Source organism: Anomaloglossus baeobatrachus, chromosome 3, assembly GCF_048569485.1.
Source record: "Anomaloglossus baeobatrachus isolate aAnoBae1 chromosome 3, aAnoBae1.hap1, whole genome shotgun sequence".
Taxonomy (NCBI): domain Eukaryota; kingdom Metazoa; phylum Chordata; class Amphibia; order Anura; family Aromobatidae; genus Anomaloglossus; species Anomaloglossus baeobatrachus.
The window spans coordinates 194,142,381-194,214,469 of record NC_134355.1 but is presented as its reverse complement, the minus strand read 5'-3'; the positions used below and the strand labels follow the sequence as shown (position 1 = coordinate 194,214,469).

General features: G+C 46.4%; 1 protein-coding gene across 1 annotated transcript; it reads left to right on the top strand.

Moving 5' to 3' along the window:
• The first annotated feature begins 45,591 nt into the window (after positions 1-45,591).
• On the top strand, positions 45,592-54,163 carry LOC142297196 (uncharacterized). The gene is made up of 2 exons (XM_075341462.1): positions 45,592-48,100; positions 52,713-54,163. The coding sequence occupies exons 1-2, from the start codon at positions 45,592-45,594 to the stop codon at positions 54,161-54,163; spliced, it is 3,960 nt and encodes a 1,319-aa protein (XP_075197577.1).
• The last annotated feature ends 17,926 nt before the right edge of the window (positions 54,164-72,089 follow it).

The following is a 72,089-nucleotide window of genomic DNA, read 5'->3' as shown; positions in this document are numbered from 1 at the left end:
TGTCTCTAAAAGAACCAAGATGAACAAGTCATGGCTCTCAGAGGACTTTTCTTCCCCTGGGTCAGCCAGGGGACGGGAAAGGCACGCGTATTTTTGAGAGTGCTTCATGCAAAGCATCTTTTTCTTTTTCAAAAGGGGGCTCAACCAATGCCAGTCAAGTGGGGTGTGTGTGGCCCAGTTAGTGGAAACGAGGGAGACTGTGGTTGGAGTCCCCTCGCTGTGTCTCTAAAAGAACCAAGATGAACAAGTCATGGCTCTCAGAGGACTTTTCTTCCCCTGGGTCAGCCAGGGGACGGGAAAGGCACGCGTATTTTTGAGAGTGCTTCATGCAAAGCATCTTTTTCTTTTTCAAAAGGGGGCTCAACCGATGCCAGTCAAGTGGGGTGTGTGTGGCCCAGTTAGTGGAAACGAGGGAGACTGTGGTTGGAGTCCCCTCGCTGTGTCTCTAAAAGAACCAAGATGAACAAGTCATGGCTCTCAGAGGACTTTTCTTCCCCTGGGTCAGCCAGGGGACGGGAAAGGCACGCGTATTTTTGAGAGTGCTTCATGCAAAGCATCTTTTTCTTTTTCAAAAGGGGGCTCAACCGATGCCAGTCAAGTGGGGTGTGTGTGGCCCAGTTAGTGGAAACGAGGGAGACTGTGGTTGGAGTCCCCTCGCTGTGTCTCTAAAAGAACCAAGATGAACAAGTCATGGCTCTCAGAGGACTTTTCTTCCCCTGGGTCAGCCAGGGGACGGGAAAGGCACGCGTATTTTTGAGAGTGCTTCATGCAAAGCATCTTTTTCTTTTTCAAAAGGGGGCTCAACCAATGCCAGTCAAGTGGGGTGTGTGTGGCCCAGTTAGTGGAAACGAGGGAGACTGTGGTTGGAGTCCCCTCGCTGTGTCTCTAAAAGAACCAAGATGAACAAGTCATGGCTCTCAGAGGACTTTTCTTCCCCTGGGTCAGCCAGGGGACGGGAAAGGCACGCGTATTTTTGAGAGTGCTTCATGCAAAGCATCTTTTTCATTTTGAAAAGGGGCATCAACTGATGTCAGTCAAGAGGGGTGTGTGTGGCACAGTTAGTGTAAACGAGGGAGACTGTGGTTGCAGTCCCCTCGCTGTGTTTCTAAAAGAAACAAGATGAACAAGTCATGGCTCTCAGCGGACTTTTCTTCCCCTGGGTCAGCCAGGGGACGGGAAAGGCACGCGTATTTTTGAGAGTGCTTCATGCAAAGCATCTTTTTCTTTTTCAAAAGGGGGCTCAACCAATGCCAGTCAAGTGGGGTGTGTGTGGCCCAGTTAGTGGAAACGAGGGAGACTGTGGTTGGAGTCCCCTCGCTGTGTTTTACATGCTTTTAGAAGGGCATGACATGGCTTGGAGGTTGACTTTCATCATCTGCAAACTGTTGGCTACCAAAATGCTGCCTTTCCAACAACTGTGGTTATAGACAATGAGGAACATACTGATGAAGATGAGACGCATATACCCGATTGGGATGACAACTTAAATATTCGGTTAGGGCAAGAAGAGGCTCGGTCTGAGGGGGAGGGGAGTGCAAACACAACAATTGATGATGAAGTTCTAGATCCCACCTACTGTCAACCCACAGTCAGACACTCGAGGAGGTCAACAGAGGCGGTGGAGGAGGATGCAACCGACGACGAAGTAACCTTGCGCCTTCCTGGACACAGTCGGAGCACTGGTAGCACGTCTACAACTGCATCCTCAGCCACCACTCTGCCTCTGAGCATTATTCGGGGTGGATCAACAGGTCGCATGGCCTCTAAGCCTTGCCTAGCCTGGTCCTTTTTTGACATAAAAAAAGATCGCCCAAATTATGTGATCTGTAACATTTGGCATGGTTATCTTAGTAGAGGTCAAAACCTCAGCAGTTTGACAACTTCTTCCATGAATCGTCACATGAATAAATATCATATGGCCTGGTGGGAAGCTCACCGTGCTGCAATGCGGCCTAGCGGAGCCAACCATCCACCGCCTGCCCCTTCCAGTGCATCCGCGCGCTCGTCATCTTCTAGGACTGTGGGGACAGCTGTCACACCTGTTTTTCCACCCACAACTTCCACCACTGTAACCGCAACAGGCAGTTTGCTTGGTAGGTCGTCAGTTGGTTTGGAAGGGGAAACAAGTGATTGTGTACAGCTCTCTCAAACATCGATAGCACCAACGTTGGATGAAGGCAACATCATGTCTCCGCCTGCACTTTCCTCACAAACCTGCATTTTTCCAGGGACACCCTACTCAACACCGTCTACACACAGCAGCCAGATCTCTGTCCCTCAGATGTGGTCAAATAAAAGGCCACTTCCTGCGACCCATGACAAAGCTAAGAGGTTGACTCTATCCCTCTGTAAGCTGTTGGCTACCGAAATGCTGCCTTTCCGCCTAGTGGACACACAGGATTTTAGAGACCTTATGTCTGTCGCTGTGCCCCAGTACCAGATGCCTAGTCGCCACTACTTCTCTAAGAAAGGTGTGCCCGCGCTACACCAGCATGTCGCACACAACATCACCGCTTCCTTGAGAAACTCTGTGTGTGAACGGGTGCATTTCACCACCGATACTTGGACCAGTAAGCATGGACAGGGACGTTACATGTCGCTGACTGGCCACTGGGTAACTATGGTGATAGATGGTGAAGGGTCTGCTGCACAAGTCTTGCCGTCCCCACGACTTGTGTGTCAATCCTCGGTCTGTCCAAGTTCCGCCACTGCTTCTGCATCCTCCACCTCATCTGGGTCCTCCACCTCCGCCCCAAGCCTGCCTGGTCAGGCCACCAGCGTTCTCACTGCGCAGAAGGAATCACGCAACCCTCATTACTATGCTGGCAGCAGAGCGCAACGGCATCAGTCGGTCTTTAGCTTGACATGTCTTGGGAATAAGAGTCACACAGCTGAGGAGTTGTGGTCAGCTCTGCGGTCCGAGTTTAATAAATGGTTGTCTCCACTCAACCTGCAGCCTGGTAAGGCCGTGTGCGACAATGCTGCAAACCTGGGTGTGGCCCTTCGCCTGGGCAAGCTGGCACATGTGCCTTGTATGGCTCACGTGTTTAACCTTGTTGTCCAGCAATTTTAACCCACTATCACGGCCTAGATGGGCTTCTGCACAGGGCATGGTCACTCTCTGCTCACTTCTGCCGTTTAAACGCCGCAGCTGACTTGACTTGCATTGCTCCAGAAGTCTTTCAGCCTGCCGGTTCATCACCTGAAATGCGATGTATCGACACGCTGGAATTCGACTCTCCACATGATACAGAGACAGCACCACCGAGCCCTGGTGCATTAGGTCATGACGTATAGCCTAGGCCAATGAGATGCAGAGGTGGGGCAGATTACACTGCTAGAGTGGTCTCAGATCAAGGACCTATGCACCCTTCTGCACAGTTTCGACATGGCGACGAATATGTTTAGCGCTGACAATGCCATTATCAGCATGACGATTCCAGTCATTTACATGCTGGAGCACACGCTAAACACTATTCGGAGTCAGGGGGTGGGACAACAGGAAGGGGAGGAACTATAGGAGGATTCATATGCGCAAGACACAACAACATCACCAAGGTCCAGACGTTCATCATCACCAAGGCGCCAGGCATGGGACCATGGGGGACAGGGATCAACAAGGGCGCATGGTAGCAGGCGAGATGTTGAGGAAGGTGCAGGAGGACATGAAGATATGGAGGACGAACTGTCCATGGACATGGAAGACTCAGCAGATGAGGGGGACCTTGGTCAAATTTCAGTTGAAAGAGGTTGGGGGGAGATGTCAGAGGAAGAAAGAACGGTTAGCACCTCTATGTCACAAACACAGCGTGGACTTGGTCCGCATGGCTGCGCAAGACACATGAGTGCCTTCTTGTTGCACTACCTCCAACATGACCCTCGTATTGTCAAAATTAGAAGTGATGATGACTACTGGCTTGCCACACTATTAGATCCCCGGTACAAGTCCAAATTTTGTGACATAATTCCAGCCATAGAAAGGGACGCACTTATGCAGGAGTATCAGCAGAAGCTGTTACTCGATCTTAGATCCGCTTTTCCACCAAACAACCGTGCAGGTGCAGGGAGTGAATCTCCCAGTTGTAACTTGACAAACATGGGACGGTCTCGTCATCTTCAACAGTCTACACGTACCAGTAGGACCGTATCTGGTGCTGGTAACAGGAATTTAATGGAATCTTTTCATAATTTTTTTAGACCCTCCTTTGCAAGGCCACCAGAGACAACAAGTCTGACACATAGTCAACGGCTGGAGAGGATGATACAGGAGTATCTACAAATGAACATCGATGCCATGACTTTGCAAATAGAGCCTTGCTCATTTTGGGCTTCAAATCTAGAAAAATGGCCAGAGCTATCCAGTTACGCCTTGGAGATTTTGTCGTGTACAGCTGCCAGCGTTGTCTCTGAACGTGTCTTCAGTGCTGCTGGGTGTGTGCTGACAGATAAGCGCACGCGTCTGTCCAGTGACAATGTGGACAGACTGACGTTCATCAAAATTAACAAGTCATGGATCCAGAAGGAATTTACAACCCCTGTGTCATCCTGGGGAGAGTAAATGCTTGTGGATTTGGAATGTGCTTGATGCAAATCTAGCTGTGAAGTGTACAACTATGGCACAAGTGCTGCCACTGAATGGGTGGGTGTGTGTGGGGCACAATTTTTGGAAAAAAGGGAGGCCCCGCTTGGAGTAACCCTTGCTTACATTGTTTTTAAAAGGAGCCAAGATGACCAAGTCATGGTTCAGCAAAGACTTTATCTACCTACCCCGGTGTCATGCTGGGGATGGTTAATTATGGCGTATTTTTGAATGTGCTTGATGCAAATCAAAACATCCTGTTTGCAACTAGGGCACAAGTGCTGCCACTGATGGGGTGTCTGTGTGCCCAATTTTTGGAAAAAAGGGAGACTCCGCTTGGAGTAACCCTTGCTTGCTGTGTTTTTTAAAAATGATACAAGATGAACAGATCTGAAGGCAAGATGAAGGCAACATCATGTCTCCGCCTGCACTTTCCTCACAAACCTGCATTTTTCCAGGGACACCCTACTCAACACCGTCTACAGACAGCAGCCAGATCTCTGTCCCTCAGATGTGGTCAAATAAAAGGCCACTTCCTGCGACCCATGACAAAGCTAAGTGGTTGACTCTATCCCTCTGTAAGCTGTTGGCTACCGAAATGCTGCCTTTCCGCCTAGTGGACACACAGGATTTTAGAGACCTTATGTCTGTCGCTGTGCCCCAGTACCAGATGCCCAATCACCACTGCTTCTCCAAGAAAAGCATACCCGCGCTACACCAGCATGTCGCACACAACATCACCACTTCCTTGAGAAAATCTGTGTGCGACAGGGTGCATTTCAACACAGATACTTGGACCAGTAAGCATAGACAGGGTCATTACATGTCACTGACTGGGCACTGGCAAACTATGGCGAGAGATGGAGAAGGGTCTGCTGTACAAGTCTTGCCGTCCCCACGAGTTGTTTCAATCCTTCTTCTGTATGTAGAAGTTAATACACTGCTTCTGCCTCTTCAACCTCGTGTGGGTCCTCCACCTTGGCGCAAACCCTGTGTGGTCAGGCCACCCTTCCTTGCAACTGCGCACAAGGACTACCACACACCTCCTTACTATGCTGGCAGCAGAGCTCAATGCCATCAGGCGGTCAAAGTTTTACTTTGAAATGTATGGGAAATGTGAGTCACACCGCTATTCCAGAGAATAGTAGTCAGGCAGGGTCAAAACATTAATTGAGGAACAGGAACAGAATGGGACGGACAGGACTTAATCAGAAAACAAGCAGAGGTGAAATGCGGATCGGACAACAAGGTACATAAACAGCAAGCAGGAAAAGTAGTCAGGTAACAAGCACACAAAATCATAAAACTGAACTGGGGGTAAAATTAACCAGAGGTTCATAGCTATGTCTGGCAGTGGTCTGCAGACAGGATGTGCATAAAAAAGGGTGTGGTGTCTTCCCATTGGTTGTAGCTGAATGATGGTATTTCATCTGTGAGATACCCACCAGCTACATTCAGCCAGAGATTCTGCATCTGTCAAGGTAATGCAGCCCAGTGGGTGAGCATAACCTGCGTCCACCTGCGCCGCTGGCATCGACTCCTCTCCCATCATCAGCACTATTCATGAAAGGAACACGTTGTCACCTGGCGACCGGAGTACAAATTGACGGAGCGGACTCCGTTGGTGACTTAATAGCCGTGTGCGGCAATGATGCAAACCTGGCTGCGGGCCATCGTCAGGGCAATGTGACACACGTGCCTTGTATGGCTCACGTGTTGAACCTAATTCTCCAGCAATTTTTAAAACACCATCACGGCCTACATGGCCTTGTGCAGCGTGCACGCTCGCTATGTGCTCACTTCCATCGTGCGCACACAGCAGCTCAACAACTTTTGTCGCTACAGAAGTCTTTAGGTCTGGTGGTTAAACGCCTGAAATGCGATGTGCCCACACGCAGGAATTTGAATCTGCACATGGTGCAGCGTTTGTGGCAGCACCGCCGAACCCTGCTGCAATACGTTATGACATATAGCCTGGGATAACTTGATCCAGAGGTGGTGCAGATCACGCTGCTGGAGTGGTGTCAGATCAAGGACCTATGCACCCTGCTACACAGTTTACAAATGTCGACGAAGATGTTTAGCACTGGCGATGCCATTCTCAGCATGACAATTCTGGTCATCTACATGATGGAGCACACTGTAATTATTATTCGGAGTCAGGTGTTGGGACAAGAGGAAGGGGAGGAAGTACAGGAGGAGTCATATGCGGAAGGGATAACAAGATCTACGAGGTCCAGATGGTCAGCGGCACCTATGCGGCAGTCATGGTGAGGGAGAGGGATTAACAAGGGCGCATAGTATCAGCAAAAAGTGTTGAGGAAGGTGCATGAGCCCATGAAGAAATGGAGGACGAACTGGCGATGGGCATGGAAGACTCAGCAGATGAGTGAGAGCTTGCTCACATTTCGGTTGTGCGAGGTTGTGGGGAGAGGGCAGAGGAAGGAGGCACGATTCTCACCTCTCTGCCACCAACACACCAAGGACTTGGTCCTCCTGGATGCACAAGACACATGAGCGGCTTCTTGCTGCACTACCTACAACATGACCCTCGGATTGTACGAATTCAAAGTAATCCAGAATACTGGGTTGCCACACTGTTACATCCCCGGTACAAGACAAAATTTGGCAAAATAATTCCTGCCATAGAAATGGACGCACGTATACAGGAGTATCTGCAGAATGTGGTACGCAATCTTAGATCTACTTTTCCACTAAACACCAGTGCTGCACAGAGTGAATCTCAACGCTTTGTCATGGATAGGAGGAAATGGTCTTTTACTTGTCCACATCTGAGGGACCGAGGGCTGGCTGCTGTGCTGAGATGGCGTTGAGTACGGTGTCCCTGCACAGTTGCACTTTTGGTCATATACCAAAATGAGTTGAAAAAGGACAGATGCTGGTGGAAAGGGGAACAGGTGTGTTGGAAAGGGGAAAAAAGTTTTGGTCCGTGGATTTGGTGGTTAAGCAACTGTAACATTTGCTGAAGAAACACCATCTGTTACAGTGGGACTGGCAGATTTGGATAAAGTGGTATATAATCTGTGACCGCTATATAACGAAAATTAATAAGAAAAGAAAGAGAAAGGTATATATCCCCATCAGCAGTCAGTGTCCACCGTGCTCCCAGTTGGAAAAGGAGAGGTTGGCAACTGGAAGGTTTGGTGGAGGATACAGAGCTGTGTGGCTATGAAACTAATAGTAGCCTGAACCGAGTTAGACGCCATTCGGATCTGGAGACTGTGAGCCCTGTTAGCGTCACAGGGTCCACATGCCCACCCAGCCCAGGAACTCCCTGTTAACAACACAGGGGCCATTGAGTACGCTGACCGTGTGCGTAGGGGCACACCTGTGGACAGCAGGCGCATCAGCCGCAGCAGGCCTGTTAATGCCACTGGGCTGCACAAGCAGGACTGGTAGGACAGGAGCTGGTCTTAACCGTTCTGCGTTACCAACTGTGGTGGTGGCCTGCATCGACACCCTATCCCTGCCTACCTCTGGCCTAAAGCCGCAATGGGTTCAACACATGGAGGTGTGCTCTTTCGGAGCATAATAGAAGACTGCGCACCTCCTTGTTGGCTCCATCCCCTTTTAAAACCTGGGTCCGCCCCAAACCAGGGTGAACCACAATGCACCTCCTGGAGACAAAAGTAGAGTGACACGTCATGAGTGGCATAACTAGCGTCCTATTTGGAACCGCAACTTCAATGATGACCTCATGGCTGCCATGACCCAAACACCTCACCAGTCATCGTCTGACCATCAATAATGCGGTGACAAGTCATAGGTGTGGGCCTCTGCAAGCCGTTTGGGAGGACACCTGATGCCCTGTGGTCTATATGGGACCCCCACATCAGGGCCAGGGCCAAAGAGTTCATTACCGGACCTAGTCTCTGATGCAGGAAGTGCCTGAGCATGCTCAGTAGCATGAAATACAGTCTCTGAAAAAAGACTATCAGCTTTAGCATGGTGTCTAGGCACAAAACAGGACTTAGACCCGGCACGGAATGCAAGCACCTGTGCAAAGAGGCTTTTCACACTTAGTGTGGGAGCATGCGCTGTATCCCGAAAAGAAGACTTAGCGTCAGGAATAACACAGTCAGGCTGAGCATACTCACTAGGCGAAACACTGTAATTATGCTGCAGCTGGGGTACATCGGCACACGCATGCGCACTAGCTGCCTCTCCACACTTAGACGTGGAGGGGAAATTGCTCTTGGAGATGCTGTCTATGAACAGAAGGAAAAGCTAAAGGAAGCCTGACTTTCTATCCCTCCGAATTATGAAATGCAGCAATGAATTCCATGAGTTTGCTATAACATTAGCGTAGCAAAATGTGCATGAGGGTGTCATGTAGAGGTGCTAGAAATAGCTTGTCACCAGTGGGGCACTAATGGAATACAACAGCCAGTTCTATGATGCCACTAAATGGCAGTATTTTGTGCTATCATTATAGCTTATTAAAAACAGAGCAGGAGGGTGTCATGCAGAGGTGCTGCACATAGATTTGCAGTAGTGTGAATAGACAAAAGTACAATAGCCACGTTTAGGATGCCACTAGGTACACTGAGTGTTTGCTAGTATAATGGCTTAGTTTAAAAAAGTTTGAGTGTGCAATGCAGGCAGACGTGCTGCAAATATCTTTACAATAGTGTGAATAGACAAAAGTACAATAGCCACGTTTAGGATGCCACTAGGTACACTGAGTGTTTGCTAGTATAATGGCTTAGTTTAAAAAAGTTGGAGTGTGCAATGCAGGCAGACGTGCTGCAAATATGTTTACAATAGTGTGAATAGACAAAAGTACAATAGCCACGTTTAGGATGCCACTAGGTACACTGAGTGTTTGCTAGTATAATGGCTTAGTTTAAAAAAGTTTCAGTGTGCAATGCAGGCAGACGTGCTGCAAATATCTTTACAATAGTGTGAATAGACAAAAGTACAATAGCCACGTTTAGGATGCCACTAGGTACACTGAGTGTTTGCTAGTATAATGGCTTAGTTTAAAAAAGTTTGAGTGTGCAATGCAGGCAGACGTGCTGCAAATATCTTTACAATAGTGTGAATAGACAAAAGTCCAATAGCCACGTTTAGAATGCCACTAGGTACACTGAGTGTTTGCTAGTATAATGGCTTAGTTTAAAAAAGTTTGAGTGTGCAATGCAGGCAGACGTGCTGCAAATATCTTTACAATAGTGTAAATAGACAAAAGTACAATAGCCACGTTTAGGATGCCACTAGGTACACTGAGTGTTTGCTAGTATAATGGCTTAGTTAAAAAAAGGTGGAGTGTGCAATGCAGGCAGACGTGCTGCAAATATGTTTACAATAGTGTGAATAGACAAAAGTACAATAGCCACGTTTAGGATGCCACTAGGTACACTGAGTGTTTGCTAGTATAATGGCTTAGTTTAAAAAAGTTGGAGTGTGCAATGCAGGCAGACGTGCTCTGCAAATGTCTTTGCACTAGTGGGACTATAGCAAAGTCCAATAGCCAAGTTTAGGATGCCACTAGGTTCACTGAGTGTTTGCTAGTAAAATGGCTTAGTTTAAAAAAGTTGGAGTGTGCAATGCAGGCAGACGTGCTGCAAATATCTTTACAATAGTGTGAATAGACAAAAGTCCAATAGCCATGTTTAGGATGCCACTAGGTACACTGACTGTTTGCTAGTATAATGGCTGAGTTATAAAAAGGTGGAGTGTGCAATGCAGGCAGACGTGCTGCAAATATCTTTACAATAGTGTGAATAGACAAAAGTCCAATAGCCACGTTTAGGATGCCACTAGGTACACTGACTGTTTGCTAGTATAATGGCTGAGTTAAAAAAAGGTGGAGTGTGCAATGCAGGCAGACGTGCTGCAAATATCTTTACAATAGTGTGAATAGACAAAAGTCCAATAGCCACGTTTAGGATGCCACTAGGTACACTGACTGTTTGCTAGTATAATGGCTTAGTTTAAAAAAGTTGGAGTGTGCAATGCAGGCAGACGTGCTCTGCAAATGTCTTTGCACTAGTGGGACTATAGCAAAGTCCAATAGCCACGTTTAGGATGCCACTAGGTACACTGACTGTTTGCTAGTATAATGGCTTAGTTAAAAAGAGTTGGAGTCTGCAATGCAGGCAGACGTGCTCTGCAAATGTCTTTGCACTAGTGGGACTATAGCAAAGTCCAATAGCCACGTTTAGGATGCCACTAGGTACACTGACTGTTTGCTAGTATAATGGCTTAGTTTAAAAAAGTTGGAGTGTGCAATGCAGGCAGACGTGCTCTGCAAATGTCTTTGCACTAGTGGGACTATAGCAAAGTCCAATAGCCACGTTTAGGATGCCACTAGGTACACTGAGTGTTTGCTAGTATAATGGCTTAGTTATAATGAGTTGGAGTGTGCAGATGACAAGAGGGTACAGTGGCAGGATTGTGGGGCTCTGGGTAGAGGAATGGAAGCCTGCCTTTCTATTCCCTCCTAATGGTGAAATGCAGGGAGGAAATCCCTGACCTTGGCTACACAGACGCTGTTGCTGTTTTCAGGACCTGTCACCTATGGCTCTGACCCTGCCGGTTTGAGCCCTTAAAAGGACTGCTAGAAAGTGCTCTCCCTAAGCTGTCTAACGCTGTGTATGCAGCGCATACAGCTGTATCGGCGATAGGACTCAGGAGGACGGAGCTGCGACAGTGATGTCTGACACCAAAGACGCAGAAGGCAGATAATGGCGTCCTGGAGGAAAATGTCCGTTTTTATAATGCAGGGACATGTGACATGGACATCCTATCACACATGCCGTTGCTTCTCTGGCTAAAAGTCCACTTAGCTGTGTGTGTGTCTGGGATTGGCTGACATGCTGGCCCGCCCCACTACACGCGCGCGCTTAGGGAAGGAAGACAAGAAAAAAAAAAAAATGGCGATCGCCATTATAGAAACAGCAGTGATCTGAAGGCGCTGTTCACGCACACTATACACTGAAATGTCATAATAGTGTGATTCACAGAGTGACTTACAATATTACAGCAGAAACCAAGCTAGGATTTAGCTGTTTTTTTGCTGCTAGAACCGTTCTCGAACGTTTCTAGAACTATCGAGCTTTTGCAAAAAGCTCGAGTTCTAGTTCGATCTAGAACATGCCCCAAAATCACTCGAGCCTAGAACTGGAGAACCACGAACCACGAACCGCGCTCAACTCTAGTCATGACGTATAGCCTGGGCCAACGAGATGCAGAGGTGGGGCAGATCACCCTCATAGAGTGGTCTCAGATCAAGAACCTATGCACCCTTCTGCACAGTTTCGACATGGCGACGAATATGTTTAGCGCTGACAATGCCATTATCAGCATGACAATTCCAGTCATTTACATGCTGGAGCACACACTAAACACTAATCAGAGTCAGGGGTTGGGACAACAGGAAGGGGAGGAACTACAGGAGGATTCATATGCGCAAGGGACAACAACATCACCAAGGTCTAGACGTTCATCATCACCAAGGCGGCAGGCATGGGACCATGGGGGCAGGGATCAACAAGGGCACATGGTAGCAGGCAAAATGTTGAGGAAGGTGCAGGAGAACATGAAGAAATGGAGGACGAACTGTCCGTGGACATGGAAGACTCAGCGGATGAGGGAGACCTTGATCAAATTTCAGTTGAAAGAGGTTGGGGGGAGATGTCAGAGGAAGAAAGAACGGTTAGCACCTCTATGCCACAAACACAGCGTGGACTTGGTCCGCATGGCTGCGCAAGACACATAAGCACCTTCTTGCTGCACTACCTACAACATGACCCTCGTATTGTCAAAATTAGAAGTGATGGTGACTACTGGCTTGCCACACTATTAGATCCCCGGTACAAGTCCAAATTTTGTGACATAATTCCAGCCATAGAAAGGGACACACGTATGCATGAGTATCAGCAGAAGCTGTTACTCGATCTTAGCTTGGCTTTTCAACCAAACAACCGTGGTGCACGGAGTGAATCTCCCAGTTGTAACTTGACAAACATGGGACGGTCTCGTCATCAACAGTTTAACCGTAACAGCAGCACCGTATCTGGTGCTGGTAACAGCAATTTTATTGAATCGTTTCATAATTTTTTTAGACCATCCTTTGCAAGTCCAGCAGAGACAAGAAGTCTGACACATAGTCAACGGCTGGAGAGGATGATACAGGAAGATCTCCCAATCAACATCGATGACATGACTTTGCAAATGGAGCCTTGCTCATTTTGGGCTTCAAATCTTGAAAAATGGCCTGAGCTCTTCACTTACGCCTTGAAGATCTTGTTGTGTCCAGCTGCCAGCGTTGTCTCAGAACGTGTCTTCAGTGCTGCTGCGTGTGTGCTGACAGATAAGCGCACGCATCTGTCCAGTGACAATGTGGACAGACTAACGTTCATCAAAATGAACAAGTCTTGGATCCGCAAGGACTTTACTACCCCTGTGTCATCCTGAGGAGAGTAAATGCTTGTGTATTTGGAATGTGCTTGATGCAAATCTACCTCTGAAGTATACAACTGGGGCAAAAGTCCTGCCACTGAAGGGGTGTCTGTGTGGCCCAATTTTTGGAAAAAAGGGAGACTCCTCTTGTAGTAACCCTTACCTGCAGTGTTTCTAAAAATGATCCAAGATGAACAGATCTGGGATCAGCAAAGACTTTGCTACCTACCCCGGTGTCATCCTGGGGACGGTTAAGGATGGCGTATTTTTGAATGTGCTTGATGCAAATCTACCTGTGAACTGTACAACTGGGGCAAAAGTGCTGCCACTGAAGGGGTGTCTGTGTGGCCTAATTTTTGGAAAAAAGGGAGACTCCGCTTGGAGTAACACTTGCTGTGTTTTTAAAAAGGAGCCAAGATGAACAAGTCATGGTTCAGCAAAGACTTTGCTACCTACCCCGGTGTCATCCTGGGGACGGTTAAGGATGGCACATTTTTTAATTTGCTTGATGCAAATCTACCTGTGAAGTGTACAACTGGGGCACAAGTGCTGCCACAGAAGGAGGTGTCTGTGTGGCCCAATTTTTGGAAAAAAGGGAGACTCCACTTGGAGTCACCTTGCGGTGTTTTACATGATTTTAGAAGGGCATGCTATGCCTATATCTGTGTCTCGTCCTCTTTTTCCTCGTAACGCTGTTTTGTTTTCGTATGAGAATTTGTTCTTGTCACTTTCTCATGTGTTTGTGTTGTGTTGTGAATTGTTTGTCACCTTTTGGACACCTTTGAGGGTGTTTTCTAGGTGTTTTTATGTGTTTGTGATTGTCTCCCATTGTTTTCTCTGGGGTTCGAGTGGTTCGCCGAACCGGTTCGCCGAACCGAACTCGAGCCCGACCTCCGTTCGGTGAACCAAGCTCGAGCCGAACCGCAACCGGTTCGTTCATCTCTAGAAAGCAGTACATTAGCATCAATTACCCCCCTTCCCATAGGGCAATAAAAGAGCTGGGAGGTACGGTCCATGCAACACACAGGCTGTGTGGCAGAATTTGAATTTGAAAAATGAAGAAATGAAAGTGGTAGGTTTGGACCTGTTCCTCCCAGAAGCCTGGCACTACACATAAGACATAACTTTGAGACCCATTTTGGAGTCTTGACATTAAAAATCTTTTCAGGCAGATAGAAGTACAGTAGCATTAATTGCCTTTTCCCATAAGGCTTTAAAAGAGCAGGGAAAGATGGTCCATGCAACACACAGGCTGTGGTTCGGCATTAGAATTTGCAAAATGAAGACATGCTACAGTGACCGTTGTAGTCGCCTCTTGGTTCCAGAAGACTGGCACTACCCACAAGACACAACTTTGACACCTATCTTGTAGTCTTGACATTTAAAAAACTTTCAGGCAGACAGCAGTATAATAGCATCAATTGCCCCCTTCTCATAATGCATTAAAAGAGCTGAGTACACCTCTTGTGTACCTGCTACACCACTGTAGCGGGTACACAAGAGGAGATTGTGCGGTCAGAGACCTATGTTAAAATAGTTTCGCCGGTGATGCAGGAGAAAGAAGAAGCAGCAAACAATGTTGATTTTGGTGGCTTCGGTGGTTGGGTAGGCCCGTTAGTCCGTATTTTAGCGCCGCAGTGGAATACCCAGAGTAATGCACGTTGGTTGCGCATGTGCCTGTTCATTTTGGTTCATCAGTGCAGATGCTTCCCTCCTCTTGAGTCTGGGAATCTTTGGAGCAGACCTCTGATGCCCATTGTATAGAATGTTTGAACAGCTCTGCAGACTCACCCATGTGGGGTTCCCCACAGTCAGTTGGTCAGTTGGAGATTTGTGAAGCAGCCACAAACTAGTGTAATTAGGGTGGCACCTCTGGGGAGTGTTCTGTGTGTGATGTTGAGGTGGAGCAAGAGGAGGAGAGGCCCTTGATGCAGTGCTTGCCTATCACTATAGCACCTGCTCTTTATCAGCCTCATTTCCAAGTTGAAAGGATGTGCTGCTGCCAAAGAAATCTAGTGTAGTAGGCTGTCCAGTAACAAAAGTTGTTCTCATTTCTCTTGGGATATGATCAGCTGGCATTTGCTCACTATTCCTTTGACTAACAGAACTTCCCCCATGTACACCTACAACACCCCGCCTATTCCCCCTTCCACAACAACCTCATTGTGATTTACCCCTCATGGTTAATGTACCATTCCCCTTTGAATCAGATGTTTATCAACCCTACGCCCACACCTGTTTACCATGGTAAAGTGCCAAGAAAACCTTTATAGCTTGTTCAATAGCAAATTTTCAGCAGGCACCACAAACAATACCTATACATGTATTTGACTGCGTAATTTTGAGCAGGCAATTAACGTTGCAAATAAGCACTTTTTAGATAGTTCATTAGCACCTTTTTGGGCCAGGCACTAACAAGTAAAAATACCTATAATTGTGTTTGCAGAATTTTGACCAGGGAATTAAAATTGCCAAGAACCACTATTTAGATACTTCCCTAGCTACTTTTTAAGCCAGGCACTAACAAGTAACAATACCTATAATTGTGTTTGCATACTTTTGAGCAGACAGTAATATGTACAAATACTTATTTACATGCTTCACTGGCAACTCTTTAAAAAGCACTACAAGTACCAATCCCTATTTAAATCATGAAATAGGCCAAATTGTGGCACACACACCTTTTCCTAAACTTCATATCCCTATGCTAAACTATCACTCTCCTAGCTATCTCAATTACCTAGCATTAAACACCTAACTAAGCTCACTGTCTAAAGCTGTGGACAAAAGAGCGCAAATACGGTCTTATCAGGTATTAAAGTGCAATGTGCATGAGATTGCACTCACCTCTTAGGGTTGTGATAGTGACTCGCCCACCCCAGGGCTATGGGACACCCGGTGCCGGGCCGGACTAGTCCGGAGATAGTCAGTGGTGGCGGGGCCCGGCTCCGTGGCCCTGGTGGGTGTCAGTAGAACATGTCGCTTGATGAATAAAGTTTGTGTTCGTGACGCCACCTGTGGTATGCGGCTATTAAGCCGCCGCTGCTGTGTAAGGCCTCCGGGGTGATGAAGTGGCAGCAATGATGATACTGCTCCCCACAGGTGGAGCAATGCCCGGGGCACTGTCGGTGCTCGTGAGAGTCTATGGTGTAGTGGAAGTCTAAGCAGCAAAAATAACAGAGACCACTCCAAGGGTGCAGTTCAAGTTCTTTACTCACAATTCTTGTCTGGGCCCGCAGGGCCCTTGGACTGCTGGGACAACTGTCAGGGACCTCCGCCGTTTCTGGGTGATTCTTGGAGCAAAACCCGGTGCCCTTCTCTTAAGTGTCTCTGTCTTCTGCTGTCTTCCTAAGCCTTGCCTTTTATAGGGTAAACCTGGCTTGGCCTCCACAACAGCCTCCAGGCTGGGGGGTCACCTGTCGGCTGATTACCCCTTTTCCAGAGGTGCTGCTGTGGGCTGTGGCCCGGGGAGTCTACAACTTTCCCTGGGCCTCGGTTTTTACTGTTTGGAGATGATTTTGCACTCCTCCGGTTTCTAGGGACCGTCCCCTGTTGCAGCTTGATCCATCCACCGATGTTCCTGTGGAACAGGCCACCGCAGCTCTACAGCTACCCGTGGCCCTGGGACCCCTTCTATTCTCTGCTTGGTTGCACCTGGACCCTCTGAGTCCCAGGATCTTCACCAGGAAGCGTCTCTTTCTTCTTTTCAGCTCCTGACTGACTTGGAGCTCTCTTTCCTTTCACTTCTCCTCCTTGCCTGCCTCCTGCAGGCCTCCTTCTCCTTCCCCTCCCTCTCTTCGACTAACTAAACTTGACCTTCCTTTCTTTGTCTGCTCTCATGAGGCTCCTCCCACCTCCCCAGTTGCTCTGACCTACCCTATAGGAGCAGGGATGGGTCTTACGGCCCCTCCCAGCATGCAGCATAGGAGGGTAACTGCCACTATCCCTGGTCCCAGTGTGTTCCTAGCAATGGGTGTAGTGTGGATTTACCAGGGGACCGGTTTTCACTCCCTTCCTCACCGAGAATGGGCACCACACCGCTGGATGGGGTGCAATGACCTGTGGCGACGGAAGCCTCAGGGGCGCCACACTCCCCCACAGCGAATCCCAGCACGTCCTCGGGCTGAAAAGACAACAAAAACATGTGGAAGAACTGCAAAAACATTTTTGTTATGAATAACAGTAAAACAATAAACATCTCTTCCCTTTATGGGAGGCACAAGTACTTTAACGTTGCAAACTTTCTTATGAAGAAACTCTATATGTGCACTTTCAGTCAATTGCACAGTTTGGGCACATCCCCCATAATTCTGGTAGGGGGCACAACGGGTGCAACTAATTACATTTTTGGCTACAACAAGTCCAGTAGCCCGACAGTTCGTTCAGCTTTTCAAATAACAAAGGGCAAATACACAACCAGCCACTAAGTCCAGTGGCCTGGTTACACAGAGCACATAAGACATCACATTCACCGGGGACCACATTCCAGTTCCGTGGCCCGGTACATATACAACATGGGGGGTGACTTCTTCAAAAAGCACAAGGGGCAAAAAGGCAGGGTAGGGTGTCGTCTTCAAAAAGAACATTAGGGCAGCACATAAGGGACATCTTCACAAAGAATGAGGGGCAGACAGGGGCTATTTACAGTTCAGCATCTTCTTTTCCTTTCACTCACGAGGATAGATGCAGGGGTCCCACTCCGGCATTGCTCCGGGCAACAGATATGCCGATGAGATCATTGTCTGGGTCCCCTGGGCGCTGGTCACTGACCTACTGCGAGGTGCTGCAGCCTGGGCAGGAATGGGGCTTCTTGCATGCTCAGCTCGGCGTTCCTGCAAAGGGCTGCTGGTTGGCAGGGGGCTGTTGCTGTGATCCTTGGGGTCTTGTTTTGGCCGTGCACCTTGCATCAGACAGGCCATAGAGATCCGGGTCTGTGTCTCCTGTGTGGCTGTTGCAGGCCCGCTGCACAGTTCTGCGGCTTGGGCCTGCTTTGAGGGGGTGCTGCGGCTGCTGCTGACAGGGGAGACGCTGCACGCTGGCATAGTGCGGCGCCACTCCGGTTCTTCTGGGGCCGCCTCCTGCCGCAGGATGTGTACATGCAGAGCGTACCAGCCCCGGCTTTCCATCAGCCGGGTGTACTCCACGGTGTCACCAGGCTTGGCATCCCGCCCTGGGTGGCCTTTGGGCAAATGCTCCTCGATATCCCGGCGGGCCACAAAAACATCTTTGCCCAGTCCCGGCTCTCTAATGAAGCCCCAGCCTCCTTTCTGCCAAAAGTCTATCACTAGGCCCCGTCTCACTGGGCCCTGTGACCCCTTGAGGGCCTTTCGAATTTGTTCCTTGGAGGCCAGGTTGGACGCCTCCTCGGCTCTCCGCTTCTCCTCCCGGGCCTCCCGCTCCCGCTGGTACTCCTTCACCAATCTCTGGCAGGTCAGCTCATTTGCCAGGGGAGTCTCCTTGGGCCGCAGTGGCTGCTGCAGTCTCCCACTCTCTATCGGCACTGCGTCCCAGTTCACTCCCGGGGATGTTGTTCCCAGGAGGCTCACACGGGGACTCGTTAGGGGGCCCACTAGCTGCTCGGGGTCCACCCCTCCCCAGGCTCTGTCTTCGGGGGTTTCAGGCAGGCCTCCGGTGCCCCACCGGGCATCAGCGGGGCTGGCGGGGAAGGCTTGCGGGACGGTGGAGGGACTGGGCGGTGGCGCTTGGTGGGGCAGTGGGTCCGGACGGGTCAGGTTTTCAAATAGCTCACCCGGTCGCTGCTCAGCGGCCTCCATCCCGTGGCCCACGCTCTCCGGCACCATCGGATTTTCTCTCCGCCGGTCGACCTCCGTCTGCATACTGCTCAGCCTCCGGGCCCAGATCTTCCTCTCCTCCCTGAGCAGGTCCAGCTCCGGATCCATCTTCCCGGTCCCTGGTGCGCACTTCTGCAGCCTCTCTGCCATGCTGCCGACCTGGGGAACGCTTGCTGGATCACTGCTCAGGTGCTCGACCACGCCACTCGGCTGCACCCTTTCCCTTCTCGGAGGCGGGGCCGGAGGCTGCACTAGTATCTGGCGCCACACTGGTGCCCAGCCCATCACGGCCGGCACCGCTCCGCTTGCGATGAGGTACATTTTGGTTCTTGTCTGGTCTGGCATCTAGGCTTGTTCTGCCAGCCGGCCAGCTTTTCTAGTCGCCATCTCTTCTTCTTCCGCCTTCTATGGCGGGCACCGCTTCGCGCTCTTTTCTTGGACAAGGGGGCGGGGCTTCTCTTCGCGCCCTTTCTGCAGGCACGCCCCCCTTCTTCCCGCGCTCAGTGGCTTCAATGGCGGCAGTCTCTCACAGTAAAACACAGGCTATTTCACGATTCTTCAGGCGCACAGTACCCGGTGAAACCGGGCACGAAATCCTGTTCGTGACGCCAAAAGTTGACTCGCCCACCCCAGGGCTATGGGACACCCGGTGCCGGGCCGGACTAGTCCGGAGATAGTCAGTGGTGGCGGGGCCCGGCTCCGTGGCCCTGGTGGGTGTCAGTAGAACATGTCGCTTGATGAATAAAGTTTGTGTTCGTGACGCCACCTGTGGTATGCGGCTATTAAGCCGCCGCTGCTGTGTAAGGCCTCCGGGGTGATGAAGTGGCAGCAATGATGATACTGCTCCCCACAGGTGGAGCAATGCCCGGGGCACTGTCGGTGCTCGTGAGAGTCTATGGTGTAGTGGAAGTCTAAGCAGCAAAAATAACAGAGACCACTCCAAGGGTGCAGTTCAAGTTCTTTACTCACAATTCTTGTCTGGGCCCGCAGGGCCCTTGGACTGCTGGGACCACTGTCAGGGACCTCCGCCGTTTCTGGGTGATTCTTGGAGCAAAACCCGGTGCCCCTCTCTTAAGTGTCTCTGTCTTCTGCTGTCTTCCTAAGCCTTGCTTTTTATAGGGTAAACCTGGCTTGGCCTCCACAACAGCCTCCAGGCTGGGGGGTCACCTGTCGGCTGATTACCCCTTTTCCAGAGGTGCTGCTGTGGGCTGTGGCCCAGGGAGTCTACAACTTTCCCTGGGCCTCGGTTTTTACTGTTTGGAGATGATTTTGCACTCCTCCGGTTTCTAGGGACCGTCCCCTGTTGCAGCTTGATCCCTCCACCGATGTTCCTGTGGAACAGGCCACCGCAGCTCTACAGCTACCCGTGGCCCTGGGACCCCTTCTATTCTCTGCTTGGTTGCACCTGGACCCTCTGAGTCCCAGGATCTTCACCAGGAAGCGTCTCTTTCTTCTTTTCAGCTCCTGACTGACTTGGAGCTCTCTTTCCTTTCACTTCTCCTCCTTGCCTGCCTCCTGCAGGCCTCCTTCTCCTTCCCCTCCCTCTCTTCGACTAACTAAACTTGACCTTCCTTTCTTTGTCTGCTCTCATGAGGCTCCTCCCACCTCCCCAGTTGCTCTGACCTACCCTATAGGAGCAGGGATGGGTCTTACGGCCCCTCCCAGCATGCAGCATAGGAGGGTAACTGCCACTATCCCTGGTCCCAGTGTGTTCCTAGCAATGGGTGTAGTGTGGATTTACCAGGGGACCGGTTTTCACTCCCTTCCTCACCGAGAATGGGCACCACACCGCTGGATGGGGTGCAATGACCTGTGGCGACGGAAGCCTCAGGGGCGCCACACTCCCCCACAGCGAATCCCAGCACGTCCTCGGGCTGAAAAGACAACAAAAACATGTGGAAGAACTGCAAAAACATTTTTGTTATGAATAACAGTAAAACAATAAACATCTCTTCCCTTTATGGGAGGCACAAGTACTTTAACGTTGCAAACTTTCTTATGAAGAAACTCTATATGTGCACTTTCAGTCAATTGCACAGTTTGGGCACATCCCCCATAATTCTGGTAGGGGGCACAACGGGTGCAACTAATTACATTTTTGGCTACAACAAGTCCAGTAGCCCGACAGTTCGTTCAGCTTTTCAAATAACAAAGGGCAAATACACAACCAGCCACTAAGTCCAGTGGCCTGGTTACACAGAGCACATAAGACATCACATTCACCGGGGACCACATTCCAGTTCCGTGGCCCGGTACATATACAACATGGGGGGTGACTTCTCCAAAAAGCACAAGGGGCAAAAAGGCAGGGTAGGGTGTCGTCTTCAAAAAGAACATTAGGGCAGCACATAAGGGACATCTTCACAAAGAATGAGGGGCAGACAGGGGCTATTTACAGTTCAGCATCTTCTTTTCCTTTCACTCACGAGGATAGATGCAGGGGTCCCACTCCGGCATTGCTCCGGGCAACAGATATGCCGATGAGATCATTGTCTGGGTCCCCTGGGCGCTGGTCACTGACCTACTGCGAGGTGCTGCAGCCTGGGCAGGAATGGGGCTTCTTGCATGCTCAGCTCGGCGTTCCTGCAAAGGGCTGCTGGTTGGCAGGGGGCTGTTGCTGTGATCCTTGGGGTCTTGTTTTGGCCGTGCACCTTGCATCAGACAGGCCATAGAGATCCGGGTCTGTGTCTCCTGTGTGGCTGTTGCAGGCCCGCTGCACAGTTCTGCGGCTTGGGCCTGCTTTGAGGGGGTGCTGCGGCTGCTGCTGACAGGGGAGACGCTGCACGCTGGCATAGTGCGGCGCCACTCCGGTTCTTCTGGGGCCGCCTCCTGCCGCAGGATGTGTACATGCAGAGCGTACCAGCCCCGGCTTTCCATCAGCCGGGTGTACTCCACGGTGTCACCAGGCTTGGCATCCCGCCCTGGGTGGCCTTTGGGCAAATGCTCCTCGATATCCCGGCGGGCCACAAAAACATCTTTGCCCAGTCCCGGCTCTCTAATGAAGCCCCAGCCTCCTTTCTGCCAAAAGTCTATCACTAGGCCCCGTCTCACTGGGCCCTGTGACCCCTTGAGGGCCTTTCGAATTTGTTCCTTGGAGGCCAGGTTGGACGCCTCCTCGGCTCTCCGCTTCTCCTCCCGGGCCTCCCGCTCCCGCTGGTACTCCTTCACCAATCTCTGGCAGGTCAGCTCATTTGCCAGGGGAGTCTCCTTGGGCCGCAGTGGCTGCTGCAGTCTCCCACTCTCTATCGGCACTGCGTCCCAGTTCACTCCCGGGGATGTTGTTCCCAGGAGGCTCACACGGGGACTCGTTAGGGGGCCCACTAGCTGCTCGGGGTCCACCCCTCCCCAGGCTCTGTCTTCGGGGGTTTCAGGCAGGCCTCCGGTGCCCCACCGGGCATCAGCGGGGCTGGCGGGGAAGGCTTGCGGGACGGTGGAGGGACTGGGCGGTGGCGCTTGGTGGGGCAGTGGGTCCGGACGGGTCAGGTTTTCAAATAGCTCACCCGGTCGCTGCTCAGCGGCCTCCATCCCGTGGCCCACGCTCTCCGGCACCATCGGATTTTCTCTCCGCCGGTCGACCTCCGTCTGCATACTGCTCAGCCTCCGGGCCCAGATCTTCCTCTCCTCCCTGAGCAGGTCCAGCTCCGGATCCATCTTCCCGGTCCCTGGTGCGCACTTCTGCAGCCTCTCTGCCATGCTGCCGACCTGGGGAACGCTTGCTGGATCACTGCTCAGGTGCTCGACCACGCCACTCGGCTGCACCCTTTCCCTTCTCGGAGGCGGGGCCGGAGGCTGCACTAGTATCTGGCGCCACACTGGTGCCCAGCCCATCACGGCCGGCACCGCTCCGCTTGCGATGAGGTACATTTTGGTTCTTGTCTGGTCTGGCATCTAGGCTTGTTCTGCCAGCCGGCCAGCTTTTCTAGTCGCCATCTCTTCTTCTTCCGCCTTCTATGGCGGGCACCGCTTCGCGCTCTTTTCTTGGACAAGGGGGCGGGGCTTCTCTTCGCGCCCTTTCTGCAGGCACGCCCCCCTTCTTCCCGCGCTCAGTGGCTTCAATGGCGGCAGTCTCTCACAGTAAAACACAGGCTATTTCACGATTCTTCAGGCGCACAGTACCCGGTGAAACCGGGCACGAAATCCTGTTCGTGACGCCAAAAGTTGACTCGCCCACCCCAGGGCTATGGGACACCCGGTGCCGGGCCGGACTAGTCCGGAGATAGTCAGTGGTGGCGGGGCCCGGCTCCGTGGCCCTGGTGGGTGTCAGTAGAAGATGTGGCTTGATGAATAAAGTTTGTGTTCGTGACGCCACCTGTAGTATGCGGCTATTAAGCTGCCGCTGCTGTGTAAGGCCTCCGGGGTGATGAAGTGGCAGCAATGATGATACTGCTCCCCACAGGTGGAGCAATGCCCAGGGCACTGTCGGTGCTCGTGAGAGTCTATGATGTAGTGGAAGTCTAAGCAGCAAAAATAACAGAGACCACTCCAAGGGTGCAGTTCAAGTTCTTTACTCACAATTCTTGTCTGGGCCCGCAGGGCCCTTGGACTGCTGGGACAACTGTCAGGGACCTCCGCCGTTTCTGGGTGATTCTTGGAGCAAAACCCGGTGCCCTTCTCTTAAGTGTCTCTGTCTTCTGCTGTCTTCCTAAGCCTTGCCTTTTATAGGGTAAACCTGGCTTGGCCTCCACAACAGCCTCCAGGCTGGGGGGTCACCTGTCGGCTGATTACCCCTTTTCCAGAGGTGCTGCTGTGGGCTGTGGCCCGGGGAGTCTACAACTTTCCCTGGGCCTCGGTTTTTACTGTTTGGAGATGATTTTGCACTCCTCCGGTTTCTAGGGACCGTCCCCTGTTGCAGCTTGATCCATCCACCGATGTTCCTGTGGAACAGGCCACCGCAGCTCTACAGCTACCCGTGGCCCTGGGACCCCTTCTATTCTCTGCTTGGTGGCACCTGGACCCTCTGAGTCCCAGGATCTTCACCAGAAAGCGTCTCTTTCTTCTTTTCAGCTCCTGACTGACTTGGAGCTCTCTTTCCTTTCACTTCTCCTCCTTGCCTGCCTCCTGCAGGCCTCCTTCTCCTTCCCCTCCCTCTCTTCGACTAACTAAACTTGACCTTCCTTTCTTTGTCTGCTCTCATGAGGCTCCTCCCACCTCCCCAGTTGCTCTGACCTACCCTATAGGAGCAGGGATGGGTCTTACGGCCCCTCCCAGCATGCAGCATGGGAGGGTAACTGCCACTATCCCTGGTCCCAGTGTGTTCCTAGCAATGGGTGTAGTGTGGATTTACCAGGGGACCGGTTTTCACTCCCTTCCTCACCCAGAATGGGCACCACACCGCTGGATGGGGTGCAATGACCTGTGGCGACGGAAGCCTCAGGGGCGCCACAATAGTCACAAACACTATGAAGGCTTGAGGTAATGGCGGCTACCGCAGCCCCACGCGGGTTAACCTTCAGTGCTGAAGAGGAGGAATGGGGTTAATGCCTCGCTGCTGCTGAATGAATAAACTGTTGATTATTAAAATATTCTTTTATTTCATAGGCCCACGCGTTTCAGGGATCAAATCCCCTTCTTCAGGACAAGGAAGAAAAATCAACAATATACCATTATACAGTATACTAGTATATTGTTTATTTTTCTTCCTTGTCCTGAAGAAGGGGACTTGATTCCTGAAATGCGTAGACATATGTAATAAAATAAGAATATTTTAATAATGAAAAGTTTATTCATTCAGCAGCAGTGCAGCATTAACTCTGTTCTTCCTCTCCAAGACTGAAGCTTAAGCTCACTGTTAAGCAGCTCTGGCGGCAGTACCTTTTCTGACATTTAATATTCACAAAATGGCGCTGATGAAACATGTCCACAATTTATATGCACATAGATATATGACTTAGGCAGCCAATCACAGAAGCCTTTCTGTCTGAAACTTGTAGATGTTTGCTGTGCCATGATTGACTAGAGCAACATCCACAAATAAAGTTAAGAAAAAAAAATGGCTTCTCCCAGTCCAGAGTTCCCACCTCCTCCACTGATCTTACACATCCCCACATCAGACAGCACCACAATCCTATCGAAATATAGAAATTGCTATTAAAAAAGCATTTTTGGAAATGCGGCCAGCGTTCAGGGGCAGAAAACTAACAAAAACGATTACTAACTTTTGAGGAAAGTTGTCGGAGTTGCCGGGTCCGAACGAACAAGCTAAGGCTCGTACTGAATTTGAAATTGGTGAACCTTTATCAGACAGGTTGGCTCATCTCTACTCTTCAGTCTGGAAGTCTTTTGAGCAGAACTCTGATGCCCATGGGATACAAAGGGTGAACAGGTCTGTAGACTCACCTATGTGTGGTTCACCACAGTCGTTTTGCCGATTGGAAATTTGTGAAGCAGAGGGAAACAAATGGGATTTTGGTGGCACCATTGAGGAATGAACTGTTTGTGATGTTGAGGAGCAGGAAGAGGAGGAGAGGCCACTTGATGCAGCGCTTGCCATTTATTCCAACACATGGTGTTTTAAAGTCTCATTTGGACATTGAAATGATGTGCAGCTGCCAAAGAATCTAGTGGAGAAGGCTCTCCAGTAACGGAAGTTGTTCTCATTTCTCTTGGGTAGGATGAGCCAGCGTTTGCTGACTAGAGCTTTGACTAACAAAACTTCCCGCTTGTACACCTAGAACACTCCAGCTATTCACTCTTCCACCACAACCTCGTCATGATTTACCACTCATGGTTGATGTACCCTTCCCCTTTCAAACTGATTTTTTGCAACCTTACGGCCACACCTGTCAGACAACTGACACAAAAGATACATTATTTATTTCCTCAAAAACAAATCCGAGTATATTGTATCAAATATTTATTTTTTATTTTGCAAAATATTTTTTTAAAAAAAGATTAGTTTAATCTACAACATTAAATAACACCAAGAAAAAAGTCACTTGAAAAAACATAGGGCGAATGTTTGACCATAATTTATTGGTAAGAGAAGTAGAGGGATATTATACTCAAATTGTAAGATATAAGAATATCAAAAAATTGTATAAACCAAGCAACACCCCGACACTCTTACCAATATTTACATATATTGCACTAATGGAACTAATAAATATAAAACAACTGTATGGATCTAAATATCGAGTACTATATAAATCTATTCAGTTTTTCAATAAAGATTCAAATAGATATCCAATTTCATCAATACATATATTTCCTTAGAACTATTCTAACAATAATATATGAAGGGATAAATCTTCAAATAAATGTTGAATACTATAAATTTATACAAGACTCAGCCGATTGATATATAGTGATTATAAGTGAATATCTTACAGATGAAAAATAGGTGATATAAATAGGTGACTAGGATAGAACAGGGAGAGATGACGAGGAACGGGAGGTACCCAAAACTTTATGGTGCACCTCCGCTGGTAGGTAGGTGATAGGGAGGGATAGTACCCCCTATAACAACTAGTACAACTACCCTAAACACCGACTACTATAGTTGATTTATCAACTTTAAGTAACATACTATCACTCATCTCACTAATCATCTCTACCCTGTCTTGCACTCACCCCACTTGACCGGTCTGTACCGAGTGGACATTTGAGAAGTTATATAGCTTTTTATAATTGCTATTTTAATATTGAATATTTAATAAAAAAAAAATTAGAAGTTGTTTCTTTTTGCTTTATTACTTCTGTAATTCATTATTTTGGTTTATAACAATATTGTGAAAGCACTGAAAAGTACCAATAACTCCAAATGTGCTTCACTGGGTAATTGTCTGCAAACACTGAACAGTTCCCAGACCTTTATAGCTACTTCACTAGCAAATTAACAACAGCACTAACAATATGTCCAAATGTGACTGTGTAATTTTAAGCAGGCAAAGAAAAGTGCTAACACTTTCTTACCTAGTTCGCTAACAAATTTACAGCAGGCACTACTAAATAACAATTCATAGAACCCACAAAGAAAACATAGGACAAAGTGTTGTATACTGCACCGGTCTCTAAATTAACTTCAAATAGTGAATATTACTGAATGATGACTACATACGATCCACATACATGTACAACAAGGCAAGATCACCTAAACGTCTGAAAAAATGCATAACTTTATTATGTCAAAAATGTGCTAAAAATATTTAAAAAGGCTAAACCACTAAACTAGTGGTAGAACCATAGTGTATCCCATTCCTTCAAAACAATCATAGGATTATAGCATCCTAACAAACATAGTAGTTCACTAATTCAGTAACAATGATAAGAATCTACATATGATATGCAGTGTTTAGTTAACAAGTGACCAGATAACATTGCTTCAAACAGCCATCCTAAAGGTAAACAAGCGCCATAAAGGAGGAGAGGGTGACAGGAAAATGCACCCCCATGCATTACACCACCATTTATGGCTTCCTCAAATGGTGGTGCAATGCGTGGGATGCATTTTATTTTATGAGTCATTATTTAGCACCTTTCAAAACAACAATATTTACAATGTACTCCATAGCAGTGATAATGGATCTGGTTTTTTTTATCCACAATCTGTAAGTCTGTCAAGTTTTGTGCATCCAATTGCTTATTGTTTATTACAATGGTTTTCTTTAATTTAAGCAACATTCTGTTGATATGTAGTTTAGATTTCGCTAAACACTCAGTATGACGTTTCAAGTTATAATGCAATATCTAATCATTATTTCCATTCATGTTTTGGTTGGTTTATATGTTTGTTTAATTTTGTTTATTTATTGCAATATTAGGAAGACTACCTATCCAGTGGACTATTTATAATAACCCTTTGGCTTGGGCTTGGATTGATGATTTTTTTTTTAATATTTATTTACCTTGTTTGGATGGTCTATGAGCTTTGAAATACCTGGACAAACTTTGCCTGCTGATCCATCCTATCTGATGGTTTTGAAGACACCTTATTTGAATGTCCATGAGCTTTCTTGGACTAACTCTTTCTGATGATCCTTTTACTTGGACTTTTGAATCTATTAATTATACATTTAAATTATTACGGACTTCTTTGACCTCTCTGTATGCAATTTTATTTTTATTATTTTTATATTGTTATATCTAATTTTTAATTGTTCATAATCTAGGAGGTTTGCTACCGGCCGGAGCAGGCCCCAAGTTGGACAATTTTATTGTACCATTAGTAGTACTGATTCTTTTAGAAATATTTACATAATTTTATAAATAAAAATACGCAACCTTAATAGTACTTTTCAACCAATTATTAGTCTAATAAACATCCATCTTGGTTTTATTTTTATCTTATTCAAGCGCAGGTTTTTTATTATTATTATTATTATTATTATTATTATTATTATCATTATTTCTTTATCCCTAGCAATTGGAGGTTTTTTTTTCCTATTTCCTTGCTGCTGAATAAAAAACTAGGGGTATAAGCGCTTATATAAGTTTTTTACTAATAGCATTTTATTTTAAAAACTCAAGAGATGAATGAGTGACAGGCATAAGTTTCTTGCTCCCAGAACCCTAGCAATATAGAAAAAAGACAATTTGGAGACCCATCCTGGAATCTTGAGATTACAAACATTGCAGGCAGACAGCAGGACAGCAGGGCAGTGATATTAATTCCCCTCATTTCCCCATAGCGTGTTTGAACCGCAGGGAAGTATGGTCCATGCAACAAACAGGATGTGGGCTGACATTTTGAAATCAAGAGATGCATGGGTGACAGGATTAATCCTCTTGTTTACAGACCCTGGCAATACAGACAAAAGACAATTAGTAGAACCATCTTTGTGTTATGCTCACCGGGCGAGCAGGTATGTTATTGAACCCACTAGTCCACAGCACAGACAAAACTCAGAGGGACTTAACTATGAGCCTACACCTGGTTTTCTCCAGAGCCCTGCTGGTGAGGGTGTAACACTGCAGCTGTTAGTCCAGGTGCCACTTGGGAGTGACATTCTCTAGGATAGACTACAGAAGCTGCCAGTATTGGGATTCCATCTGGTATGGATGGATGGATGTGTGTATGGATGGATGATACAGCAGGTTGCTGAGGGAGGTATCGTGTAAGCTGGTCGCCATGGATGATAGTGGCATCAGCGGAACACAGGAGTAGCACAGCACTGAAGTACAAAGAAGTGTAGCAGCAGACAGCAGTACATCAGCGGCAGCACTAAGGAACCTGACAGCTAGCTATGAAGCTAATGTATTGCCCCGGCACCTCTCATAGGGCAGAGGTGCCTTAAGTACCTGCTCCCAGCTGACCTGGGAGATACTTCTGGTTCAGGAGGATGCTGGCCCTTTAAGAGGGGGTGTGGCCACAGTCATACCCTACGAGCACAGGTTGGAAGTCTTCAAGGTGTACAGATGCTCTGGGAAGCAGTAGCAATGGATGGGGATTGAACTGCTGTCGCAGGACACCTGGACAGGTGAGGATACGGATATTCTTGCCAGGTAGAGGAGCAGGAGAGTGCAAGGATGCCAGCATGAGCATTACAGTTCCCCCATTATTCCCCCATTTTTCAGGAATAGCTTAAGGAGAGGAGTAGCAAAATATTTTCCCTTGGTTCCCATGACCTTTCTTCAGGACCAAACCCCTTCTAGTCCACCAGGTAGCAGGTTTTATCTCTGACCCCGTTCACCACAAGGATGGCTTTTACCTTATAGATGTCTTCATCACTGACCAGAGATGGTGAGGTACCAGGGTCCCTGTGATAATGGCTCAGGACAACAGGTTTGAGGAGGGACACATGGATCAAGGTGATGACGCATAGAGAGGGTGAGAGCTTCCTCTTCTAGGACATCTTGTTAATCCGCTGGAGCACTATGAAGGAACTGATGAAGTAGGGACCTAACTTGTAGGATGGCAAGTTGAGATTGACGTATCTAGAGGAGAGCTATACCTTGTCTCTGGACCAGAACGAAGGAGGGTCTAAGCATATCTTGTTCTCATTCCTCTTCATATGGATAGAGGACTGTTATGTAGTTGGAAACTTAGCTGGCTGAAATCCACTAACTACACAAACACAACTAGAAGTAGCAGTGGTAGATATAGAAATAAGAAAAGTGAGGCCCTGCTGGCTAGATACAAAAGTATAGGATAGATTGCTGGTTGCAATTGGTGAAAAAGCTGAAAAAATGCCAACACCTGATAATCAAAAGATTCCCTTATAGATCACACGATCTTTCCTCCCACTATATCACGAACTCTTGTGTAAATACATTTAAATAGAAAAAGCAAATATAATGGGAAATATCTTAACTACAAAAACACAGGAGATACAAAAATACAAAAACTCCTGAACAAAACAGGGAGTAATAACTCCTTTTCTTACTAGGAATAAATCGCCCTCTAAAAATAGTACAAAAATGTATTCACTTGCAAGAAACAAAAAGGGAATATTCTCAAACATTGATTTAAATAAAGATAAAGATTAAGCAAAAACGTCCTTCAGTGCAAATTCAGCCCTTAACCAAGCCCAGACTAAGAGAGCAAAAATACTTATCAGACATAGCTGAAAACGCAAAATGACATGGAAACAAAACCGATGCAAAAGGAACGAAAAAGCCGTTGTAGAAATCATTCCTGGAGAATCCAAAAAGGAGGAGAAAAAAAATCAAAAACAGAACCTACAGGGAAAGGCTAAAGCCTAAAGGCTGGAGGACGAACTTCAGGACATCTTCACATGGAGCAGAAACAATTATCACCGGCAAAAGTTAGACAAAAACTGCCTTCCTATATCCTCCCAGGCTGGACTCCATAGGCTCCCTGAATCAGCAATTACCTCCTGCACCTGTCTGAGCGACAGATGCAGAATCAGACTCACTGCCAACAATAGCCACCAGAGGGAGTCCAGAAACACTCTCGGGAACAGCACCATCTCTGATGATATTCACAACAGTACCCCTCTTGAGGAAGGGTCACCGAACCCTCACCAGAGCCACCTGGCCTCTCAGGATGGGCATGTTTGAAGACACAAATCAATCTGTCAGCATGAATGTTGGAAACGAATACCCAAGAATTGTCCTCCTGGCCGTAACCTTTCCATTTAACAAGTTACTGAAGTCTCTGTCGATTAACCTTTGTCCGGCTGAATAGGTACAATTGTAACTATTCTGTTTTAAAATTTCAATACATTTTTTTTTCCAAAAGCCATAGAGGGCTGAAATTTCGTGACATCTCTGCAGTTTTGGTCCAGAATATATTGGAAAAACTTCAATAAAATATCTCCACCCCCTTCCGAGACAAGGGGTCGCTGTTAACGTTGTAAAATTATGCAGCCTGACGAAGGTTAAGACGGGAATCCTAAGTTTTCTCTACTTCATACTCCAGATCGCCTTCTACCAACACAAGGTCAGAAGGTGCAGCAGTAGGAACTACAGGTTCAACATGTCTCTTCAACCGAGATTAGTGAAAAACGTTATGAATCTTAAAAGATTCGGGAAGAGCCAAGCGAAAAGATACAGGGTTAATGATTTCCAAAATCTTGTAAGGGCCAATAAATCTTGGCTTGAATTCAGGGGAAGAAAACCTCATAGGAATATTTTTAGAGCAAAGCCAAACCATGTCCCCCACTTTAAACTGGGGCCCAACAGTCCTACGTTGGTTAGCAAACCTTTGAGCATTCTCCTGGGACAAAAACAATTTGTCCATTACTTGAGCCCAATTCTGTTTCATTCTGTTAAGCACAGTATCAACTCCTGGACAGGCTGAAGTCTCAACCTGGCCGGAAGAGAAAAATAGGGTGAAACCAAAATTACAGAAAAAAGGAGAAATCAAAGTAGCAAAGCGAGCCCTATTATTAAGAGCAAACTCTGACAATGGTAAAAACAAAGAAACCCAGTCATCCTGATCCGCATATACAAAACACCGCAGATAAGTTTCCAAAGTCTGGTTTGCTTTCAGGAATCCCATGGAGACGAATCACATGTTGAAAAAACAAAGGAACCAACTCTGAAGAAGACAGTAACTTGGGCAATGGTACCAAATGGACCATCTTAGAAAATCTTTCACAAATAACCCAAATAACCGTCATCCTCTGAGAAACCGGAAAATCCGAAATAAAATCCATAGCAATATGAATCCAAGGTCTCCTAGGTATAGGCAATGGTGAAAACAACACACTAGAACGTGAGCAACAAGACTTGGATCTTGAGCAAATCTCACAAGATTGCACAAAACCCCTAACATCCTGAGATAAAGAAGGCCACCAAAAAGACTTACTCACCAAATCCCTAGTACCAAAAATCCCTGGATGACCAGCCAAGACCGAACAATGAACCTCGGACATAACTCTACTCCACTGATCAGGGACATACAATTTTCCTATAGAAGCTCTCTCAGGTTTTTCCCTCTGAAACTTTTCAAGTTCTAACCTTAAATCTGGTGAAATAGCAGAGAAAACCAAACCATCATTCAAGATAGCAGATGGCTCACCAACACCAAGTGAATCAGCCAAAAAACTTCTAGAGAGGGTATCAGCTTTAACATTCTTGTACCTGGAAGAAAAGAGACCACAAAATCAAAGCAAGTAAAAACTAAGGCCCACCTAGCCTGCCTAGGATTCAGTCTCTTGGCTGATTCAAGATAAGTCAGATTTTGATGATCGGTGAGCATCACAATTTGATGTCTAACCCCCTCCAACCAATGTCTTCATTCCTCAAAAGCCCACTTCATAGCCAATAATTCCCGATACCCACATCATAGTTTCGTTCAGATGGAGAGAATTTCCGAGAAAAGAAAGCATAAGGTTTCATCTTAGACGTTACAGGATCTCTCTGAGACAAAACAGCACCTGCCGCAATCTCTGAGGCATCGACCTCCACTTGAAATGGAAGAGAAGTATCAGGTTGCCTCAGGACTGGAGCAGAGGTGAACCTCTCTGTAAGCTCTTAAAAGGCCTTAATAGCCTCCGAAATCCAATTCTCCTCATCTGCCCCCTTCTTAGTCAAATGGGTCAAAGGCTTAACAATGCTAGAATTTTTTTTATAAATCTACAATAGAAATTAGCAAAGCCCAAAAATGTTTGACGGAACTTCAAAGATGTGGGCTGAACCCAGTCATAAATGGCCTGAACCTTCAGCGTATCGATCCCAATAAAAGACGGGGACAAAATAAACCCCAAAAATGAAATAGTTTGTACACCAAAGAGACATTTAGACCCCTTATCATACAATGCATTGTCCCTGAGTAAATGAAAGACAGTACGAACCTGTTTCACATGAGACCCCCAATCATCAGAAAAAAATCAAAATATTATCTAAATATACAATCAGAAATTTACCAATAAACTGCCGCAAAATATCATTCATTAATGACTGGAAGATGGAGGGGGCATTAGTGAGCCCAAAAGGCATCACTAGGTACTCAAAATGCCCCTCAGGAGTGTTAAAAGCCGTACTGCATTATTCACCCTCCTTAATTCGAATAAGATTATACACCCCGCTAAGGTCAAGTTTTGTAAACCATTTAGCACCCTTTACTCTAGAGAACAAGTCTGATTTCAGAGGCAATGGATACTGATATTTCACAGTGATTTTATTAAGAAGACTATAATCAATGCAGGGTCTTAATGATCTATCCTTCTTGGCCACAAAGAAAAAGCCTGCACCAAGGGGCGAAGATGACGGACTAATATGACCTTTCTCTAATGACTCCTTAATATAATTCCGCATAGCATCATGTTCAGGCACTGTCAAATTGAAAATCCTTCCTTTAGGAAATTTGGATCCAGGTAATAATTCAATAGCACAATCACATTCCCTATGGGGAGGTAAAAAAATCAGATTTAGTCTCATTGAACACATCAGAAAAATCAGAAAAAAATTCAGGTACTCCATCTGCTTTAGAAGAAATAGACAAAACAGAGAGGTCATTGTGCATACATTGACAACCCCAATTAACAACAGACAAAGATCTGCAATCTAGGACTGGAAATTGGGTCTGCAACCAAGGGAATCCCAACACCAAATCATCATATAAGTTATGTAAAACCAGAAATTCACATTCCTCCTGATGACCTGGTTCAACCCTCATAGTTACCTGAACCCTAAACTGGGGCTTATTGTTAGCAAGAGGAGTAGCTTCAATCACCCATAAAGGAATAGGAGTTTGAAAAGATGTCAAAGCAAAACCACACCTTTTAGCAAATCTAAAATCCATCAAGTTCAAAGCGGCCACTGACTCAAGAAAGGCCATATCAGAAACTGAGGATAAAGTACAAAGTAAAGAAACTGACAACAGGAATTTAGTTTGCACGGTACCCACCTTACATGAACGAGCAGATCCCCTCTCTCACTTAGGGCAGACAGCGTCAGTATTAGAAGTGTCCCCACAATAGAAACAAAGCTTATTTCTCCTTCTAAAAACCTGTAGCTCAACATTAGATAGAACCCTATCACACTGCATAGGTTCACAAAACTTTTCATTATCCAATACATAAGCTTGTAAAGTTTTACGCTTGCGCAAACGTCTATCAATCTGGATGGCCAACGTCATGGACTAATTGAGACCGATAGGAATAGGAAATCCCACCATTACATCTTTCACTGTATCCGCCAGACCCTTCCTAAAGAGTGCTGCAAGAGCATCATCATTCCACCTAGTTAGGACGGCCCATTTTCTAAATTTCTGACAAAATAATTCAGCTGAATCCTCACCCTGGGACACATCCAACAAGGTTCTCTCAGCTTGATCAACAACATTAGGCTCATCATTCAACAAGCCCATTGCCTGAAAAAAAGAATCCACATTATCCAGAACAAGATCTCCAGGAACCAAAGAAAAGGCCCAGTCCTGAGGGTCACCGAGCAACAAGCAGATAACAATCTTGACCTGCTGAACAGAACTCCCTGAGGACTTAGGTCTTAAAGCAAAAAATAGTTTACAATTATTTTTCAAGTTCAAAAATTTAGCTCTATCCCCGAGAATAGTTCAGGAATTGGAATTTTAGGTTATAATACAGGATTCTGAGTAAGATAAGCAGATATTCCCTGAACCTCAGCAGCAAGATAACTAACACGATCAGCTAACTGATCAATATCCATGATAAGAGAAGATCTCCTACGTGACCCAGATAAAAATAGGATAATAGACAAACTAATAATAAAAAAAAAAATTTCCCTTCTTTTGAGTACCATATTTTGGTGTGGCCGCTACTACTCTTATAGTCAGGAGACCGCAAAAGATCTTGCAAAAATCCCATGAAAAATGATAGAAGATAATGTACAAGAGTAATTGGAAACTTAGCTGGCTGCAATCCGCTAACTACACAAACACAACTAGAAGTAGCAGTGGAGCGTTCCTAATAAACCTAACCGCCTCGTCACAGCCGGAGAACTAACTAACCTCAAAGATGAAAAAAGGAATCCTGACTTGCCTCAGAGCAGCCCAAAAGGAAGGTCAAAAGCCCCAAACATATAATGGCGGTGATATAAGAAAAAACAACACACAGATGGTAGATATAGAAATAAGCAAAATGAGGCCCTGCTGGCTAGATACAAAAGTATAGGATAGATTGCTGGTTGCCGCCAGTAAAAAACCTGAAAAAATGCCAACAGATGATAATCAAAAAATTCCCTTAAAAATGACGCGATCTTTCCTCCCACTATATCACAAACTCTTGTGTAAATACATTTAAATAGAAAAAGCAAATATAATGAGAAAGATCTTAACTACAAAAACACAGGAGATATAAAAATACAAAAACTCCTGAAAAAAAACAGGAAGTAATAACTCCCTTTCTTACTAGGAATAAATCGCCCTCTAAAAATAGTGCAAAAAGAACATTTATTCACTTGCAAGAAACAAAAAGGGAATATTCTCAGACATTGATTTAGAAAAAAACAATTAAATAATTAACAATAAAAATAAAAAATTGGCAATAAAAGATTAAGCAGAAATGCCCTTCAGTGCAAATTCAGCCCTTAACCAAGCCAAGACTAAGAGCGGAAAAATACTTATCAGATGTAACTGAAAACTCAGAATGATATGGAGACAAAACTGATGCAAAAGGAATGAAAAAGGCACTGTAGAAATCATTCCTGGAGATTCCAAAAAGAGCCGAAAAAAGCAAAAACAGAATCTACAGGGAAAGGAAAAAGTCTAAAGGTTGGAGGACAAACTTCAGGACATCTTCACATGGAGCATAAACAATTATCACCGGCAAAGGTTAGACAAAAACTGCCTTCCTATATCCCCCCAGGTTGGACTCCATAGGCTCCTTGAAGCAGCAATCATCTCCTGCACCTGTCTGAGCAACAAATGCAGAATCAGACTCACTACCAACACTAGCCACCAGAGGGAGTCCAGAAACACTCTAGGGAACAGCACCATCTCTTATGATATTCACAACAGAGGAGTGCTCCAGGGAGGACTCGGTCTCTACCCAGATGTCGCAGAACGACTTGAAAAGTGAATCGGCTGCAGGATTGCTGGAGGTGAGTGCCACTGTAAACGGTATTCTGGGTTGCTGTACACATATGATCTGAAAAAGAGATTTGGTGGAGGACTCTCTTACATGATTGTTATACGAGAACCCCTCCCAAGGCAGAAGCTTGACCCAGTCACTTTGATGCTTGTTGACAAAGATCTGCAGGAAATTCATCAAGATCAGCTTGACCCATTCCACTTGGCCGTTGGAGTGCGGGTGGTAAGCCAACGAAAAGTCCAAGGTGACATCCAGCAACTTGCAGGTGGCCCTTCAGAATCGAGACATATAATTGACACCTCTGTTGGATACAATGTGAAGTGGTAGACCATGCAGCCAGAGGTTGTGCTGCATGAAATGCTCAGCGAGCACTGGTGCAGTGGGTAAACTGGTCAGCCGGGTGAAATTGGCCATTTTAGAGAATGTGTCTACCACTACCTAGATGACGGTTCAACCAGAGGACTTCAGCAGATCTGTAATAAAATCCATCCTGCTGTGCTGCCAGGGGGCAGATTGCACTGGAAAAGGAAGCAGTGGACCAGCAGGAAGCTTCTTCGGTGTCTTGTTGCGGGCACACGAGGGACAGGCCAACATAAACTCCAGGACATCTTGTTGCAATGTAGGCGACTAATAGTACCACGAGATCAGCTGCAAAGACTTCAGTTCAACACGACTGGCCTGCCAAGAGGAATATCCCCTTGAACAACTTGCTTCCTGTCTGCTTCAGTGCTGAACATCTTACCGGGCGGAACCTTAGACACATCTATGGCAGCTACTGTCACCATCCTGGAAGGCTCGATTATTTGTTGAGGCTTCTCCTCCTGATCGACCGACAGAAATGACCGCGACAGCACATTAGATTTGACATTTTTTTCAGCAGGGCATAAATGCAGCATAGAGTTGAATCAAGCAAAGAATAGCAACCACCGGGCTTGGTATTGGCTCAACCTCTGAGCCGACTGTAGGTAGGCCAAGTTCTTGTGGTCAGTGGAGATTATGACAGGGTGCATCGCTCCTTCAAGCAGATAAGGCCATTCCTCCAGAGCCATCTTGATTGCCAATAGTTCTTCATCACCAATCGAGTAGTTGCACTCAGTTGGGGAGAAAGCTCTGGAAATGAAGGAAGCACTGGATTACTTTCAGACTGTTAGGATGTGGTCACTTTAGTACGGCTGACAACTTGTCTGGATCCATCCTCAGGCCGGTATCAGAGATGATGTAACCTAAGAAAGGCAGGGACGACTGCTCAAACAGACAATTCTCGTATTTCGCATATAGACGGTTCTCCCTTAACCTCTGCAGCACCTGTCGAACATTTCTTCTGTGCGTAGGAAGATCTGTAGGGAATACAAGAATATTGCCCAGGTACACCACTACACATGTGTACAGCAGATTTCGGAAGATATTGTTGACAAATTCCTGAAAATCTGCTGGGGCATTGCTGGGTCCAAATGGAAATACCCAATACTCATAGTGACCATCGCAGTTGTTGAAGATAATCTTCCATTCATCACCCGAACAAATCTGAACCAGATTGTACACACCATGGAGATCCAGCTTAGAGAAGATACTGGATCCTAGGAGTCGATCACACAATTCTGGTATGAGTGGCAGCCGGTATTTGCTTTTGACTGTGATTTGATTGAGCCCTCTGTAGTCTATACAAGGCCGAAGAGACCCACCCTTTTTGTTAACAAAGAAGAAACTGGCGAGGAAGATTTTTGAATGAAACCTCTTGCCAGATTCTCCTTTATGTATTTGGATAAAACTTGGATCTCAGCCTGTATCTCAGGTATTGGAGTCTCATTATCATCACTCCACCCCTGGGGTTAACGTCAGTTGATGAGGATCAGGATCCTGCTTGGACCTTACTTCGTCCAGGCCAGGATCCAACTGATAGAGATTTTGGGCATCGGTGCAGATGATTTCTTCCTCTTGAGTCTGGGAATCATTTAGAAGACCTCTGATGCCCATGGGATAGAATGTGTTAACAGCTCCGCAGACTCACCTATATGTGGTTCCCCACAGTCAGTTTGCCAGTTGGAGATTTGTGATATAGGGGGAGACAAGTGTTATTGGGGTGGCACCTCTGAGGAATGAACTGTTTGTACATGCTGTTTATCAGCATCATTTGTAAGTTGAAATGATGTACGGCTGCCAAGGAAATCTAGTGGAGTAGACTGTCCAGTAATGGAAGTTGTTCTCATTTCTCTTGGGATAGCATGGTCCAGTGTTTGCTCACTAGAGGTTTGACTAACAGAACTTCCCACACGTACACCTACAACACTCCGCCTATTCACTCTTCCACCACAACCTCGTCATGATTTACCACTCATGGTTGATGTACCATTTCACAACCCTTCGGCCAAACCTGTCAGACACCTGACAAAAAAAGGTAAATTATTTGTTTCCTGCCTGAGTTGGCAATATTATGAAGGCACTAAAAAGTACCAATACCTAGAAATGGGGTTCACTGGGTAATTTTGAGCAGAAACTGAAAACTGCTAACATCTTTTTACCTAGTTCACTAGCAAATTTACAGCAGACACTACTAGCTAACAATATCTTGAAATGTGATTGACTGCATAATTTTGAGCAGTCAATGAAATCTGCCAATACCTTTTTAACTAGTTCACTAGCAAATTGAGAGCAAGCAGTACTAATTAACAATAGATCAACACAGACAATTGTCCCCCAATAAGGAAACAAGCAAGTGGTTCATGCTAAAATATTAATTTTATTTCATTTATTAAAAACACATGTTAGACATTAAGAAACAGAATTTTCCTGAGAGGGACACCAATAAATACCCAGATATATTATCATTCACATCTAGGGAGGGATCTATAAAATACACTAGAATAAATAATTACACAATGTATCAACCTGGCTAAAATAAATAGAGTAAGTAGAAAAGTGCTGCTGGTAAAATCACCATACAGTCACTGCAAACTAAATACACTCAGTAAGCTGCCAAGGAAAGTGTAAAGTGCATTATAGCTAGAAAAATATCCACTACCCTGTTGTAAACAATAGTATAAATATAGCTGAAGGTTGGATGTATACAATTAATTACCTGATGATAACAAACAAAAGTCTGGGTGAACGGTCCCTCCACCCCCAACGCCGTTTCGCCCTTGCTTCTTCCGGGGGCGTATCAGGGTGGGGGAAAGCTGTCTTTTTATAGTGATGCTGGAAGTAGGTAAATATGTTCACCTGATCTTTCAAATTGGAATGCTCGTTGCAAGGGGTGGATCCTGGCTGCAGACACAGATCACCCACCCCTCCGACAGGAACAAACCGAACCGCGCGTGTGGAATGCAAGCTTGAAGCACAAGCTCCGTCTCCATGTACGCGCGACCGGAAGTTCGGAGGTCCGTGACCGGAGTCTGCGCACAACCATTTGCAAGGACATAGCAATATAGCAGGCAATGTGGAGAATCGCTAAATATCATACGGCCTGCTCACCTATATTATGCAGGACTTAGATGTATAAAAGTTTTAAAAACTTTTATACATCTAAGTCCTGCACTGTCCCTCTCATTGTACATGCCCTCCACACTCCCTCTCTTTCCATACTGAGCATACTCTTCACACTGTCCTTTACACTGTGTCCCCTTATACTGCCCAGTCTTTATACTGTGCCCTCATCACACTCCCCCTCCTCGCTATGGCCTGACACTGTCCTCCCATTCTGCCCCCTCTCCATACTGCCCCCCTCCACTACCCAGTCTCTATTCTGTGCCTCCTCACATTCTTCTCATCCCTTACTGTCTCCTCACTACCTCCTGCGTCTCCATATACTTTTCCCCTCACTTCCCATCCTGCCCACTTGCTCCTTCATACCATGTCACTCTTTATTCTGTGTCCTCAAAATGTATTTCCAGTTTGCTCCACATCCTCTCTCTCCCCATACATCACCCCTCATCCTCTCTCCCCCCACGCATCACCCCTCGTCCTCTCTTCCCCCACGCATCACCTCTCACGCATCACCCTTCATCCTCTCTCCCCCCACGCATCACCCCTCATCCTCTCTCCCCATGCATCACTACTCATGCTCTCCTCCCACGTGTAACCCCTCATGCTCTCCTCCCATGCATCACCCCTCATGCTCTCCTCCCCATACATCACCCCTCATCCTCTCTCCCCATACATCACCCCTCATCCCCTCCCCATGCATCACCCCTCATGCTCTCCTGCCATGCATCACCTCTTATCCTCTCTCCCCATGCATCATGCCTCATGCTCTCACTCCTATGCATCACCCCTCATCCCCTCTCTCCCCATACTGTGTCCAAAGAAATTTTTTCCTCCCCATCCTCTCTTCCGAATATACTCTGTCCACAAATAGTATGGGGGAGAGAGGGTGGGAGAGGGAACTGTTTCAAAAATACCGCCCGCTCACCCCATGCTGTTCCTCTTCCATGTCTTCAGCTCCACTGGAGCACTTATCAGCATCCTCTGCCGCCTCAGCGCTGCGGCCCTGACTTCCGGGTCAGCAGTGTGATCAGCTGACCCGATCACATGACAGTTCTGACCCGGAAGTCAGCACCGTGTTCACAGTTTCAATTGTCCTTGTGTCATAGATGCAAGGACAATTGAGCAGTGGTAGCCGCGCGCTGCAGATTCTGAGTGCGGCTGTCTGCATGACAGTCACGCTCAGCAAATAACCAACTCCCACTACAGAGTGGCAGATGCAGTCCCCGGGGAGACTTTACACTGCCGCATCAGGCAGCCCGTCAGCGCCCCTCTCACAGTTGCGACCGGGGTAGATGCACTCCTAGATAACGGGTATGCTGCTGCAAACCCAGTATCTCCAGCACACGATGGATGCAAATTAGCCATGTGAATAGTGGCAAAAGCAACATTGTGGGCCCCTCTGCTGCGGCTGTGACTAGGGGGGCCCGGTGAAGAGGGGTGACCCGGGGCTTAATAAACTAAGTAATTGTCCCTGGCTCAGCCGGGCCCCCCCTCTTCACCGGGCCCCCTACACCAGTCTCAGTAGTAATGCCCTGATGGAGGATGGCTCCAGGGCGCCCAAGAAGGACCAGCAAACGCCAGGACCGTATCTTAAAACTGTTTCAGCTGCGGGATCGGACTACCAGCAGTGCCGAGCTAGCTCAGCAATGGCAGCAGGCTGGTGTGAGTGCTTCTGCACGCACTATGAGGCGGAGACTCTTTGAGCAAGGCCTAGTTTCAAGGAGTGCAGCAAAGAAGCAACTTCTCTCCAGAAAAAATATCAGGGACCGACTGATATTCTGCAAAAGGTACAGGGAGTGGACTGCTGAGGACTGGGGTAAAGTCATTTTCTCAGATGAATACCCTTTTCGATTGTTTGGGACATCTGGAAAACAGCTTATTAGGAGAAGAAGAGGTGATCGCTACCACCAGTCTTGTCTCATGCCAACTGTTAAGCATCCTGAAACGATTCATGTGTGGGGTTGCTTCTCAGCCAAGGGATTCAGCTCACTCACAGTCTTGCCTAAAAACACAGCCATGAATAAAGAATGGTACCAAAATGTCCTCCAAGAGCAACTTCTCCCAACTGTCCAAGAGCAGTTTGGCGCCCAACAATGCCTTTTCCAGCATGATGGAGCACCTTACCATAAAGCAAAGGTGATCACTAAATGGCTCATGGAACAAAACAGAGATTTTGGGTCCATGGCCTGGAAACTCCCCAGATCTTAATCCCATTTAGAACTTGTGGGCAATCATCAAGAGACGGGTGGGCAATGATCAAGAGACGGGTGGACAAACAAAAAACAACAAATTCTGGCAAAATGCAAGCATTGCTTATGCAAGACTGGACAGCTATCAGTCAGGATTTGGTCCAAAAGTTGATTGAGAGCATGCCTGGGAGAATTGCCTAGGTCCTGAAGAAGAAGGGTCAACACTGCAAATATTGACTTGCTGCATTAAATCATTCTAACTGTCAATATAACCTTTTGGTACTCATAATATGATTGCAATTATATTTCTGTATGTGATGTAAACATCAGACAAACACAATTAAAAACCAGAGGGCAACAGATCATGTGAAAATATAATTTTGGTGTCATTCTCAAAACGTTTGGCCATGACTGTAGAGTTGGAGCACTTAATCACTAAGTGCAAAGACAAAAAACATTTACCCTGGGGGTATATATACTGTATATATACACAGACAAGCAAAAGAGTAACAATGTGTTGGTCATTTGATTTTCGGGCTCATTATCTCACCATCCACTATACCTTTGAACGTGAGACTACCTTCATTTTATAGACAACTTGACTATCTCATGCATAAATTGAACTTGCAAATATTTAGCATATGATTAGTTATACAGATTCTTGCCATGTCACTGCATTGTTAGTGTTTTGCTCCTAAAACTCTAACTTTGAACTTGTATTATTTTGTTATTATTTTGTAAATCCACCTTTGGCTTTCAACACTGCATAATCTTTCTAGATATGCTCCCAATCAGATTCAAGCATGTTTTGACTGAACTCTGATGCCAGGTCTCTTCTACTCAGTTGGGTATGTATACAGCTTTTTCTTCAACTTCATCCACCCACAAGTGTTCGATTGGGTTGAGGTCTGAGGGCTAATACAGCATTTGTACTTCATAGTATTTGAAACATTTATTCATCAATCTCAATGTATGCTTCGGGTCGCTGTTCTGCCTGAGCACTATATCGTCATTTCATACCCGTAGTATTCAAATGTACAAAGAAATTCATCTTGTAGTTAACTCACTGATCCTGGTCAAGTATCCAACACCTTTGGCTGAGAAACACCTCCATATCATCAGGTTTCCTCCACAACCTTGACAGTTCCTTCCATTTCTTGATCTTTTTTTTCCCTTATTCCAGAGCCATTTGCACCCATTAGAGCAGTGTTTCTCAAATCCAGTCCTCAAGACCCACCAACAGATCATGTTTTCAGGTTTTCAGGATTTCCTTAATGTTGCACAGGTGATGGAATTATTCCCTGTCTAACATTGAGGAAAACCTGAAAACATGATCTGTTGGTGGGTCTTGAGGACTGGAGTTGAGAAACACTGCATTAGAGCCTAGTCTACTGATTTCAATTTCATCTCTCAAAATCATTTGTTTCCATCTTCTACTGTCCACTTTTTGTACCTTTTTTTGCAAACTCGAGACCAAATCCCAAGTGATAGTCATCGCCATGAAGTTGTGGAAAGCAACAGTGTCCACAAGCCTTGACGGCAACATTTCCAGGGCAAGCAATCTGTTTGGGCATTACTTCCAGGGAAAGCAGTCAATTTTGGCCAAATTTAAAGGAGGGATCGCAATTGATCCTTGAAGACACATACAAAAGGAATGGACACACCCAAAATACACATAGTAACTACCAAAATCATCCCACATCACTAACATGTTTTGCCTCCATTGGCTCCAGTTTGCATCTGCCTGCGCAGATAAATTAATGCCCCAATGCATTCTCTATAAGCCAATGCCCCCTTAGCAACAGGACAAGTACTGTCACATCAACTGCCTTATATTACAAATGGAAGCAATTAACACCTCTAAAAACTAACGAGATTTCAACCCATCTCATGCCTTGCTGTATCGTAGCCACCAAAGAAGCTCACTACACAACGATAAACACTTCCACACTTCTAGCGTTTTGTGCTTTGCATACTTACCTGATCGTTTACCATAGTTACCAGTTTATGCCGGTTCCATGCCTATTCAGATCGATGATCTTCCGCTGTCAAACACGCTCATGTCTGCTGCACAGCCGAAGACCATCGAGCAAAAAATGGAACATCATTATTCAAGACTTTAACTCACACACACTGCTAAATACATTGAACAAAAATAAAAAAAAAAAAAAAAAAAAAACAAAAAAAAAACAGGCCGTTGAATACATACTTCTTGCCTGTAGTCTACCATATCATTTACCATGTCTTGCAATTTTCGTGTCTTTTTCAGATTACGTCTAGCACGATTTACACTGATTGCCTTATAATGGGGCCAAAGCGCAAGTACACCACCGACCAGGAACGAAAAGCAGCTGCAGCAAAAAGAAGGCAACTACAACGTCAAAAACAAAGGCAAATACAACAAGAAGTCAACAGACATCGATGTGATGCCAACGCTACCACACAGCCTCCAGAACAAGACACACGTAAATAAACTGCCTGCACAATAACCCACGAGGGTACGGCTCACACACAACAGCTACACCAAGATAATCTTCAAAAAAAGGACAACAGACAAGCCTTGGAAGTATCACCTCCTGCACTTCCACCACAACAGGAGACACCACAAGAAATTGGAAATGATGAGGTAAGTCAGAAGAAGAAGAGAATGGACACACACAATATACACATAGTAACTACCAAAATCATCCCACCTCACTAACATGTCTTGCCTCCATTGGCTCCAGTTTGCATCTGCCTGCGCAGATAAATTAATGTCCCAATGCATTCTCTATAAGCCAACGCCCCCTTAGCAACGGGACAAGTACTGTCACATCCACTGCCTTACATTACAAATGGAGGCAACTAACAACGCAAAAAACTAACAAGATTTCTACCCATCACATATCTTGCTGTATCGTAGCCCACAAAGAAGGTCACAACACAACGATAAACACTCCCACACTTCTACAGTTTTTCCACGTGGAACACACACATAATGTAAACCATGTAGTAACATACTTTCAGCAACATTTGTAAAGACCTGCTCACTAACACAGTGCAACATAGCTCTCACAAGTCAACTCAACACCTTCTCTCATGCACAGTACTCTAACAAAAAAATCCTTTACTTGACTCAACAATCTATCTGTATTATTTCGTCTGTCTGCCTTTTACAGCTTCACTCAAGAACACTTGACGAGCTCTGTCTTACAAGGGGGCGTAAGCGAAAATACACCAGCAAACATGATAGAAAAATAGCAGCAGCATCAATGCGACAACAACGTCGCAACATCGAGACACTTCAACAAACTACTGAAAGACAAGCCAGAGAAGCTAATTCTCAAAGACTATGTCGACACAAAGCCTCACTTAAACAAACTTCCGATAGACAAGCCCATTATGCTCAAGCTCACACACAACGTCGAAAAAAGGAGACTCTTCAACAAACTGTGGACAGACAAGCACAAGATGCCACAGCTCATAAACAACGTCGCCTACAAGAGACACCACAACAAACTGCTGCAAGACAAGCTCAGGATGCAGAAGCCCACAGCCAACAACGGAGACAGGAATCCCCACCTTCCAAACTAAAAAGACAACAACATGATCGCCTAATTCATCACAAAAGAATGCTCTACCATCTCAGCCAAACTCAACACAATATTCAACTTTTTACAGCCAGCAGAACACATAATGAAAATACAATTATTCAGCATTACTGTGGAAAGATGAATTCACTCTGCTCCAAATGCAACTCACACAATTTTACCGATGAAAAACCATCAGACAATCTGTTCACTCAATGCTGCCAAAAAGGGAAAATTCAGTTGCCCATACCTCAATACTCAGATATGTTAGAGCAATTGATGAAAGGAAGTCATCCACACAGTAAAAATTTTATGGACAATATCCGAAGCATCAACAGTTCACATGCATTTGCTTCATTTGGAGCCAATATTGCACCACCGCCAGGATTTGGCCCGTATTGTTTTAAAATTCATGGTCAAATTTACCACCGCACAGGGACACTTCATCCAGAAATGGGCCAAACTCCAAAATATGCTCAATTATACATTTTAGATCCAAATGAAGCAACAGAACAACGGCTGACTGTTCACGAAAACAAAAAGTGTAATACTGAAATGATGCATCAAATTGCACAACTTTTACAACAAATCAATCCATTTGCAGCTGCATATCGCATGCTAAAAGACGTAGAAGCCGAAGAAGAACAGAAGGCTATCACATATGGAACTTCAATGCCTTCTATTGTCATGGCCATTAAACAAGAACGTGGACAAGATCCACGGCGATACAACAAACCACGCATTAGTGAGGTCGCAGTAGTTTTCCAAAATGATGATGGAGAGCCTCCTTTTAACAGGGATATATTAGTTCATCTTCACCCAGACAAAAACAACCCTTTACTTCCTAAAACACAGCGGATTAGCATTTTGCACAGCAACCTTGATGCTCTTCTATATCCGCTTTTCTTTCCAAGAGGTGATCAAGGCTGGCATGAAAACCTACAACAACAAGGTACTACTAGAAGAATAACACAACTGCAATACTACAGTTTTCAACTCTCTGTCCGCAATCACTTTAATCCAATTTTAAACGGTGGAAAACTAACACAACAGTACTTAGTAGATGCATATGTTAAAATAGAAGCTAATCGCCTGAATTACATAAGACAAAATCAAAAAATCCTCAAAGTAGAAGACTACTGTATTCTTCAAGAACATTTGCAACAAAAATCAATTGAAAAGGGAATACCTATTGGCAAAACAGTTATTCTACCATCGTCATTTGAAGGAAGCCCCCGCAACATGCAACAACGTTATCAAGATGCAATGGCAATAGTCACTAAGTATGGAAAACCAGACATTTTTGTTACCATGACCTGTAATCCCAAATGGGTTGAAATCACCGAGCATCTGGAACCATGGCAACACGTAGAACATAGGCCTGACTTAGTTGCACGCATATTTCGGCTAAAACTAAAAAGCCTTTTACAAGACATCAAAAATGGCCTGTTTGGAACAGTCATAGCAATGGTTCATGTCATCGAGTTTCAAAAAAGAGGTCTACCACATGCACATATTCTCCTTATCTTAGACACCAATTATAAGATTCACACTGAGGAAGACATCGACAACATAGTATGGGCTGAGATTCCTAACCAACAACAATATCCAGAGCTCTATGACATTGTAGTGGCTCATATGGTTCATGGTCCATGTGGAGTTCTTAATCCAGCAAGTCCATGCATGCAAAATGGAAAATGTACTAAAAAATTTCCAAAGGACTTAAAACAGCACACTGTTAAAGATTTAGATGGCTACCCATCATACCGACGACAAGATATTGAGAACATTGTTCACAAAAATAAACATATCAATAACTCATGGATAGTCCCATACAATCCATACCTACTAAAACGCTACAACTGTCACATCAACGTGGAAATCTGTGGTTCAATCAAAAGTGTTAAATATCTTTTTAAGTACATCTACAAAGGCCATGACAAAGCTAATGTCGAAATCCAACAGAAAACTCTGAACCATGATGAATCTTCAACTTTTGTAGACTCAAGATATGTCAGTGCTCCCGAAGCTGCGTGGCGAATATTTGCATTTCCAATGCATTCACAGTCCCATGCCATTATACGATTAGCTATTCATTTACCACATCAACAACAACTTTATTTTTTTGAAGATGCTCAAGTCGAAGATGTGTCCAAAACTTTAACCACAACCTCAACATTACTAGAATGGTTTTTCCTAAACCAACGAGATGAAAATGCATGGCAATATTTGTATCGAGAGATTCCAGAGCATTATGTTTGGAAAAAAACTTGGAATCCAAGACTACGTGGAGTAAGCACAATAATTGGACGCATGTATACTGTTAGTCTCAAAGATCAAGAAAGATATTGCCTTCGCCTCTTACTACTGCATGTCAGAGGAGCTACAAGTTATAACCATTTAAAAACCGTTCATGGAGTAGTACATGATACATTTAAAGCTGCAGCTTTGGCTTTGGGACTTCTATTTGATGATACAGTTTGGAAACTTACTTTACAAGACGCAGTAACCCTACATATGCCTAAGCAACTTCGTGAATTGTTTGCCTACATCTGCGTGTTTGGCCCCCCTACAAACCCTGATCAACTTTGGACACTTTTCAAAGAAAATCTAATTGAAGATTACTGCTTACATCTTCACAACCAAACTGGTCATTGTTGCAAATGTGAAGCTTACGCCATGCAAGATGTCCAAAATATTTTATTACTACATGGAAAAACGTATGCTGACTTTAACCCCTTCACCCCCGGCCACTAAAACACCCTAATGACCGGGCCATTTTTTGCAATTCTGACCAGTGTCACTTTGACAGGTTATAACTCTGGAACGCTTCAACGGATACTGGCGATTCTGAGATTGTTTTTTCGTGACATATTGTACTTCATGTCAGTTGTAAATTTAGGCCGATATTTTTTGCGTTTATTTGTGAAAATTTAGGAAATTTGGCGAAAATTTTGAAAATTTCGCAATTTTCAAACTTTGAAAATTTATGCCCATAAATCTGAGAGATATGTCACACAAAATAGTTACTAAATAACATTTCCCACTTGTGTACTTTACATCAGCGCAATTTTCGAAACAAATTTTTTTTCCGTTAGGAAGTTAGAAGGGGTCAAAGGTCATCAGCAATTTCTCATTTTTCCAACAAAATTTACAAAATAATTTTTTTTAGGGACCACATTACATTTGAGGTGACTTTGAGAGGCCTAGGTGACAGAAAATACCCAAAAGTGACCCCATTCTAAAAACTACACCCCTCACACTGCTCAAAACCACATCCAATAAGTTTATTAACCCTTTAGGTGCTTCACAGGAACCAAAGCAATGTGGAAGGAAAAAATGAAAATTTTACTTTTTAACACAAAAATGTTAATTTAGCCATAAAAGTTTCATTTTTACAAGGGAGAAAAGAGAAAGTACACAATACAATTTATTGTGCATGTTCTCCTGAGTACGCTGATACCCCATATGTGGTAAAAATCAATTGTTTGGGCGCACGGCAGAGCTCGGAAGGGAAGGAGCGCCATTTGAATTTTTGAACGCAAAATTAGCTGCACTCATTAGCGGACGCCATGTCGGGTTTGAAGACCCCCTGAGGTGCCTAAACAATGGAGCTCCCCCACAAGTGACTCCATTTTGGAAACTAGAGCCCTCAAATAATTGTTCTAGATGTTTGGTGAGCACTTTGAACACCTGGGGGCTTCACAGAAGTTTATAGCGTTGAGCCGTGAAAAGAAAAAAAAATTTTTTTACAACAAAACGGTTGCTTCAACTAGGTAGCTTTTTTTTTCACAAGGGTAACAGGAAAAAATGCACCATAAAATGTATTGTGCATTTTCTCCTGAGTACGCAGATACCTCATATGTGGTGGAAATCAAATGTTTGGACACACAGCAGTGCTCGGAAGGCAAGGAGCGCCATTTGAATTTTTGAGTGCAAAATTAGCTGCACCTGTTAGCGGACGCCATGTCGGGTTTGAAGACCCCCTGAGGTGCCTAAACAATGGAGCTCCCCCACAAGTGACCCCATTTTGGAAACTAGAGCCCTCAAATAATTTTTCTAGATGTTTGGTGAGCACTTTGAACACCTGGGGGCTTCACAGAAGTTTATAGCGTTGAGCCGTGAAAAGAATTTTTTTTTTTTTTACCACAAAACGGTTGCTTCAACTAGGTAGCTTTTTTTTCACAAGGCTATCAGGAAAAAATGCACCATAAAATATATTATGCATTTTCTCCTGAGTACGCAGATACCTCATATGTGGTGGAAAGTAATTGTTTGGGCGCATAGCGGGGTTCAGAAGAGAAGGAGCGCCATTTGACAGCAAAATTGGTTGGAATCATTAGCGGACGCCATGTCACGTTTGGAGACCCCCTATGGTGCCTAATCAGTGGAGCTCCCCCACAAGTGACACCATTTTGGAAACTAGAGCCCTCAAATAATTTTTCTAGATGTTTGGTGAGCACTTTGAACACCTGGGGGCTTCACAGAAGTTTAGAGCGTTGAGCCGTGAAAAGAAAATTTTTTTTTTTTACCACAAAACGGTTGCTTCAACTAGGTAGCTTTTTTTTTCACAAGGGTAACAGGAAAAAATGCACCATAAAACGTATTGTGCAATTTCTCCTGAGTACGCAGATACCTCATATGTGGTGGAAAGTAATTGTTTGAGCGCATGGCGGGGCTCAGAAGAGAAGGAGCGCCATTTGACTTTTCAAACGCACAGATGCAGTGCACTGATCGGTCGCTGCAGGACGCACGGTCGGATGCGATAAAAAAAGCGTCGGGGATACGTAAAAAAAAAAGTCACGCCAAAAATTGACCATGGATGCAGATACGTTATGTGCATCCCTGATCAGCGCTTGGCGGGATGCACGGATGGATGTGATACAAAAAGCGTCGCAAATACGGAAAAAAGTCACGCCAAAAATTGAGCAGGGATGCCGATCCGTTATCTGCATCCCTAATCAGCGCTCGGCGGGACGCACGGACGGATGAGATACAAAAAGCGTCGGGGATACGGAAAAAAGTCACGCCAAAAATTGACCATGGATGCCGATCCGTTATGTGCATCCCTGATCAGCGCTTGGCGGGACGCACGGACGGATGCGATACAAAAAGCGTCGGGGATACGGAAAAAAGTCACGCCAAAAATTGACCATGGATGCCGATCCGTTATCTGCATCCCTGATCAGCGCTTGGCGGGACGCACGGACGGATGCGATACAAAAAGCGTCGGGGATACGGAAAAAAAAGTCACGCCGAAAATTGACCATGGATGCCGATCCGTTATCTGCATCCCTGATCAGCGCTTGGCGGGACGCACGGACGGATGCGATACAAAAAGCGTCGGGGATACGGAAAAAAAAGTCACGCCAAAAATTGAGCAGGGATGCCGATCCGTTATCTGCATTCCTGATCAGCGCTTGGCGGGACGCACGGACGGATGCGATACAAAAAGCGTCGGGGATACGGAAAAAAGTCACGCCAAAAATTGACCATGGATGCCGATCCGTTATCTGCATCCCTGATCAGCGCTTGGCGGGACGCACGGACGGATGCGATACAAAAAGCGTCGGGGATACGGAAAAAAAAGTCACGCCGAAAATTGACCATGGATGCCGATCCGTTATCTGCATCCCTGATCAGCGCTTGGCGGGACGCACGGACGGATGCGATACAAAAAGCGTCGGGGATACGGAAAAAAAAGTCACGCCAAAAATTGAGCAGGGATGCCGATCCGTTATCTGCATCCCTGATCAGCGCTTGGCGGGACGCACGGACGGATGAGGTGTAAAAATGGACAGGGGATACGGAAAAAAAAAAAAAGTTATACTCACAGTACCCACAGGACTAGCAGGAGGATCACTGACCAGAAGAGCTGCAGAGGAACAGATGGCAGAGAGATGGACAGCTTTACAGGAGCAGCAGGCAGATCAGCAGAATGCCCAGGAAGGACCCAGTGATGGACGCAGATGTGATCAGGTCGGTGAAGACAGGTAAGAGGACGTCGGGGGAGAGCAGAGGGGGACAGGGGGGGGGGGAGAGCAGAGGGGGGGGTGAGAGCAGAGGGGGGGCTGAGAGCAGAGGGGGAGGGGGTAGAGCAGAGGGGGGAGACCGGAGAGGGAGCTGCAGAAGCAGAACAGAGATAATGGGGGAGGCAGTCAGAGGGGGGGGTTGGGGGGAGCAGATCGCGGGGGGGGGCACGGCAGGGGCTATCACGGCAGCGCGCAGGGGCACCACGGGAGTGCGCACGGGCTGCAAAGTGAGCACAGTACTCACGTGCAGCAGCAGCAGCGGCGGCGGCAGCAGCGGCGGCGGTGGCGTGGTACCACAAGTACCAGCCACTGCACGCTGCAGACATGTTGGGGAAGGGCTCGCAGCGGCAGGGGGCATATCGCAGCAGGGAGGCAGATGGCAGCAGGGGGCAGATTGCGGCAGGAGGCAGATCGCAGCAGTGGGGCACATCATGGCAGAGGACAGATCGCAGCAGGAAGCAGATTGCAGCAGGGGGGCACATTGTGGCAGGGGGGCAGATCGCAGCAGAGGGGCAGATCGTGGCGGGGAGCAGATCGGGGGGACACATCGGCAGGGGGCAGGGGCTATCAGGCGCGCAATACTCAAGTGGGGCAGGAGCGGCGATCGGGCGGCGGCAGCAGCGTTGTGTGGTACTACAAGTACCAGCCAGTGCACGCCGCAAACATGCTGGGGGAGGGCTTCCCAAACCAACACAGGCCTGGGGAGGGCGGCCACCTCCAGATCAGACCGCCCCACTGCACACTGATTGGAGCGATTGCGCGTCATAGCACGATCGCTCCAATCAGTGCTGCAGGGGCTGGGGGCGGCATGTTTGAGGTCCACCTATGATATGCTGCAGCAGCTGCGGCATCTCATAGCTGGATCTCACAGGATCGCACTAATTCGGGCATTATTTTTGCCGAAATTAGTGCGATCGATGTGGTTGGCGGTTCAGATTTGAACAGCCAATCACATCGATCGTCGATAGGGGGTGGCGATGCCGCCCCCCCTGGGGTCAAGCAAAGGTCCCCTGCTGTAAGAAACAGCAGGGGACATCATTTGAAAGCCGTTGCTATGGCCACGGCAATCAAATGAAGTTTAGGCCGTAAAATTACGTCCCTGGTCGTTAAGTCACGTTAAAATAGGACGTAATTTTACGGCCCGCGGTCGTGAAGGGGTTAATTTGCCACACCCTGAAATACAACTTCCACAAGCTCCGCAGTATAATGAATCTTCTGAATTATTGTTAGCAACAGAGCTGAGAATCTCCTTAAATGAACAACAACAAATTGCTTATGACACCATTTTAAGTGCCATTCTTAACCAAGGAAATGCAAACCCCAAATGTTTCTTTATTGACGGTCCCGGAGGAAGCGGCAAAACATACCTTTATGATGTTTTAATACATCACGTTAGAGGGTTGGGAAAAAAAGTCTTGACATCTGCTACAACAGGTATTGCAGCAAATCTATTAAACGAAGGTCGCACTATGCATTCACTATTTGGCATCCCAGTTCCAGTCAATGAAATATCTGTTTCACGAATCAAACAAGATACAGTAGCAGGAAAACTTTTACAAAATGCAAGTCTTTTAATAATTGACGAATGCACTATGGCCTCCAAATATGCTTTGACCTTAATTGACAGACTTCTACGTGAAGTAATGACCACAAAGGTAGTAGAAAAAAATTTAATTCCATTTGGTGGAAAAGTGTTTGTTATTGGGGGAGATTTTCGACAATGCCTTCCAGTTATACCAAGTGGAACAAGAACAGATATTATTGAGTCCAGCTTAAAAATGTCAGAACTTTGGAAAAACTTTACCAAACTCCAACTAATTAACAACATGCGATCTACTGATCCAGATTACAGCCAATGGCTTCTAAAACTTGGTAACGGTGAACTTACCAATCAATATAACCTTGGAGAAGACATTATAGAAATACCTGAAGACATGTTATGTAAAGACTGCATTGTAACTGAGGTTTTTGGACAACATTTTAACATTGATATTAACGACAAAAACAACGTTAACAAAGCCTCTTCCTATGCAATTCTCTGTGCCAAAAATGAAGACGTTACTCTACTAAATTCCCGTGTAATGGATCGCATGCCAGGTGAATATAAGTTGTACAAAAGTGATGATTCAATCGATGTAGATAATGAAGATGAACGTGAACATTATCCCGTTGAATTTTTAAACAGTGTAACACCATCAGGAATGCCATCCCACATACTTCAACTTAAAATTGGAACCATTGTTATGTTGCTCCGGAATCTAAATACCAAACAAGGACTATGTAATGGAACGCGCCTTATTGTGACTGGAATGTATTCACACCTTATTCAAGCAAGAGTCATCACTGGATCAGCTAAAGAAAAGGAAATGTTAATTCCACGTATTGATATATGTCCTTCAGACACTCGCCTTCCATTTAAACTTCGCCGTCGTCAGTTTCCCCTAAAACCTGCATTTGCCATGACAATCAACAAGTCACAAGGCCAAACTCTACACCGTGTTGGCATATATCTACCTGAACCAGTTTTTGGCCATGGACAACTGTACGTTGCGTTTTCAAGAGTGACAATGAGATGCAACGTCAAAGTACAAGTTCTTGACACACCTTTACAAGGAAAGCTACTTAAAGAGAGTGAAAAGATCTTTACACAAAATGTGGTGTATAAAAATATTTTTAATTAACTTTACACTGTTCATAACCTTCTTTCATTACAAGCCATGGACATCATTTAACATTAGACTCATCTATTAAAACTGTTCATATTAATCACCGATCATAAAAATATTTAACATAAACTAAATAACCAGAAATGTTTCCACAACCTCTTTCCATAGTACCCACTTACCTCATTCTTCCCCTGCTCTCTCCCCTAATAAAATATTCTTACCCCTCTCATCCCTCCCATCCTTTCATTTTCCTCTCATACAAAAAAAATTGTAACCATTTATAGTATATGAAATATATGTTTTGAAAGTTTGAAACCAATTCATTATCTAATAAATTATTCAAAATAAAATTGTTTGTTCTATTTGTCATTCTTAAACCAATAAACTATTTTAAGAATACTAAATTAAAACTAACCCATCCAAACCATTTATTACATTATTATTCAATCTGCTAACCAACATACACATTCTAGACTACCCGATGCGTTAGAATCGGGCCACCTTCTAGTTGCTACATATTGTTGTTACATATTGTATTGACTTTTGCGTGGTGAAATCTCTTGCCTTGCTGAACTTCTCCCATGGGACACAGTGTCTTTTAGGCATTGGTGTACCTGTTAAGTTTTTACAGAAGATGGTTTAGGAAAACACAAACAATTGTTTCTCTTGGGCATCATCTTTGGCCTTTTTTTGGTCAATTTTGCCTCTGGGGTTTACTTTTTAACTGTATGTTTAAACTAGTGAGCAGAAGCTGCCTGAAGAATGGTCAGTTAATTATTTTAGCCACTTCATAGCTTTTAAAGCCTGATATTTTCAAAAGAAATGTAAAAAGCCTGAATAACTGCACAGCACATTATTTTGCAGATAAAAAAGAAGGGATGTCCAGCTCTTCAGGCAGAGAAACCAAGGTCTTTAATTCATCATGCAGATACAACGAAAAATATGACCAGCACTATGCGTTTCAGGTGAAACACTCACCCTTAATCATGAACCTGTCCATGCTCCAGGGGACAACCAGGAGTGAGCCAGCACACGGTGAGCTGACATATATTACTACACTAGAAGGTGGCCCGATTCTACGCATCGGGTATTCTAGAATTTACGTATTGTATAGTTCATGTATGATTTTTGTTATATATATATATATATATATATATATATATATATATAGATGTTGTTGTGTGTAGTTACCAAGTGTTTGTGTAGGGCGCTGTACATGTTCTGGGTGTGGCGGGGGGTGAGAGCGGTGTTGTATGTGTGTTGCGTGTGTTGCGTTGTTTGTGGAGCGCTGTGTGTCTGTAGCGTTGTGTGTGTGTGTGTGTTGTGCGGTTTGTGTGTGTGTGGTGTGTTTTGGGGGGAGGTATGTTTTGAGCAATGTGTGTGTTGTGCGGTATGTGCGTATATTTGTGTGTGCTGCGGTGTTTGTGTGTTGGGTGTTGTGTGTGTGCAGCGTTGTCTGTGTGTGTGGGTGTCTGTGTAGGGCGTTGTTTGTGGTTCCCAGTGTGTGTGTGTTGTGCAATGCGCGTGTGTGTGTGTGTTGGGGGGAGGTGTGCACCTCCCATCGTGCTCCATCCCCCATGCAGCGCACTCCCCATCGTGCTGCATCCCCCATGCTGCGCACTCCCAAACGTGCTCCATCCGCCATGCTGCGCACTCCCAAATGTGGTCCATCCGCCATGCTGCGCACTCCCAAACGTGCTCCATCCGCCATACTGCGCACTCCCCATCGTGCTGCATCCCCCATGCTGCGCACTCCCAAACGTGCTCCATCCGCCATGCTGCGCACTCCCCATCGTGCTCTATCCGCCATGCTGCGCACTCCCAAACGTGCTCCATCCCCCATGCTGCGCACCCCCCATCGTGCTCCATCCCCCATGCAGCGCACTCCCCATCGTGCTGCATCCCCCATGCTGCGCATTCCCAAACGTGCTCCATCCGCCATGCTGCGCACTCCCAAACGTGGTCCATCCGCCATGCTGCGCACTCCCAAACGTGCTCCATCTGCCATACTGCGCACTCCCCATCGTGCTGCATCCCCCATGCTGCGCACTCCCAAACGTGCTCCATCCGCCATGCTGCGCACTGCCTATCGTGCTCTATCCGCCATGCTGCACACTCCCAAACGTGCTCCATCCGCCATGCTGCGCACTCCCAAACGTGCTCCATCCGCCATGCTGTGCACCCCCCATCATGCTCCATCTGCCATGCTGCGCACTCCCAAACGTGCTCCACCCGCCATGCTGCGCACTCCCAAACGTGCTCCATCCGCCATGCTGCGCACTCCCAAACGTCCTCCATCCGCCATGCTGCGCACTCCCAAACGTGGTCCATCCGCCATGCTGCGCACTCCCAAAAGTGCTCCATCCGCCATGCTGCGCACTTCCCAAACGTGCTCCATCCGCCAAACTGCGCACTCCCCATCGTGCACCATCCGGCATGCTGCGCACTCCCAAACGTACTCCATCCGCCATGCTGCGCACTCCCAAACGTGCTCCATCCGTCATGCTGTGCACTCCCAAACGTGCTCCATCCGCCATGCTGCGCACTCCCAAACGTGCTCCATCCGCCATGCTGCGCACTCCCAAACGTGGTCCATCCGCCATGCTGCGCACTCCCAAACGTGGTCCATCCGCTATGCTGCGCACTCCCAAACGTGGTCCATCCGCCATGCTGCGCACTCCCAAACGTGCTCCATCCGCCATGCTGCGCACTCGCAAACGTGCTCCATCCGCCATGCTGCGCACTCCCAAACGTGCTCCATCCGCCATGCTGCGCACTCCCAAACGTGCTCCATCCCCCATGCTGCGCACTCCCAAACGTGGTCCATCCGCCATGCTGCGCACTCCCAAACGTGCTCCATCCTCCATGCTGTGCACTCCCAAACGTGGTCCATCCACCATGCTGCGCACTCCCAAACGTGCTCCATCCCCCATGCTGCGCACTCTCCATCGTGCTCCATCCCCCATGCTGCGCACCCCCCATCGTGCTCCATCCCCCATGCTGCACCAGCATCAGCCTCTCTGCCCGCAGCATCAGCCTCTCTGCCCACAGCATCAGCCTCTCTGCCCGCAGCATCAGCCTCTCTGCCCGCAGCATCAGCCTCTCTGCACACAGCATCAGCCTCTCTCCTCACAGCATCAGCCTCTCTCCTCCCAGCATCAGCCTTTTCTGTCCCTAGCATCAGCCTCTCTCCTCCCAGCCTACCCCAGCCTCAGCCTCCCTCAGCATCAGCCTCTCTTCTCTCAGTCTCCCCCTCCCAGCCTTCCCCAGGATCAGCCTCTCTCATCCCAGCATCAGCCTCTCTCCTCCCAGCATCAGCCTCTCCTCTCTGTCCCCAGCATCAGCCTCTCTCCTCCCAGCCTTCCCCAGCATCAGCCTCTCTCCTCCCAGCCTCTCTCTCTTCCCAGCCTCCCCCAGCATCAGCCTCCCCCAGCATCAGCCTCTCTCCTTCCAGCCTCCCCCAGCATCAGCCTCTCTCCTTCCAGCCTCCCCCAGCATCAGCCTCCCTCTCCCAGCCTTCCCCAGGATCAGCCTCTCTCCTCCCAGCCTCCGTCCTCCCAGCCTCCCCCAGCATCAGCCTCCCTCAGCATCAGCCTCTCTCCTTCCAGCCTCCCCCAGCATCACCCTCTCTCCTTCCAGCCTCCCCCAGCATCAGCCTCCCTCTCCCAGCCTTCCCCAGGATCAGCCTCTCTCCTCCCAGCCTCCGTCCTCCCAGCCTTCCCCAGCATCAGCTTTCCCCTCCCAGCCTCCCTCAGCATCAGCCTTCCCCAGCATCAGCCTCTCTCCTCCCAGCCTCAGCCTCTCTCCTTCCAGCCTCCCCCAGCATCAGCCTCTCTCCTTCCAGCCTCCCTCAGCATCAGCCTCCCCTTCCCAGCCTTCCCCAGGATCAGCCTCTCTCCTCCCAGCCTCCTTCAGCATCAGCCTTCCCCTCCCAGTCTCCCCCAGCATCAGCCTCCCACTCCCAGCCTTCCCCAAGATCAGCCTCTCTGCTCCCAGCCTCCTCCAGCACGCCGTGCTCCTCTGCCGACACTCACACACACCCGATCGCATACACACACAACCGATCGCATACACTCACACACACAACCGATCGCATACACTCACACACACCCGATCGCATACACTCACACACACAGACACTGACGAAATCACACATACGCGCTGATACTCACAACATCCGGAGATACCACATGCTTCTGGCCATGTGATCCTCCGTCAGGTCCTGGAAGGTCACAACAGCACAATATCGAGGCCGAGAAGCAAGCGATATCGCCGGATGCTGTGAGTGTGTGGATGCGATGTGATGTGTGTGTGAGGTGTGTGTGAGGTGTGTGTGAGAGTGAGTGTGATCTGATGTGTGTGTATGTGTGTGTGTGTGCTGTTATGTGTGTGCGTGTGGATCTTCCGCCGCTGCAGGACCTTGATGTGCTGGTAACTATGCTACCATGGTTACCAGCGCATCACGTCCCCCACTCGCACGGGAGCCCACACCAGCATACGGCGGCAAGGCCAGCAATGCGAGGGTAAGTGTCGGCTGGGTTGGCGGCGTACGCTGGTGTGGGCTCCCGTTGGGGGGGGGTTGTACAGTACTCACCTGGGAGCCGTGACCGTGTCAGTTCGGGGAATGCGCGGGAGGGGGGAGGGGGGCAGAGCTTGCGTCCATTGCGTGAGGGGGGCGGGGCGTGGCGTGGCCGAGTTGCCAATGCCTGCAGGGTGCCGGGGCGAGAGGCCAATCTGTGGGGGGGCGGAGCCTGGGCGAGCGGCTGGCCAATCCGTGTGGGGGCGCAGCATGGGCGAGCAGCCAATCCGTGTGGGGGGCGGGGCCATGGCGAGCCCAGCGGCCAATCAGCTTTGTGTCACCGTAAGGACACAATGTCACCGGAAGGACACAATTTTGAATCATGACAGACAGACAGACAGACAGACAGACAGACAGAATAAGGCAATTATATATATAGATTATTTTGCCATTGTAGTGCATATTTTTTTTTTTAAGCACCTTTTCAGGCAGATTTAAGGCAGAATCTACATGAAATTGATATTGTGTGCTCATACCTTATTTTTTATGTTAATTACATGGATTTCGATTAACTATTATGATTACTGTGAGTAGTTTCCACATTCAAAGAATATAGTACAAGATCAATTGAAATTGTTCCTTTTGTGAGAAATTGAAACATTATAATTGTATGCTCCACTGCAGAATTCAAGGTATTGCTTCTTTATCAGTGCTAGAAGTTATATACATCAGTGCTGTGTATATGGATAATGAACAGTGACACACAGAACGACTCAGTGCAGTCCTTATTACAGATTGTAGGCCACTTTGTGTGTGGAGTTCCTTAGAATTATAGTATGCAATACATGATGAAACACATTGAACACACAGTAGCTTGGCATATCTTATATAGTGCATAAACTTTATTGATCATGCTAACAGACTTGACATAGTGTGCAAAAATAAAAACTAATGACCGTTTAGAGATAAGATTTAACCCATTTCATTTTTTCTCCCCTTCTTCCAAAAGCCATAACCTTTTTTATGTTTCTGTCAACATAGACATATGTGGACTTTTTTTTTTGCTGAACAACACAGTCTTTTGAATAACATGACTCATTTTGCCATATAATGTACAAAAAAAACAGGTAAAAGAAATCCAAGTGGAAGGAAATGAGGAAGAATTCAATTCTGCCATGGTTTTTCGAGTTTTATTTTTACAGTGTTAATAAAAATACCTATAATCATGGGTGATGATTGTTGCCATGGTACCCTGAGATTATCTGATGATGACCCCAGGATACGGTGGCTCATTAGATCCTTCTATGAGCAGAGTCTACCAGGCTCTATGAGTGTACCAATGACAGGTCTCTGTTACAAGTGAATCCTTACATTCATGGGGATGAACAAACGAGGGAAGATGTAAAGTGGGGAAAAAAGTATTTAGTCAGCTATCAATTGTGCAAGTTCTCCCACTTATAAAGATGAGAGAGGCCTGTAATTGATGTCATAGGTAGACCACAATTATGAGAGACAAAATGAGAAAACAAATCCAGAAAATCACGTTGTCTGATTTACCTGAAGTAAGGGCACCTGTGTGAACTTGTTATCAGTATAAAAGACACCTGTCCACAACTTCAAACAGTCACACTCCAAACTCCACTAAGGTGACGACCAAAGAGCTGTCGAAGGACACCAGAAAATTGTAGGCCTACACCAGGCTGGGAATACTGAATCTGCAATAGGGAAGCAGCTTGGTGTGATTAAATCAACTGTGGATGCAATAGTAAGAAAATGGAAGACATACATGACCACTGATAATCTCTGAAATCTGGAGCTCCACGCAAGATTTCACCCTGTTGGGTCAAAATGATCACAAGAACAAGGAGTAAAAATCCCAGAACCACATGGGGGGGAACTAGTGAATGACCTGCATAGAGCTGGGACCACCGTAACAAAGGCTACCATCAGTAACACACTATGCCACCAGGGACTCAGATCCTGCAGTGCCAGACGTATCCCCCTGCTTAAACCAGTACATGTCTGGGCCGTCTGAAGTTTGCTAAAGAGCATCTGTATTATCAAGAAGAGTATTAGGAGGATGTCATATTGTCTGATGAAACCAAAGTAGAACTGTTTGGTTGAAACACAACTCTTCGTGTTTGGAGGAGACAGAATGCTGAGTTGCAGCCAAAGAACACCATAACTACTGTGAAGCATACAGGTGGCAACATCATGCTTTGGGGCTGTTTCTCTGCAAAGGGACCAGGTTGACTGATCCGTGTAAGTGAAAGAATTAATGTTGCCCTGTAACGTGAGATTTTGAGTGCAAACCTCTTTCCATCAGCAAGGGCATTGAAGATGAAACGTGTCTGGGTCTTTCAGCATGATAATGATCGCAATCACACTGCCAGAGCAACAAAGGAGTGGCTTTGTAAGAAGTATATGAAGGTCCCGGAGTGACCTAGCTAGTCTCTAGATCTCAACCCCATAGAAAACCTGTTGGGGGGAGTTGAAAGTCCGTGTTGCCCAGCGACAGGCCCAAAACATAACTGATCTAGAGGAGATCTGCATGGAGGAATGGGCAAACATACCATCAACAGTTTGTGCCAACCTTGTGAAGACTTACAGAAACTGTTTGACCTCTGCCATTGCCAACAAAGAATATATAATAACATATTGAGATGGTTGTGCCCTGGGGGCACGGTGGCTCAGTGGTTAGCACTGTGGTCTTGCAGCGCTGGGGTTCTGGGTTCAAATCCCACCAAGGACACCATCTGCAAGGAGTTTGTATGTTCTCCCCGTGTTTGCATGGGTTTTCTCCAGGTACTCCAGTTTCCTCCCACACTCCAAAGACATACTCATAGGGAACCTAGATTGTGAGCCCCAATGGGGACAGTGTTGCCAATGTATGTAAAGCGCTGTGGAATTAACAGCGCTATGTCAATGAATAAATATATATACTGTATATATTATTATATTGTTATTGACCAAATACTTATTTTCCACCATAATTTGTAAAAAAAAATCTTGTCATATCAGAGAAGGTGATTTTCCGGATTTGTTTGCTCATTTTGTCTCTCATAGTTGTGATCTACCTATATGTCAATTACAGGCCTCTCTCATTTTTTTTAGTGGGAGAACTTGCACAATTGGTGGCTGACTAAATACTTTTTTTCTCCAACTGTAAAACTAAAAATCCACAGGTCTCAAACTAGGCTAGTACTTTCCCAAGACCAAACCCTGATTTGTCCCTGACTGACTAAAATCACTTAAAGGGGTTCTCACTCGTTGACGGCTGACCCTGAGTGTCCTTAACTCCACCCTAAGCTATAAACCAAATGTAACACAAAAACCACAATAAATATAAATGAAGTGAGCACATGCAGAGGGTAACAAACAGGGCTAAGAAAGTGCACAATACTGTCAGATAGGAATGATGGAATACAAGAAATAAAAAAGACTAGCAGAATATGTTGACATTGTCCCAAACCTATATGAAACAAAATAGGAGATAACTGGGAAGAGATTCATACAAACAAACTGTAGAGAATAGCAATAGCAACATCTCAGTAAGAAAACCTTTACCGATTAGCTGGGACTCCAGACAACCATGCACCCAAAAATACAGCCAACCCTTAGCCATGTGAGTAGTAAGTATAAATATTCCCTTCCAAAATGGGATTGGGCAATCTAAACGAAAAAGTGCACAAATCTGAATAGAAGTGAAACAGGAAGGCATAGCATTAGGAAGAAAGACAAGAGATCCTTCAGCAGTTGGATCAATACAAAACAGGCTGTGGTCTAACTGAGAGGAAAACTAACCAACAACCAGAGGTCACCAGTTTGAACCCCCAAAGTGAAGCCATGACAGTACTCCCCTTTACTAGAGGCCACTGAACCCTCAGAAATCCCAAGTCTCTGATGACATTGATGGAGCTCTCCTGTCAGGTGATCAGCATCATAGTCCTAGAAACTAACTCCAGAATTATCCTCCTTACCATAACCCTTCTGTTGTTCACACATGGAAAATACCATTAAGTAAGGTTTAACTTGAAATTATTACACCTGACCCACCTGCTTGTATAGGCCCAGCTGTGCAGTAGCTAAAGGACTCTGTGCAGACAAAAAAAACCATAACTAGATGACTCAGATGACTACTTGAACCCTTGCTTCCTAAGTGGCCATCAAGGGTTTCAAATACCTCCTTAAGATTTAAGGGCAAAGGTGCAGAGTAAATTAAGATAAACCGAAAATAATAATCTGCCAGGAGAAACACTACGTAGACAGGTTATAGGTTCCAAGAAAGGTCCACTTCAGAACTATCAACAGCAGGAAATGGAAGCCCTGGAAAGGTTTAAATAGTTGCACCCGGGAGGGCGGACTTAGCCATGTTGGAGTGAAGACGCATGGAGCTGAGCTCCAGGACCTATTTGACCTAATAGCCAGGATTCCCTTCCTCACCATGGGCAAATCCACCTGAAAAACGAGATCTCAATTCACCCCCAAGCTGTCACCCCTGTGGGGGAACATCTCAGTCTTTCTCCAGCGCCTGGGCCGGTTGGAGTCTGTTACTCCCGTCTGGACACCAGGACACCAACAACCCCTGGACAAGAAATACAATAAGGCTGCACCTTCTGTGAGTCTCCCACAGCTTACCCTGCTGTCTGCCCCTTGGCGGGTAGGACGGGACACGGAGGCGCAGTGTGCAGGAAGCACAGAGATGGCAGCGTCACAAGATGGCCGCTGCTTCGTGGAGCAGGGAGCAAAGCCATGCTGCGCATCTCACACTACTGCTTGGAGCGAGCCCCTGCATCTGCTGCATCAGAGCCACCAAGCACAGGAGGGAGCACATTCAATGAGACACCCACAGGAGACCTGTGCTCAGCCCAGCTGTAGGAGAAGCCACAATGGACAGGGAGCAGATGCCCTCTGCTAAGGGGAAGGTAACACAAGACCCCACTAGTCCACTACCGCCGGGCTCACAGCTTATCCCAGACTATACCCTGCAGAAAGCAATCAGCGGGATCTCCTTCGGTGCGCAGCTCCTGTCATCAAGGGAGGTCTCAGAGAGAGTGGGTCAGTGGCAGGTTCTTCCCATGGATGGGAGCTACCCCTGGAGGGGGACCCGCAGCAGACCTAGTCAAGCCCTACTACAGAAAACACCGTACACGCTCTTTCATCAGGTTGCTGACCCCTCTGATCTATTTCTGAGGGCTTACTCCCCCCAATAATACAAAGCTTCCCTGCTGGAGGCCCAGGATATAAAGACTGTCACAAGAACCAGCCCTGGAACAACCTTCCTGGTGTGCGCCCCTAATAGAACAAGATCACAATTCCCTCCCCGGCTGGTTGACGGGGCCCTCCTGGTCGGTGCCCCCTCCGCATTCTGTCAAGAACCGCAGCATGTGAGAGCCTGAGCCACCCTCACTCATCATAGCTACAAGTACCCAGAGGTTGCCCACCAGAACCTCTACACAAGTGGCCAGCTATAATCCACCTCACAGTGCTGAGAAGACCCACGTCCCAATCAAGGGAGTGCACAATGTGTCCGGTGGTACTGCAGATAAAGCCTATGTTTTGGGAGAAGATCAAAGACGAGCCTCACTAGCAGACTTGCGCAACTTTATGCAATCTATCCCTACAAAGCAGGATTTTTCCACTTTAACTATGCAAATAATTGCAGAGTGCAAACAGGAATTTACACAGTTCCATAAGGAGCTCTCATATCTTAATACAAAAGTCGACACCAGCTCTCAGACCCAAGAGTCGAACGACACCTCTATCAGAATCCTAACTGAGATGGTCTCGCAGCAGGCCTCTCAGATATGCAGCTTAAACAGAACCTTAATGACCTTGAAAACCCTAACCATAGGAAAAACCTAAGAGTGCGGGGTCTGCCTGAGTCTATCATTCCATCGACATTCCATCAGTCCTCACCTCCATTTTCAATGGTCTCCTTGGCCACCCCCCTGGGGCGCACATCGAAATGGACTGAGCCCATAGGGTCTTACGCAAGCTTAAGGGTGCTTTACATGCAGCGACATCGCTAGCGGCGTCACAGCGACGTCACGCAGCAGGCGTCCAATAGAAGCGGATGGGCGGAGAGCAGCCGCATAGAAGTCACACCCACCTCGTTGCCAGATGACGCAGGTACGCTGTTGTTCGTTGTTCCTGGGGTGTCCCATGTAGCGATGTGTGCTGCCTCAGGAACGACGAACAACCTGCGTCCAAAAGCAGCAACGATATTTTGGAAATGGACGACGTGTCAACAATCAACGATTTGGTAAGTATTTTGCATCATTAGCAATCGCTCGTACGTGTCACGTACATGTCGTATGTGTCAACGACGTCGCTAATGAGGCCGGATGTGCGTCACGAATTCCGTGACCCCAACGACATCTCGTTAGCGATGTTGTTGCGTGTAACGGGGACTTTACCCTAAGGATCGTCGGCCCATAGACATTATATGTCGCATACATTCTTACACCATCAAAGAGGACATCCTCCAAGCTTTCCGCAAAAAACAAAAGATTGCATATAATGGCCACCCGCTAAATATCATGCTGGACCTGTCCTGGGTTAACTTCCTACAGCGTTCGGCAATGAAACGGGTATTGGATCTTCTCCAAGAAAATTGCATACCCTTCAGATGGGATTTCCCCTTCTCGCTTATGGTGAAAAAAGGTCCCCACTCTTTTGTCCTGCGTACACCAGAAGACCTACCAACCTTTCTCTCTGGCCTGGACTTGCCTAACATAATGCTACCTAAATGGCCCACGGTTCTGGTGGGGCCCACTGGTCCAGTCAGGGGCTGGGGATCCCCCCTGTCCAACCCATGCTGGGATCTCACAAGGACTCTCACTTCGAAGGTCCGGATCGTGGGGAGGAAGAAGACCCGTTTGTTTTAGCTACCTGTGGGACTTGGAAAACTTCTGACAGCACTTGTCGCGCCTTAAACAAGTTTCATATTGTGTTACATTGGTTACAATTGTTGCTCATAGTTTGTAATTTCACCTGTTTATTGGGAATCTGAATAATTTATATGTTTGTCCCTTTGCTCAAAGTCCACTCCTCTGCATGTCTAACCTTCCTTTTGCCCCAATAGGTTGGGAGTCCCAGTTTGGCCCTGTGAGACCACTCATACTCCTCTCAACTGTTTATAGTGACTTAATTCTGATTGCAGAGGCTATCCCTCTGCTTTTGTGTTACAAAGATATCTTTTTCTTCCGCTCTTTGATAATTTCTTCTTCTTTCTTTTTTGACTGAATCCACTCCTTGGCGACGTGCTCGCATTTGCATATCGCGCTATCCTGCGGTGCATTCACAGCCTTTGATTAAACTCTGTGTGATTCTGATGAAGGTCGTATTAAAAGACCGAAACGTCAAATATACTCCTTGTAAATACATGTTCACACACTGAGTTATAATAAAGCACCTGTTACCACGCATCCTTCTTTGAGTGCCAGATTCTTTCTGAGAATCCACTCCATTACTTCGACGAGATACATCCTGCAAAATACCAATGGCAGAGCTGAAAGTTGCCTCATTTAATGCCAAGGGCCTCAATACTCCTGCGAAACGCTCACAGATCCTCCATTAGTTTCATCGCCGACAGGTACATATTTGTTTCCAGGAAAGCCACTTCAAATCAAGTAAGAATCCTTTGATTAAACACAAGCACTACACAACCTTGAACTTTGCTAACAACCCACTGGCTCTGTGCAAGGGAGTAGCAATTTCTATCCATAAATCCCTCACTCATCAAACTATTAAATGTACCAGTGATAGGCTAGGTACCAAGTTCTCACATTATTAATATAGGGCCAACTATTTACAATAATTAACCTATATGCCCCTAATCAGGACCAGGCGACCTACATCCCCAACCTGATCAACTTGATCTCCCCACTAGTCAATGGCACGGTCATTCTGTGCATCGACCCTAAAGGAGTTGTCCGATATAAACTCCAAAAAAATGTTTAAGCTAATCTGTGCTGTATTGTCATATCAAACATCCCTACATTCATTTTTTGGTTTTCTAACTTTTGTTCCTCTTGAATCTTCATTTTATTATCTGCAGCCGCTTTATTTACCTGCAGCATGCTTGACTGCTGAACTTCACAGTCACATCTGGCACTGCCCAGCCTGTGTCCAGCCCCGTCCTCTGCCCACCCTCTGAACATACATTCCCTGTCAGTATTCTGCCCCAGCACCTGATAGATAAATGAATACTGTGTAATGAAAATTCTATATACAGTTAGGTCCAGAAATATTTGGACAGTGACACAAGTTTTGTTATTTTAGCTGTTTACAAAAACATGTTCAGAAATACAATTATATATATAATATGGGCTGAAAGTGCACACTCCCAGCTGCAATATGAGAGTTTTCACATCCAAATCGGAGAAAGGGTTTAGGAATCATAGCTCTGTAATGCATAGCCTCCTCTTTTTCAAGGGACCAAAAGTAATTGGACAAGGGACTCTAAGGGCTGCAATTAACTCTGAAAGCGTCTCCCTCGTTAACCTGTAATCAATGAAGTAGTTAAAAGGTCTGGGGTTGATTACAGGTGTGTGGTTTTGCATTTGGAAGCTGTTGCTGTGACCAGACAACATGCGGTCTAAGGAACTCTCAATTGAGGTGAAGCAGAACATCCTGAGGCTGAAAAAAAAGAAAAAATCCATCAGAGAGATAGCAGATATGCTTGGAGTAGCAAAATCAACAGTCGGGTACATTCTGAGAAAAAAGGAATTGACTGGTGAGCTTGGGAACTCAAAAAGGCCTGGGCGTCCACGGATGACAACAGTGGTGGATGATCGCCGCATACTTTCTTTGGTGAAGAAGAACCCGTTCACAACATCAACTGAAGTCCAGAACACTCTCAGTGAAGTAGGTGTATCTGTCTCTAAGTCAACAGTAAAGAGAAGACTCCATGAAAGTAAATACAAAGGGTTCACATCTAGATGCAAACCATTCATCAATTCCAAAAATAGACAGGCCAGAGTTAAATTTGCTGAAAAACACCTCATGAAGCCAGCTCAGTTCTGGAAAAGTATTCTATGGACAGATGAGACAAAGATGAACCTGTACCAGAATGATGGGTAGAAAAAAGTTTGGAGAAGAAAGGGAACGGCACATGATCCAAGGCACACCAAATCCTCTGTAAAACATGGTGGAGGCAATGTGATGGCATGGGCATGCTTGGCTTTCAATGGCACTGGGTCACTTGTGTTTATTGATGACATAACAGCAGACAAGAGTAGCCGGATGAATTCTGAAGTGTACCGGGATATACTTTCAGCCCAGATTCAGCCAAATGCCGCAAAGTTGATCGGACGGCGCTTCATAGTACAGATGGACAATGACCCCAAGCATACAGCCAAAGCTACCCAGGAGTTCATGAGTGCAAAAAAGTGGAACATTCTGCAATGGCCAAGTCAATCACCAGATCTTAACCCAATTGAGCATGCATTTCACTTGCTCAAATCCAGACTTAAGACGGAAAGACCCACAAACAAGCAAGACCTGAAGGCTGCGGCTGTAAAGGCCTGGAAAAGCATTAAGAAGGAGGAAACCCAGCGTTTGGTGATGTCCATGGGTTCCAGACTTAAGGCAGTGATTGCCTCCAAAGGATTCGCAACAAAATATTGAAAATAAAAATATTTTGTTTGGGTTTGGTTTATTTGTCCAATTACTTTTGACCTCCTAAAATGTGGAGTGTTTGTAAAGAAATGTGTACAATTCCTACAATTTCTATCAGATATTTTTGTTCAAACCTTCAAATTAAACGTTACAATCTGCACTTGAATTCTGTTGTAGAGGTTTCATTTCAAATCCAATGTGGTGGCATGCAGAGCCCAACTCGCGAAAATTGTGTCACTGTCCAAATATTTCTGGACCTAACTGTAGCCCCTAATGTTAGTATGTTGGAGATATATACATACACATACACTCACACACACAGACACACACCTAGAGTTATACAATATATTATTATATAATGCCCCCTCATGTACTCACTTCTCTCCCCCCTGCGCTGTCTAATCTGCCCCCCAGGCACGGCAAAGCTGTGGAAAGATAAGGCGCAATAGGGTCTTACCAGGTAGACAAAGGGTGGTGAATGTCAGGAGAAACAATCACCTGGTAGGGTTGTAATAGTCACAACTCCTTTGAAAGGAAATCCTGCATTTCTCCTGCTGATTTAAACTAATCTGCCCCCCAAGCACCCCCCATCTTTCACCTGTGGACTCTCTCCTCTGCCTCCCACTCTGTCTCTCACCTGTATACTCTCTTTTCTGCCTCTCACACGTGCACTTTCCTCTCTGCCCCCCCGTGCTCTCTCTCATCCGTGCACTCTCTTCTCTGACCCCCGTGCTCTCTCTCTCACCCATGCACTCTCTTCTCCACTCTGTCTCTCACCGATGCACTCTTGTCTCTTCACCCGCTGTTTCACACCCGTGCACTCTCTTCTCTGTCCATCATCCGTGCACTCTCTTCTCTGCTTCTCAGCAGTGCATTGTCTTTTCTGTCCCCCAGCACTCCCCGTCTCTCACCCGTGCACTCTCTTCTCTGCCTCTCCCGCTCTGTCTCTTACCTGTGCGTTCTCTCCTCTGCCCCCCGTGCTCTGTCTCTCACCTGTGCACTCTCTTCTCTGCCCCTCTGCTCTGTCTCTCACCCATGCACTTTCTTCTCTGCCCCCGCGCGCTCTCACCCGTGCACTCTCTTCTCTGCTTCTCACCAGTGCATTGTCTTTTCTGCCCCCCAGCACACCCCGTCTCTCACCCGTGCACTCTCTTCTCTGCCTCTCCCACTCTGTCTCTCACCTGTGAATTCTCTTCTCTGCCCCCGAGCTCTGTCTCTCACCCGTGCACTCTCTTCTCTGCCGCCCTGCTCTGTCTCTCACCCATGCACTTTCTTCTCTGCCCCCTGCTCTGTCTCTCACCCGTGCACTCTCTTCTCTCTCTCACCCGTGCACTCTCTTCTCTGCTTCTCACCAGTGCATTGTCTTTTCTGCCCCCCAGCACCCCCCCGTCTCTCACCCGTGCACTCTCTTCTCTGCCTCTCCCGCTCTGTCTCTCACTTGTACATTCTCTTCTCTGCCCCCGTACTCTGTCTCTCACCCATGCACTCTCTTCTCTGCCCCCCGCTCTGTCTCTCACCCGTGCACTCTCTTTTCTGCTCTGTCTCTCACCCGTGCACTCTCTTCTCTGTCTCTCACCCGTGCACTCTCTTCTCTGCTTCTCACAAGTGCATTGTCTTTTCTGCCGCCCAGAAACCCCCGTCTCTCACCCATGCACTCTCTTCTCTGCTTCTCCGGCTCTGTCTCTCACCTGTGCACTCTTTGCTCTGCCCCCCCCGCGCTCTGTCTCTCACCTGTGCACTCTCTTCTCTGCCCCCTGCTCTGTCTCTCAACCATGCACTTTCTTCTCTGCCCCCACGCTCTCTCACCTGTGCACTCTCCTCTCTGCCCCCCGCGCTCTCTCTCACCCATGCACTCTCTCCTCTGCCTCCCCGCTCTGTTTATCACCCATGCACTCTCTTCTTTGCCCCCATACTCTCTCGCACCTGTGCACTCTCTTCTCTGCCCCCTCTGCTCTGTCTCTCACCTGTGCACTCTCATCTCTGCCCCCCGCTCTGTCTCTCACCCGTGCACTCTCTTCTCTGTCTCTCACCCGTGCACTCTCGTCTCTTCCCCTGCTCTGTCTCTCACCCATGCACTCTCTTCTCTGCCTCACCCGCTCCGTCTCTCACCTGTGCACTCACTTCTCTGCCCCCTGCACTGTCTCTCGCTATCTATGGTGTATTGGCACCTGCTTAACTCACCCATAGGGGGAATCAGCACTAATCTCTAAAAATGGCCCTCTATGGATATCACTTGCTGCGTTACTTATTGCGGTAATGAAGTGCATTTACAGACCACCTACTTCATTCTTTGCATGGAAGAGGATGAAATCCGAAGTGACTATAGGAACTGATCATAATTTGTAAAAGGAATTTAATAGGTTTTACAATTTAAAGAAAAATATCACAAAACGTATTCATAAATACAAAATAATATGAAACATAGCAGGTACTCACCTTCACCTGGTGCAGAGCCAGATATCTGGCACCGATCCAAACTTAACTACAGTGGATATTTTACCTTTAGCCAATCTCTAAGCATACCACCAACATTGGCAGATCAGGTAAGGTCATGTAAGGTCAGGATGAAATTATATATAGATACATACATGTGTACACATGCATGTACACATATATGTATGCACACATATATAAGCCACAAGGGCAGCGCACAAATCACATGCGTGTATGCATGTTTAATGTCGCGTAGACACACAAGAATGTGGGCGCGCATAAATTAGCATAATACCAATCAAATAACACATATAGAAAATATAGAAAATAGCAATGTAACTTCAATATATGAAAAAGAATCAATTTAGTAGAGGAATAAAATAAATATAAAGCATCCAGTTCATTTCAAGGATGGTCCAGACACAATGCTGTATTTTAAGATATGATCATCCAGTATTTCCCCAGAAATGTATACATGCAGCAATCCAGAATATTCTCCATCATATATAGTCAGAGATGTAAAACTAAAAGAAAAAGATATATAACAAAAATTTAAATCAACTAAAAACATGAATCAAGTAAAATACGTATCAATATAATATGATGGAAAATCCGATACAATATGATATGACTCACAAGTGGTCACAGAAAGGGAACGAAACTGAGGTTCTCATTAAGTCCCAAAGGGGACACCGTGTTTAGAGTCCATATTCACTTAGCCTCAAGTCTTGCTAATTGTTTTTTGATATTCCCACCTCTTATGTGGGGGCGAATGTAATCTATCCCTCTCACCAAAAATTGTGATGCATCACAATTATGGTAGAGTTTGAAGTGTTTCGGGATAATCTTTAAAGTGGATATATCAACAATATCCTTAGCTGCCACAATTCCATTAACATGTTCGCGTGTCCTAACTTTAACTAACCCTTTACCCTATTACATTATTGTTATGATTCTTATGCTATGCAGGTCTTTTGACGCCGTTTTTCCAGTCAACAGCCATGTGTTTTTATGTATACGGTTTTTAAATATATACTAATAAAGATATATTATTAAGTGACCTTTAGTTCGGTTTCTTTTTCTTTTGGTTCAGTATTTAATCCCAAATGGTCCCATTGATCCCATATCCCCACATTCTGACAATATTCTATTATTAACCTTATATTTAATATTTACTAGTAATCTAATGTGGTATGGATTTTATCCTTTAATTATTGGTGTTTCACTTAATCTTTAGGCTCATCCTCTGGCAGCATGGAAGCCAATGCCGGGCCAGTCTGAGTCCCTTGACTTGTAATGCTCATGCTAGGGCTGTGAGGAGATGGGATTAGTGCTGCATTCTCCCGGTGGACGTGCATGTCCAGG

What these genes read in the sequence shown, in the direction of transcription:
- LOC142297196 (XM_075341462.1), top strand. Translation starts at nt 45,592, where the DNA reads ATGAATTCACTCTGCTCCAAATGCAACTCACACAATTTTACCGATGAA. An exon ending in ACATCTTCACAACCAAACTG is followed by an intron (nt 48,101 to 52,712) that starts GTCATTGTTGCA and finishes AATTATTGTTAG; the next exon opens with CAACAGAGCTGAGAATCTCC.